Source organism: Talpa europaea, assembly GCF_964194135.1.
Source record: "Talpa europaea genome assembly, chromosome: 8".
NCBI lineage: Eukaryota > Metazoa > Chordata > Mammalia > Eulipotyphla > Talpidae > Talpa > Talpa europaea.
This window is the reverse complement of record NC_140075.1, coordinates 92,836,579-92,908,667: the sequence shown is the minus strand read 5'-3', so window position 1 is coordinate 92,908,667 and position 72,089 is coordinate 92,836,579. Positions and strand designations below refer to the sequence as shown.

Sequence of the window (72,089 nt, the reverse complement as noted above, 5' to 3'; positions counted from 1 at the left end):
TTGTACATACTGCCGAAGAATTGTCTTGCAAGTTAAGGCTTTCCCCTTTACTATAAGACTATAAATAAAAACTTATTTTATCCTTCTTGGTGGTGGTGTCTTCTTGCCCTTATAAGGCCAAAATTGTTAGGAGGCCTATGCAGGCCCCTGGGCCTGCAAAGAACCTTAGAGAGAAACTAAGGTCTCACTTGTTCCTGCAGAACTGGAAGCAACCATAAGCCAGAGTGGTTCCACTTTGTTGTGAGGGCTCAGCTCACCCGGGGCTGGGTGTGGTTGGGGTGGTGTCTGCTCACTGGATGGAAGTTTTCAAGGTTCCAACAGGGATGTGGTTCTCCAGGGCAACATTTCTAGATCCAGCTCCTGTTAAATAAATGACCTATCTAGCCCTGGTAGTCCAGAGTGATGGGTCTCCCCTGGTAATGAATGCCCCACTCAGAGGTACTGACTGTCTCTAGGACCTTTCGTTTCTGGAGAGTTCTGGTCTGTTAAAAGGAGGTAGCAGAACTGTCAAGGACTGGGAGTAAAGGAGGCTTTAACAGAGTCAAGTTAACTCAGTCTAGGGACCCAGTGCCAGCCTTAATTTTGAAAGGAAATAGTTCATGACCAGAATATAGCCCAGCTTTGATTTTCTTCATGGGAACTATGGCTGTTCCTAGAACAAGGGAGGGCGTAAAATCAAATTATTTCTTTGACTTGTCACTCTCTTTAGAACAGAGAGCGCTGAGTTCCCTATCAGGTGTCAGATCCTTAGTGTATCTTCTCAGTTAATGGGGATTAGCAGGTGGGTCATCTCTCTATAAGAGGCACTTTGAAGCATGATCAAACAAGCCCCCTACCCCCCAAAGCCATGATTGCATTAAGAAAAAACAAGCATGCTAGGAGAGCAGCATCCAATTTATTTATTTATTTATTAAACGTCCTATGTGCTTAGCAGGGTTTTTTTTGGTTTTTGTTTTTAAAGATTTATTTATTTATACAAGCACTGGGTACAGTCAGAAGCGCGGGAGGGTGAGAGAATTCACCAGAGCCAGAGCGGGGAGCAGAGCAGGCAGAGGGACCGAAGCACACTGCTGAGGGGAGCAGCGGGCGGCAGGAGAGGTCTGCGCACCATGCGGGACCCTCCTCCGATGGCTGGGGAGCAGCTGGGGATCAAACCGGCTGCGGGCAGCTTCGCAACCCAGCGCTCAACCGCTGCGCCACCGGGGAGGCCCAGCGTCCAATTTATTAAAGAAACTTCTTTTCATTCCAGTTTATTAAAGAAATAGGGGGGAAAAATGGGAATAAAGTCAGGCGATTGTATAAGCGCCAAAGTTAACATTTATTCCTCTTGTCGTCCCTTCGTGTAGCTCTTTGTGTATATCTGTCCTTAATGTGAACCTCCATATTGCATACAGCTGCCTTGGTCAGGTTGGGCATCAGCATGAGCTGCAAGCAAAGCCATGTTGATAGGTGGAAGGTAGACACCTGCTAGGCCGGGAGCAAATAGAAGGAGCAGGTGAGCCTGTGTGGAGATAAGTGTTGTGTCTGAGAGCCAGTTCCCAGCTCCACGATACTAGCCGGGTGAGGGAGTGAGTTGCAGACTTCTCAGCATGTCAACATACCAGTTGTGAAGAAAGGCCACAGTGGATAGCTGGCCACCTGGGAAAATCTGAACCACCCGCCTCCCATGCTGAGCAGGTTGGCAAGTGGTGGAGGAGGTGGTGCCGCAACAAGCACCTGCCTGGAAAGAAAAACCAGGTGAGAGACCTCAGGCTGGAGACTGCTGGCCGATGGGTCAAATGAAAGTCACAGCTCAGTTCTTGTCTTGTAGTCGGCGTGTCTAGGACTCCAGGGTGCCCCCACCCACACGCCAAAGGGCTACCCTAGTATAGCTTGCACTTAGCGGTGACATTTTTCTCTGAGGTTAGTGCGTGATGTGCTCTGCACTGTCCTGGGCAGAGCCAGTGAGCCTGGTGATTTGCTTGGTCGCTGTCATGGGTAGCTTCACCGAGGGGCCTTTTAAAAGCCACCTCTTTCTCTTTGGCCGTGGTGAGAGTGATATTTTCCTTTATAGTTGCCCCAGGTGCCAAGGGTATCTTAAATGACCTTTAGAATTTTTTTTTTTCAATTCTTGATATGCTGATTCCATATGTAAAGTAGCAACAGCTTCAGCAGAGAATAACCTAAGCTCACAGAGCTATCATCATTTTTCTTTTCAAGATTTACTTATTTATGCATACAAGAACTGGGGTACAGGCCAGAGGTGTGGGGGTGGGGGTGAGAGGATTCACCAGAGACAGAGTGGGGAGCAGAACAGGCAGATTTTCTGAAATACACTGCTGAGGGGAGCAGCGGGCGAGGCAGGAGAGGTCTGCTGCGCCATGTGGGTCACTTCCCTGAAGTGGCTGCAGACAGCTTCACAGTGCTGCGTTTTAACCCCTTGCACCACCAGGGAGGTCCCACAGGGCTATCAACTGGAAAAGGTTTAAAGAACAAACTGAGTTGATAGGTGAAGCCCTGAATGAGGACTGAAGCAAACAGTTGTAGTAACAGTGGAGTGTTTGATGCTTGGGCTGTGAAGTCAAGGCAGCCTGAGTGCAAGATCCTGTCTCTGTCAATAACTGTGCAATCGTGGAGTTTCTTCTCTCAGCCTCAGTGTTCCTCTATAAAATGAGGATACGACTACTAACCTCATAAGGTGGTTGTGAAGATTAAATAAAATAAAGGGCCTCCCTGGTGACGCAAGAGGTTAAGCATCGCACTATGAAGCAATTCGCAGTCTCTGCAGCACGAGTTCGATCCCCATCCGGCCAGGGAGCAACCCACATGGCGCAGCAGACCTCTCCTGCTTCGCCTGCTGCTCCCTTCAGCAGTGTAACTTCGGTCAATCTGCCTGTTCTGTTCCCCACTCTGTCTCTGGTGAATCCTCTCACCCCCGGCATCTCTGGCCTGTACCCCAGCTCTTGTATGCATAAATTAATTAATTAACTAATTAATTAAATAAAGCCTGTAATACACTTGACCTCAGGACCAAGTGAGCGCTCAGGTAGGTGCCGACTGTCATCATCTTCACAAAGCATGTGACCACACCGAAACCGCAGATGGAAAAATCCAGCTCCTGCAGCCTTCCCCGGAGTGTGTGAGGGTGGACAAGCTGTGTCACGAATGCTTCCCACCCCTGAGACAGGCCCTGTCTCTACAAGGCAGGGTGAGTAAAGATACAGCAAGGGGATCCCGGGATGCCACCTACACACTCATCAAGACTAAAGAGCTCCCCCACTCCCCAGAACCTCAGCGAGATCTGGTGTCAGCCCAATCTCAGCCGTTCCCTCCCTCTCTATTCAGTGGCATCGCTTAAGTTTTGGACACGTGGTATTCTGCCCAGGCAGAATTGCCAGAAGCCTCCAAGGTGGTGGTAAGGTGAGGGACCTTGGGCCCTGCCCAGGGGTATTTGTTAGAAAGACTCCTGGGCTCCGGCCCCCCTTACCAGCATACTGTGTGTGGCCCAACAGCCACTCTCGTTAACAAGCTCTCCCAGGTGGTTCTCATGCACTCAGTTTTGACTCCCAAGAGTAAACTGACCCAGGGAAAAAAGGGAAGCTATTGGGGAAAGTAAGTCCCAGCCAAACTGAATAAGCAAAGTGGCTCTGAGACCAGGCTCTTTACAGCAGCACATGGAGAAAGGGCACCCCCTTCTCCACCTTCCAATCAGTTGGTTAGAGTTCAGTTGATAGGACTGACTTGATGGTGTTTACCTTCTCCCAGTGGGGTTCACTCTTGAGGGCTACCCTGCCCCCCTCTCTTGAAACCCCAAGCAAGGGTGATGTCATGGAACACCACCTGTTTTTATACTACACACTGGCTACCCTCTGGTCGCCAGGCAGGTTTGTAATTTTAGCCAGAGAGAGACTGTCGCTCAGGCCTGTTCACCAGGCTTCATTCTGGACAGCCTCTTTGTTCAAAACAGTTTCTCTAGCCTGAGGAGGAAACCCATACAGGGAAGAGTTTGCCAGAATCCACCTTGGATGTGCAGTGGAAAAATCATAGTAAGGACAAGGACCCTTTGGAGACATTGCTAGCTCATGAGTGGACAGAGATAGAATTTCCTTCAGTGTTTGTGGCTTACTGAGGCACAGGCTAATTAATGTGATCTCAAGAGGGTATAAAAGTATTTTCTAGTTAATTCCTCAGGTAGACTATCAAGTTGGCCAAATAGCCATTCCTGAATCAGTTTAGAGAAATAGGCAAGCTGTTTGCAGGCCTGGTGTGGCTGCGCCAGGCCAGCCCCTGCTCCAGTTTGGAGGCTCTCCCAGCAAACCATCACCCAACTGGTAAATGGTGTCATTGCTTCTTCAGGGTCAGGGTGCAGCCAGGAGCCAAAGGAATATCAGAACTAGTGCCAGAGTGGTGTAGGTCACAGGCTCTGAGTCTGCCTGTCTAGAGAGGCACCCCAGCTCTGGCCCTTACCTCAGGGTGACACTGCCCCAATTTTCTCAGTCATAACATGAGGACAATAATAGCACCAAGTGCCATTGTGAGGCGTAAAGTTATTAACCTTGGAACTGAGGCTGGCACTTGGCAAATACTTCATGTTAATTCCTAGGTTGTGTGCCATCCTATGTCCCGGGCCATGCAACCATTTGTCTGAGTTTTTGAAACATGGAGCGAATGAACTCCATCCTTCTCTGACATAATGAGGGTTAGGGGCATTAAAGTCCTTAAAGGAGAAGTAAACATATATTGGATACCAAAAGGCAGTGAAAAATAGGCTTGGCTCATTTTCTGAAGGAAAGTCAAGCAAGACTACAAATCTGTAAAATCTTAGCTTGGGAAATGAAATATACCCTCGCTGATTGGATCAGAACCATTAGCTATTGCTATGCTGGTTACGTGGTCCCGCTTTCCATCCTGGTTTCAATTTGCATTTTTTCAGTGCTGGCTGGCCTGCACAATTGTAAGCACAGAGAAACTACATGCTTGTCCTGTGTCTCCGGGGCCTGGGCCTGGTTCCAGTGGTGGGGGAATTCTGGCTTTTCAGCCATCCCTCACAGGGGCCCCTTGAGTAGAGCTGTCTGGTAGGGTGAGGTGGGGACACACCAGACTGTTGGCTCTTTGTGGTCCCATGACTGGGTCCCGGGGCCCACATGCTCACGTGTGTGCCCTCTGCATGAATACATACACCCAGCAGGATGGGTGTGTCTGGAAGAGCCAGACAAGTGGCCCTGGACAGATCACAACCGGCCGAGCTGGTTCCCTCCCTCTCGCCAGCTGCATCAGCAGACCGGTCTGGCTTCGAGCCCTCACTTAGGGTGGTTTCCCTCTGACGTTCATTGCAGGGGTGGGGCCCTTCTAACCTACAGCCTTCTCTGGGCAAAGGTATTCAGCACAAGTCTCCGATATTTTTTACCCATAAATTAAAGGCCAGAGGGGAAAAAAGAAAGAGGAATACAGTGTTAGGAGATCTATGCCAGAACCTACTCCAATGCCCATGGGGAGGGGTAGAGCCTCTTGCCAAGAAAAACAGAAACCTGATGGCTACCCTAGCAGAAAGCCACACTCACTGCAAACCAACTCCTGCAAGAGCCCAGTGAGTCGTGCAGTCTGGTTCAAGAAATAACCAAACAGGCGTGCCACCACCCACGCCCCTGTCACTCATCCCCAGCCAGAGGCGCCCAGCTGGCAGTGTGGCACCCATCCTCATGCTTGAGAGCTTAGCTGTTTCATATCTCCCAGTGCCATCAACAGCTGGAGGTGACAGGGACAGGTGTGGGACTAAAGGATAGTGGCCAAAGGCTTTGGGCCTAAAGGTCACCAGCTGAGAGCAGTGATTGTGGGAGACTTGGGTAGGGGACTTTGGTTCAAACAACTTGGCCCATTCCCCATCCCCAAATGAGTCCAGAGCCCCCTCTGTATAGGGCACTGCGGGAACACTGCCACGAGGCCAGGAATTGGTCTTTGAGCTTGCTGCCGCACTCCTAGCACAGTGCCTGGCCTATCCTCGATACCCCACAAATACAAAGATGCCCCCCCAATGTACATTCCTCTCTGCGCTTTTAGGTCAGCTCTGGGGTGGCCTCTGCACGAGTTGCACCCACGGGTATTTGAGTGGCACGTGTGCTTAGCCCAGCACTGTGCCAGACACTGGGAAGATAAAGACAGCTAATGAAACCTGGGCCCTGCCTTCTTGCTTCGAGTAGCTAGACAAGACCCACGCACGTGCTACAGATGTGCACATCTGGGCCAGAGGAGAGGAGGTTGGCGCATGGAAGGACAAGGTGCAGGGCCACGTCATCACTTCTCCTTCCTTCCCAGGAGAGCCCAACTGTGGGTTCCCCACGCGGCAGGCAGAGAGGCTGGGTGAAGGCTGCTGGGAAAGGGTAGGATCGCTATTCACGTTCTGCCACATTCACAGCCACCTGGTATCCAGGCCCATGGCAGTGACTGTGCCGGCCTGAGAGGGAGGGGAGGGAATTGAGAGCTGGAGCCCAGCAGCAGCAGCTTTCTCCAGGGTGCAGCAGAGCTCTCCCAGGTGCTCATTTCCTCATCATCATCTTACAGAGGTGCCACCTGTCCTGCCAGGCACTGGTTAGCATGGCTGGGGGGCAGAACCCTGCTGCCCTGTGAGAGAGGCCCCACCCAGGCAACCTTGTAAGAGAGTTGTGATATTGAGCCCAGCTCTTACTACGGCAGCTCCAGTAACTCCCCTGGTCTCATCAGCCCAGCCCATAGATGGCCACGTGGAGCCTCGCGTCCAAGATAATCAGTGTGCAATACTTTTTATTACACAAAGAATTTAATGTGACCAAAGGTTGAGAGGACAGTATACTGAACCCAACATTCCCGTATCCAGTGTCGATAATTATCAGCAGCCTTTAAATAATGCAGAGGAAAATGCATTATTATTGAAAGCAAGGAAGGGTGAATACATCAAAGGGACTCGGGGGCCAACAGAAAGAGCTCCTGATGGCCAAAGCTGGAACAATTTGAGCAAGAAGTGGGAGGAGCACCAACTGCCTGGCCCTGTCCTCTGAACCTCCTGCACCAGCTGGTGAGAGTGGAGGCCAGGTGTTTATGGTTATTGAGGGGAAGTGAAAGAGGGAGTCTAGGAACCAGTTAGGTGGCCAGGCGGGGCTGGAGAAGGCTGGCTGCCATGGGGGCTGCGGGCAGCTCCTGGGAAGACTGACTCACCATGGCCTGGCTGTGACTGATGTGTGTCACACTCCGCACCGGGATGGCCCACGTCAGTGCCCGAGAGCATCACTCTGTGCCAGAGACTTGGCAGAGTTGGGAAGGGTTAGCAGTGAGCCTGCCCCAGCTATTTGCTGTCACATCCTGGTAACAGATGGGGGCAGCCCTGAGGCCTCCGCCATCCTGCCCTGAAGGTATCCCAAGCATGTGTACTCCTGCCGCCCCCCAAACCACCCCTTTCTTCCTTTAGAGATTTGAGTGGTTGGGGTGCATGGGCTGCAAGGCTGCAGATCAGAGCTCGGGTTCAGTCTCCACCATTTGCTAGCTGGGAACCTTGGGTGATACACGTAAGCTCTCTGACCTGTTCCTCCTGTTGTAAATGCAGATAATACAGCTGCCTCTCCCACTTCGTGAGGCTGAGTCAAGGGTCAAATGAGGAGAGGCAGTAGACCAAGACAGCCTCTTAGCGTTATTGTTTGGGTGGATGTTGCAAGAGTGGGCATTGTCCTTCAGGCAACTGATAATGACCTTGGGGGGGGGGCGGGGGCTAATCTGAGATCAATTTGTGTATGCATTAGGCCACTCTTGGTTGCAGGTAATAGCAAATCTTACCCAAATTGGCTAACAGTTGAAAATTCCAGGGGCAGGTAGGCCTCAGGAATAGTATGATCTGGAGTGTGGCCATGTTCCTCAGGAAGCCTGTATGTTCCAGCTTCTCAGGCTGGTTTTCTTTCAGATAGGGAACTTGTTGTAAGAGTCCCAGGTCACTCATTGCACTATCCCTAAGAGGAAGAGTTCTTCCCCTACCATCAAATGGCCAGGCTTTGCTCTTTGGACTCCCTTGGGTCACACGCGTGGCTCTGAATCAATCTCTGAGCCTGCTGATTGACTTAGGCCTGGGTTACTACCAAACCTGAACAAATTGCTGAAGCAAAAAGGGACAGATTAAAATGATTGACTTAGGGGGCCTCCCTGGTGGCACAAGGGGTTAAGTGTCAGCACTATGAAGTAATCTGCAGCCTCTGCAGCACGAGTTCAATCCCCAGCCAGGGAGGTGAACCACATGGCACGGCAGACCTCTCCTATCACCCCGCTGCTCCCCTCAGCAGTGTATTTCTGTAGATCTGCCTGTTCTGCTCCCCACTATGTCTCTGGTGAATTCTCTCATTCCCCCCTACCCCGGCCTGTAACCCAGTTATTGTATGCATAAATAAATCTTAAAAAAAAAAAACAAAAATAAATGATTGACTTGGGTCAATCAGGGCTTTGTCCTGGAAGTAGGAAGGAGGGTGGCAAGCCTGTGCAAGCTTTTTAACTGTCACAGTTGGCGTTGGAGGAAGTGGATGCCAACTACAGTTCCACTACAGTTCTCCATCACAGTAAGAATCCACTGTCGTGAGCCTCCCTCGTGGCGCAAGGTGTAAAGTCTCAGCACTGTGAAGCTATCTACAGTCCCCGGCCGAGGAGCTACCCACATGGTGCAGCAGACCTCTCCTGTCTCGCCCGCTGCTCCCCTCAGCAGTGTATTTCAGTCCATCTGCCTATTCTGCTCCCCACTCTGTCTCTGGTGAATCCTCCTCCCTCCCCCCATTTCCCCACAACTCTGGCCTACGCCCCAGCTCTTGTATGCATAAATAAATAAATCCTTAAAAGAAAAAAAAATCCACTGTTGCAGAGAACTATGGTGATTTGCCTTTCTAGCATCCATTTCCCCTAGTGGCTACAACACCAATTTGCATTTGGGACTTTATTCCTTCCCCATTCTTAGACTATGAGCCTTATTTACCACTCCTGGAGGAGCACGTGACCCGGACTTAGACTATGCAATGCAGTACATTCTGGCCACTGGACTTCTCAGAAAGACCCAGCCAAAGCCACTGAAGTGCAATGAAACTAGAAGGGAGGCTGGGATAGTGCCAGCTGTTCATGTCTGCTGAACTTGACCCTAAGAGGATGTAAGTTCTGGAGTCATTACTGCTGCTATTTCACAACCACATGGAAAGAGCCTGAGGTTGGAGCTAATACAGAGACAGAAGAGGGAAACCTCCTAAAGCCGCTCACACAGCTAATTCCTAGATGTTTCAGTTTATGAGTCAACACATTTCCTCTTTAAGCTAGTTTGGGTTAGGTTTTCTGTCAGCTACAACAGTGTCTTAAATCATACTATTCTTCCTGTTCCAGGGGACTAAATGCCCTAGGCAGTGCACCAGGGGGGCGAGTGTTTGCCCCCAAACTGTTACCAAGAACGTTTGATGCTTGACACTAATGGTATGTGGAAAACATCCCAGCCATGAAAGATGTGGCTGAACGCTGAATGAAGATGGCTGGGATTTAGTCTAGGCCAAGGGTAGGCACACCATAGCCCATGGTCAAATCTGGCCTCTACCCATTTTCATAAATGAAATTTTATTGGAAGCCAGACCACTTTGTGTGACAGTTTTGTGCAAAATCGCAGAGCAGAATCACAAGAGTGATTGTGTGGCCTGCAAAGCCTGAAGTATTTAGTATTTGGCCCTTTACATAACAAGTTTGCTGCCCCCTGGTGTCGATGATGGAAAGCAAAATAGTGGCAAACTACTTCCCCCACAAACACAGTAGTCACCCCTTATCCACGGCTTCACTTCCAATTTCAGTTACCTGTGGCCAACCAGGGTCCAAACATATTATGATTATCCAATAAGATATTTTGAGAGAGACTACATCCACACAACTTGTTACAGTATTGTTATAATTGTTCTATTTTGTTAGTGTTGTTAATCTCTTATTGTGCCTAATTTATAAATTAAATTTCATCATAGGACATATGCATAAGTAAAAGCACAGTATACATAGGGTTTGGTACTATTCATGGTTTCTACTGTGGATCTTGGACCATATCCCCCTCGGGTAAAAGGGGACAACTGTACCTATCTCCCCAAATGCAAGCAACACTGTGTAGTCCTCTATCATACACCTCTGGATCCTATTAACTTCAGGTCCTATTATCAGCGTTAGGAAAGCAACCTTGGAATTTAACTTATTCTAGCCAGTAAACGAGATGTCCTATGACTTTAAGATTTGGTGTATACAGTGCCTGTATCTTAGTTGCATTGGCCAAGAGTTTCTAGGAAGCCTGAGGACATAAGAACATTCATTTCGCAAATCCCTCTGAGTCAGGTTGCTGAAGCTACTGGCAAACTCCTGCAGGTACCCCAGTGACCCGCTTCCATAAAGAAGTGGGATCAGTGCAAACGGTGGGAATATAAGTTCTTCAGTTCTCATAAGAGAATGCCAGTATTGTCTTCCGTCCTGCTGACATCTGAAGCCAATGCAGTCCACATCTACCATCAATACAGTGTGCTCAGAGCAACCAGGGGGCGCCATCTTTAATTCCTGGCAATCAAGCTCCTGCCAGAAGTGCCGCATAAACAGGAAATCCTGGTGAAACATCCAAGGGCATGGAACCAACCACTCTCCGGGATTTTTAAACTCCATCTCTCTGCAAAGTTACATTACCAAGAAAAAACGTGCTGAGATAGCAGGGTAGCCCTCAGTGGAAGGCCATCCTCCTTTCTCGATTAGAAAATCAGCTCAGATTGAAGCAATCCCTTGCTCAATCACGCCAATTACTCACTTACTTTCAGTACCTTACAGTTACTGGTGGTACAGGGTTATGCCTTTTTTGTTGTAGTGATGGAAAGGATGCATTTCAGTATATTGTTCTTGTAGTTGTTCTTGGCAGAGCAAAAATAACCAGGGCACAGGAATGACATTCCAGGGTGTAGATTTGGTCTATGCTCTGAGGACACCCTCTTCTTTTCAATTGAGGAGGGTCAGGCCACAGAATACCCACCTGTTTAGTCTCCTTTGGGAATGTCTCAGCAGATGTTAAAAGGCCATGTGACCACAGGGTTCTGCCTATCCCTACCACAGCCTCCTGCTTCTGGTCAAAACATCCACCCACCATCGGACGCCTATGTTAGGGCTCTGGAGTACAGTCCCTGCTCACAGATCAGGGAAACAGACCAAGTGTGTGCAAAGTGCTAGGACAAACTGAATTGCTCCAGGGAGCTTGGGAAACACACAGCTTTTTCCACTTCCCACTGTGTCCTCCACTGGAGAAGGCACACCTGAGGGCAAAACACAGGTCAGACCTCTTTGCAATCATTAACATGCCTGGAGTCGCCCACACGGGACTGGCAGTCCCAGAGCAACCTTCAATAAGTCCTAACACTTGGGCACCGTGAAAGTGTTTTTTGGTACCAGTCACAAATAAGAGACATCACAGAAAATGTTACTTTTTTTATTTCAAGGAGGTAATACATAGTCCGATATGCCAAAGCAACAGGGAATTAGAGGCAGCAAATGGCCAGTTTTTGAGAAGAGCCTCATGCTGCGTCTCCAAGCTCCCGCCTGCCCGCAGCCCACAGCCGCGTATGAAGCTGCGTCGGGGACGTGGAGCTTGCCGTGACTAACAGTGGACAGAGAACTAACTCAACACCCACTGACTGAGAAAGGGCTCTGTGGGCAGCACAGCCCTGCCCACCTGTTACCAGGCTATTGCCTTAGCAGCAGCCTGTGTGTCTAGCACTTGATTTTATTTCTGTGAGCCTGGAGTGGGCAGGACGTGAATAAATCCTGAGTCAGAAATTTAGGTAAAAGACTTAGTAGTGTTAATACTCTGGGCGAGAGAAGACAACACTGTCTTGGAGGAGGGTGGGCTGCAAGTCTGGCAGAAGATGGAAACAGGCAGAACGGGCAAGGGCTGAGGGTGCTGCCCTGGGACTATCAGAGGACTAGGTGCATCAAGGTTCATGATGGGGTAGGTGAGAGGGCGGGCGCTGGGGCTGCTTCCTCTGACACAGAGTTGAACTAATGGTTCATTTTCCACTCATAATTGGTTTCCTGGGTCTAAATCACCACACTTGGGGCTGAGGCACATCCTACCCAAGCACCAAGCGCAGCCTTGGAGAGTCTAGCCGCCCAGTTCTCCAGTGTTGGGGGCAGGGCCTGGCAACTCAGGGAGGCCTTTCTCCCCGACCCCAGCTTCTTTCCCTTGCAAATGGCCAGGGTTGGAGGTGAGTGCCTTAGGCACCACCTAGTGAAGACCCAACATGGCTTTTTTCTGAGAACTCATTTTGGTGGGGCCCAAAGTACCACCCTAGTGTAAAGGCAGACTTACTTCTGCCCACAGAAGGGTGCCTTCCTGGCGATTTAATGGTGACATGCAGGTGGGAATCGCAGCAATGGTCCTGGAAGCTGTAATACTCACAGGCGTCATTCATTTCAGTAGGACTGAAGGGCAGGAGAGCTGGTGGGGAGCTGGCAGGAAGGGACTGCTCTTCCCAGCATGCACTGTTCCCCAACCAGGCTGCCAGGACTGACAGATTTTTGGTTTTACAGATATGGAAAGAATTTTAAAAAACCACACCACTGTGTTCTCCACAAACCCAGAGCCATCAGTTTTGTTTTGTTTGACAAGAAAGGACAAAGAACCCCAGCTCCATAGTGACCAAGGCTTGTGCCGCAGGGATCACACTAGTATCGAAATACATAAACCTTGGCCGACTGGGGAGGTGGGTGTGCACAGAGCCTTGGGAGCCTGTGTCCTCTAGTCAGTGGCAGGCTCCGCTGTTGCTTCATCCTCATGTTCCTCAAAGCCTGGGACTGGCTTCTGCAGAAAGTGCATGGTGGCCTGGATCACCTTATCTGGTCCAATGTTGTACACAGGGTGGGTGGGTTGCTGCAAAGAGAGCAGATGCCAATTAATCATCTCAGTTATCCTTGGAAATGTGCCGTCTCTGACCCATTAAATGCACTTCTAAGAATTTTGCATAAGGAATCATCAGAGATACACAGAGACCTACCATACAGGCCCTAAACCCAGCAATGTATTACATACATAGCGGCACAAACACACACACACACACACACACACACACACACACACACACACTCTCTCTCTCTCTCTCTCTCTCTCTCTCTCTCCACTATGAAGAAGGGCTTATTCTGGGAATGTCAAGTTTAACATTAGGGTATTAATGAACCAAAATTACCAGATTAAAGGAGAAAAACTAGATGTAGTAACAGCATTCAATAAATTTTAACACTAGATTGTTACTGAAACAACAAATTAGCAAACCAGGAATAGAGAGGAAGAGCCTTAACCTGATATGAAGTACTTGCCACAACCCCACAGTAAGCACCCCCGGTAAGGTAGGATGAAATTATGGAAGCCAAGACAGGAACGCCCTCTATTATTCTCCCAGCCAACACTCTGCAGGGATTTTAGGCAACTTCACAAAGCAAGAAAAAAAATAAAATTCTTAATCAGAAAGGAACGGCAAAAACTGTCCTTATTTGAAGGTGACATTATATTCTAAACAAAAAACCTAAGAGACTCTAAAGACAAGCTATTACAACCGTGAACAGAGTTCTGTAAAGTGGCTGTATACAAAATCAAAATATGAATATAAAACACTAGGAAGAATCAGTAACAAAATATAGTGGAAAATACTCAATTATGAATAGACACAAAACTATAAATTTCTTAGATCTAAATCTAATAAAAGAAGTCTGACTAGGAAGTGTGGGCTTAGTACTGTTGTGAGTGTAACTGAAAGGCCTGCATCAGGGAGGGACTCGCGGTGCCATCTAGTGAGGACCAAGACGCAATCAATTCTCTCCAGCCCTGCAAGTGCCAACCAGAGAAATGAAAGCCAGAATGTCCTCACACCACAGTCATAGTAGCAACACCTGAAACCATCTCCATGGTCACAGATAGAGGGACAGAGAAAGAAATCAGGGAATGGCTATCCAAGGAAGAGCACACAGCAGTTCGAAGGAGCAAACTACAGCAACGCATGAACACAGACAAACCTCAAAAGTGTGATGGTCAGAGAAAAAGGCAGCGCAGAGTAAGTGGCACAGTAGATACCATTAGAAAAAGCTGGAAAACATTGTTTATGGATATATACATAATAGCAGTAGTACAGAAACATCTACGGGCATGATAAATGTCAAATTTAGGACAAGGTTACACAGGGGGGTGGGGGAAGTTGCACCAACAAATACAGAAAAATGTTAAGACTTGAAAAAGCTAGAGTGGTTGTTACTTTGACTTTCTTGATTACTAGTGAGTTTGAGCATCTTTTCCTGCCTCTATTGGCCATATGCATTTCTTCTGTTGGAAATCTTTCTTGACAATCTGCACAGGTCTCATTATTTGGTGGCTATGGTTGACCAGTCAGATTCCCGTCGTCTCCTGTGACCAGGCCAAGGGCTGGATGCAGTGGCGAACATCCTGCCGCATGGGCCTGAGAGATCTTGAAGAAGGTAGACAAACATGAGTGGAACACACCTAATACAAATTGTGGCGAGTGCTATGAAGGCCACAAGGCACCGTGGGTGACTGCGTTTACAGAAAGTGGGCTGAGAAGGCTACTCCGGAGAGCCACACAGAAGCTGAGGCGTCCCTGGGACGACATCTTTGGAGAAGGAACTAACAGTAAGTGGTCCAGTCTCAGACTCTAAGATAAAGTCACAGAGGACCCCTCACCTGAACCCTGAGTTTGTCGAGATGTGTTACCTCCACAGTTGCCTCCTCACGAACGGGCTATAAACCAGCGGCGGGGACACTGCGCTCCCAGGTGGCCACCCGCAGGGCCCACATAGAGCTCTCTTGGTGGAGTCCCCTATCCTGGGACCCTGTGGAGAAGGGGTGTTATGCCTCCTCAGTTGGCCTTACCAGAGCGTTTTCGGGCACACCCAGGACCACATCGTGCAACATGGCTCCACTGCCGAAGTGCTGAGCTATGGACAGCCCACTCAGACAGTAGCAGGTGTGGTAGAAATCCCGCAACCTGTGGGGACAGGATGGCTCTGAGCAGGAGCTCCTCTGCTCCCCCAAACCCCAGCAATGCCCCTACCCACAGACTCAGAGGCCAGGCTGCACTCATACATACCCCTGCCCTCCACGCAGCTTGCTCTAAGAAGCCTGGTTTTCCCCAGTGGCATTTTTTCAAAGCCCCCTCCGTCAGCTCTGTTCCAGAGCAGGGCCAGTCGTTTCAGAGCTGGTCCCTTCCGCTGGCTCCCTAAAGGGCTCTCCAGGGTAGTGCTCGTGCTAAATTAATACCCGTCTCTTGAAAAATACTGACTGTCTATGAATGGGTCAGATTTTCTTGCTGGAGATCAGTCTTTACCTGGGCCTTCTGGATGCTGAAGTAAGAGCAGAGATGTGGGGAGGGGGCATGGTGGAGGAGGCAAGTGGCAAAGGGAGCAGGATTAATTTGATTTCCCTTTTCCTTTTATTATGGCACATAAAGGTACTAATCTACTCTACAACAGTTGTGATTATAATCTCTTTACAGCACTCGGGGATTTTAAATTCCTATATCTGTTCTATTTAAATCCATTTAGAGTTTTTGTTTGTTTTTAAAAAGAAAACATGGAAAGCTACCAACCCAGCAATCTATTTACTTCTCTGGGGAGGGGGGATGCACACGTAACCTAGGAGAAAGGCACCATAGGTGCCTGGGTCAATGGCACTCCTCTCCTGATTAAGGTGCTTGTCCCCATCAAGCAGCTGGATGGATGGATGGAATCGAACATCCCGACTTTTAAACCTACTGAGAGCAGCTATGAGTAGGCCAAGTTGCACACCTGTTTCTGCCTTCCTACCCCTCCCTCCCCAGAGAGAAGTTACTCACTTGCCAGGTTTATCCAGAAGCCCCCCGGCAGGGCACTGGCAGCACATGAGGATGTACTCCTGCAGGGCCTGCTGGTGAAACATCCAGTGGCTCATGCTGAGTGCAGGGTCACCTGTTAAAAGGCAAAGGATCAGTTGCTCAGCCTGGTGAAAGTCCAGCACGGAATCAACAACTTCTTCGTGTTTCATCACCCAATGGTTTCCCTCTATTTGTCTACCTCCTGGAATCATTTTGAAAATTACATTCTCTTTACCCAAGAGCCACGACATGTCCCTTTTCCAGCAACTTGACATGAGTCCAAGAGCAGCAGTTAAACGTGAAGGCCACCCTGTTACCTTGGATGACATCCCAAGCCACATTTCTGGTGGGCACAGACTAGCTGTTAGGCTCAGCTTTTCAGATTGATGTCTGTTCAGCTCCTGACTTGGTCCACAACTCCTTACTCCGTGCTTAGAACATTTCCTCTAGCACGTTTCAGAACCTTGCTAGCTAGACTCTCCTTAACTAAGAGACACTTCGGGAAATGTGGTAAGGATATGTTAATGTGTCCCCCCCCCCCCCCAGTCTGAGTTTATTCTAAATCCAAAGAGAATTCTCCAGCTTTTCTCTTGGCTTAAAAATTTTCCTGGGCCTCCCCTGGTGGCGCAGCAGTTGAGCACTGGGTTGCGAGGCTGCCCACAGCCTCTGCAGCGCCAGTTCGATCCCTGGCCACCGGCGAGGGTCCCACAAAAAAAAAAAAAAAAATTCCTAAGAAGCATTACTAGTAACTGCCCTTCTGGTCTATCTATTGGCCCTGGCAGTTCTGACAATCCCACTAAAGTACTGACAAGCAACAGGGTTTCTTCATTTTGAAGTTCAAGGGTCAAAGATTCTGTGGGTCACACAGTAAGTGGGGAGAAGGGACAAATTGTCAATAGACAGATGTATGCAGAAACATTTACATGGGAACTGATATTTAAAAATACACACATAGGATATGCATTATTCTTTGGTCAATTTTATTCTTTGATATCTGACTCCAAAGATAACCAAACAATCTGTAAAAGGCAATCAAAAGCTAACTTTTCTGTCTTCCATCTTCATTTGTTTCTAGGCATCTTTCTATATAGCTATAATTATTATAATTTTGTATCTTATGTTTTTCATTTAACATTATGGACATAGCTTTTCTGTTCTGCTACATAATCTTCATTCCATCATTCTGAAAAGCCATTCAGGAAGTGGACACACAAGGTAACTGCACCCACATAAGCCCTGGGCCAAAACTCTCATATATGGGAGTACAGAATCTTCTCTGGTAAAAATTTAAGCTTACAATCAATGCAGCAAATAAAGAGGACATATAAGCAAAATATTTAATTGTGGGATATTTCAATAAGAAAAGGACAGAAAGCAGTCATTTAAAAAAAATTTAAACAAGAGAAACAGATGGGGATGGTCGGAAAGCGAGCATCGTTTTCTGGGTTGAGCATGGATGAGGTACATACAGCACTGGACTGTCATTTGGGGCCGTGCACAAAACCACTCACCTCCAACACCCGAGTCATGCTGGGCCCCTGGGGATCCTCACCGTAGAATGGACCCCGGGAACTGAGCCCAATGCAAGGAAGGGTAGGTTCAGGTCTCCCGTCTCAGGCGCACTTGGGGACACATGCTTGCTGAAGCATTGGCAGAATTTAACTATTTTCCCTCTTTTTTTTTTTCCCACTTGTGAGCACAGTTTGTTAGGGGGAAAAGGATGTCCCAAAGCAAATTCCATATAGGCTTTGTGGACTCCACCCCCACCCCAGGTCAAAGCCAAAGACACTGGGAACTCCAAATCCCATCACCACCCAAGGGAAGGTGGCTGGGACCTGAGGGTGGGGTTAAGCAGCCAGGTGGATACAAAAGGCAGACACGTGGGCTTTGGGGTCTCTCCATTTTTGGGCTCTCAGCCAGCTCACAGCGTCCGGTCAGCTCTGAGAGTGACTTTGGGTTTCCAGGTCGTCGGGTCAGCTCTGAGAGTGACTTTGGGTTTCCAGGTCGTCGGATCGGGTAGGACGCATTAAAGACTTTATTTCCCTATTTTCTCCCTGAGTTGTATATTTTCCTTATTTCTTTTTCTCTTGTAAATAAACCTTTTATTAACCCTTTTGCGTGTGTCTGTAGTAGAGTATTCATAAGTCCCTTTAAAGCGCGCGGGTGAAGACCCACAGCCAGGAACCCGTTTAATATCGGGGTTGCTCTATAACAAGTTGACTTAGCAGAAAACAGACATAGATCGTGACTGAGATTTACATGATGGGACTTCACCACTTCTTCTATTTCTCTCCAAAGTTACTTCCAATTCCTTACAATTATAAAAAATGCTGCAATAAGCACTTGTGAATCTTCTCTATTTAATTTATTTATTTTTCACATCAGATGGGTAACATGCTGATGGAAGGACCAGGTCTGAGGGAACCACCTCTCACACGCCAACAGGAGCAGCCAGTCACCACACTTGGGGGCCACACAGGGTTCTCATCTCTATGCTCAGGATTATTGCCTTCAAATAGGTTCACAGGAATGTGTTACTCAGTTAAAGGGAGTAAATAAACATTTTCTAAGGTTTTCAGTAGACACTGAGAAACTGTTTTATAAGAATTTATATAGCCATCAGAATTCAAAATTTTACTGTATTATATTCCAGCCTGGTCATTTGTTTTGATCTGCATGTCCTTGAAATTTCCCCCCAACTTTTGTTTACTAGTTGCATTTCTTTTCGAGAGCATCTATTTGTCCTTTGTCCTCTGAAATCCAACAGTCAATTTTATTAATCTAGGTTTTGATTCTACTTATCCCCTGTTGGTATCATATGCTACACCTGCTTTCCCCTGTGTTTTCATTCTTTTGTTTTGGTTATGTGATTTTTAAACAGTTATAAATGTACAGTTGACATATAAGCTGTAATCATACCGTTGATTTTTGCTTTGTGATTTCTTCTTTAGGAAAGCATATTTCATGGGTTCAGGGTTTTTAGGGGGTGATGAAAATTCCAGAATTGATGGTGGCAAGAGTTGTATAAATCTGTGAATACACTAATAACCACTGAATTATAGACTTTATTTTTTTTTTTTTTAAAGATTTATTTATTTATTTATACATGCACTGGGTACAGTCAGAAGCGCGGGAGGGTGAGAGAATTCACCAGAGCCAGAGCGGGGAGCAGAGCAGGCAGAAGGACCGAAGTACACTGCTGAGGGGAGCAGCGGGCGGCAGGAGAGGTCTGCGCACCATGTGGGACCCTCCTCCGGTGGCCGGGGAGCAGCCGGGGATCGAACCGCGGGCAGCTTCGCAACCCAGCGCTCAACGGCTGCGCCACTGGGGAGGCCCTGAATTATAGACTTTAAATGCATGCATTGTATGGTGTGGGAATTATACCTCAAGAAAACTGTTATTTAAAAAAAATTAGGATGACTGCATTAAACAGCCATACAAAATATACCTTTATTTCTTATGCTTTAAGAAATAAGACTATTATTATAAGATAAATGATAACCTAACTCTAAAATTGGAATTCAAAAAGGAAGTCATGTTTATTATTAAGAAGATTATAGAGTATTTGGGTTACCTCCTACATTATTGAAGTTGAAAAACTCAAAGTTCAGAAACTTGACAAGAAATTCCAGAGATCCTGAACTTGCACACCAGCTCATATAATCATAGTGAGATGAAGGAGATGATTATAGGGTGATACCTGTGCACTGGAATCAGTCTTTTAAATCCTTTATACCTCTTCCTTAAATTACAGATCCCCATTATAATGTCATTTTGCATTTTAAAGGTTCCTTTAATCTAAGAAATTGAAAATCTTTCCAAACTGTAACACACAAGTGCAGCCACATGTGGCTCAACATCAGCAGTGGAGAATTCAGGCCTGAGGTGTGTCCCACAGGACCTGCAAGAAACTAGTAACTATCAATCCAAACACAGACTCATGGGCTTGCTGCTTTCTTACTGCTTCAGAAACATGAAACAACTCACCAATATTCTAAATAAAAATAATTCACTCTTACACTCAAATACTGTCTTCTACACACATGCGTGAGGCAGTCACCTGGTGCATCTGCCACGCCACTTGCTGAGTCAGGGCCCAGCCAGGGTTATTGGGTTGAAGGGCATCAGTCCCTTCTTATGGTCTCAGCACTGCGGTCCTCACCTTGTAAAAATGTATCCATTCACTTACTAAAGTGAAAGCTGTAATGTCCATGGTAAAAAATTTACAAAGCCAGAGTACAGTTCAGAAGGATATAAAATTTAAAAAGTAAGTCTTCCTCTGTCTCCTACCTTTCTCCCAACTGTAGCCACTGTTAAAAGGTTTCCACAGGCTTCCAGGGAAAGCAGTGCAGATGCTGCCTGTGTGCACACACCACTCTCGGCGTGGCCTCTCACACTCCAGGTTGTGCCCCAGAGAGTGTCCCATTTCAGCCCATTGAATGCAGCAATTATAAGGCCAGGTCATGTTTCCCTGATAACCTTTGGAGGCAGTTGGGTCGTCTGCTATGAAAACTCCACTTCAACAGACATCCTTTGAATATATATCTGTAGATAAATTCCTAACAGTGCATTTGATGGATAGAAATAAGTATCTCCAAACTGCCCTCCACTAACAGAGCAGAGTACCAGTTTGCCCACACTCTTCCTAATAGAGGGTATCAGGTTTCAAATCTGCCAGTCTGATAGTAAAAAATGAATAGTGCCCCACTGTTTTATTTGCATTTCTTTAAAGATCATGTTTAGGTTTGATTGATGGCACCTGCAGTGGATACACACAGGGCTGTGATGCCACTGCAGGCAGCAGTGAGGTATTACAAAGCAAGTCACTTAACCTCACTGTATTGTGTGTTTCCTCACCTGAAAAATAGGAATAACATAGGATTGTTCTGAAGAACATATGAGAGAATATACGTGAATTATTTAGTGTAGTCCTTGGCTTATGGTGAGTGCTTGGCTTATGGTGAGTCTCAGCTGCCAATGATAGTAGCAGTTGTAGTGGAGTTATATACATAACAAATGGAACTACATACACACTGTTTGGAAACCTAACTTTGATAACAGTATATTGTGACTATCTCTCAACGCTGCAACTTCTTTTGAATCCCAACATTGGCATTTGAGTCCCAGCTTCCCCTCATCCCTGAGCCCTGCCTGGTCCAGTCCAACATGAGCCTTGTCCTAGGCCATGAAAAAAGCAGAAAGCACCAAGATTCCAGGCAACCCTTCCACAAGCAAAGCTCTGAATGTAACTAGTCCTTGTGATACAATAAAATGTCACCCAGGGCCCCCTGAAGACTTTTGCAGGTAGCTCCTGTTATATTTTGCTCCAGATTTTCCTGGCAACTGCAGAATGATCACCTCTTATTTCTGCCAAGGATAGATTGTGAGAGGTTAATGGTTTTAACAGGGGCTCAACCTCACTAGCTCCAAATAAAGAGATCACCAAAACCCCAATTTATTTCTGGTCTGTGAATGTTAAACTCTTGGGGAATTCCCTACTATAGTAGCCAAGTCAGAGACCATGAGGCTCCACAGTCAGGGGACTGATGTCTTAATGTCCTGAGATGAAAGTCCGGACGCCCCAGGCCTGGCCTGGGAGGGACTGGGTGAAGGATCCTCACGGCAGACAGAGGCATTTAGGGAAGAGGCTCTGTTTACTTCAATTCGACACACAAGTGGCCACAACTCAAATGAAGTTAAGAAACTAAAGAAAGAGGATCAGAAAGAACCAAACAAGAAGAATCCCCATATATGTATAAATGGGAGACAGGGCTAGTGAAGAATCATGCCTACACTTGAGTAATTAAATCACCCAACTAATAAGTCTAAAGAAAAGATTTGGGCCAAGGGCTCTCACCGCAAGAACAGAGTCAGCACACCACCACCCCCTCCCACCCCCGCCCTGCCACAGGGCAGCTGTGACTTCCCTCTCCCACTGGTTTCCTCAGAGGCACCCTGTTCTCACATAAATGAGAAAAATGATCCAGTTAGCAGGCTATTAACACAGGAAGGCTCCCAGAATTCATGCTTGTCCCAATGCTTTGGGTTTGCATTTACATTTGAGCTCCAGAGAGATGAACACAGGTCTCCCCAATCCAGTAGTGCAGTAGAACCTGCATTTAGGATTCTTCAATGAAGTTAAAATACAACATTCTTAATGGCAGCAACTACGCAGCCAGCCAGACTCTGTCAGCTTCTTCTCCATGGGTTCCTGTTCTCTGCCCCTTTATGCAATTGCCTTTCCTATTACTGTCACCACCATGTGCTTAGTGTGGGGTTTCTGTTCTGACATGACTATCACAGCTTTGGGAAACTGTAGCTTCACCCCAGTTAAGGCACAGTCACCCTGGAAGGCCCCTGTCCCCTCCCAGACACAGCCAGACTGAAGCAGCAAGACCCCTTATCTGCTGGAACTGAATCCTCTGCCATTCAGGCCCTAAGGCAGAAGCACTCACAACCCAGGACAGACAGACATTTCAACCCTCCTGAAAGGCACTCTGGACTCCAGACTTGGGGAGCCCCAGAGAAATCTCAGTCCCGTGCAGCCCCTAGCTCACCTTGAGTGTGCAGCGCGCGGTGGAGCAAAGGGAGGAGCCCCGCCTGCCAGAAGGAGTAGCAGCCATCCACCAGCTTGTTGCAGCGGCCCTGGAATCCACCTTCAAACCGCATCTGCCGGCTTGTCACCCATTGCTGAGAATGAGACAGAGATGGGAGAGGCAGTTGTAGGCTAAAAGACACAAACGTCAGCAAGACAAAATCTCCAGAAGCGAATCTAGAGAAGGTTTTCCCATCTGTCTTTTAGCTTCTTGGCACTTAAGATCTGGGCTGACTGCTCCTGCCCTTCTCCTCAGGGGAAGGCCACAGACACAGTGGCGTCTTTAAAGAGAACTTCTCAAGGCAGCCAGCATGGATCTCGACTCAGTATTTAACAAACAACTAACCACCTTTTCCTGGGTCCCAAATGGCTTCTGATGCTGAGAATAAAGAAGTCAGTTGGCTTCTTAAGAAGCAAGGTTTAAGTAGGAAATGTAAGATAAGACCACCAGAGGCTCATTTCCAATCGCTTTTCCTCTCAGAGAAGCTTTCTGAAAGAAGGCAAGTAGAATTTTAAGCTACATCTCATCAAGGGATCTCAAACTGTTTCTGACTTTTACTTGGCACCTGAGGAAATTCATCCAAGGTCACTAGCAGGAAGCAGAAGCCATTTGTCCTGATTATCAATGACAGCTCTGTCTGGTCCAGCTTCTGCTTCCCTCTCCAGAGGAAACTGGTTGGCTGAAAGAAGAAAATCTTTTATTCGGAACCTGTAAAATGGCTTCAGTGTCACTCAGTGACCACACGTGATAACCACCGTTCCTCACTTATCTCCAAGTTCTCTAAACACACTCTACTACCAAGATCAAGATAGTCATGGGTTTGGCCCCTAGGAATGTGCAAACCATCTGGCTGAGAAGATAATGACCTTTCTATTTCCCTCTCCGGTCAGCACGTCAGCTTCAGTCACCAGTCCTGGACTTACAGAGCTGCCTGACCAAACTGAAAGGGTACAGAAGAGATATTTCCCTGGACCTGGACTGTCAGTAGTCTGAATGGTCCCTGAAAATAGCCACTAAGGAGGACACTCTGAAGGTGGGTTTGGTGGAGGGTTGCAGGGTAGAAGTTCCAGCCCTCCTTTAAGTTAACAGTTGTAAGTGTATCCTTGTCAAGACAACACCCACTGAGTCACAATTCCAAATTCTTAAAAGAAAGACATAATAAAACTTCATTGTAGGTTCAGGCACTAGTATACCCTGATCGGTCTTAAATGAACCAGTATTTGGTTCAAATGGATAATGCCATTTAATGAAGGTAGGCTAAGCATTACTCCAGAAAAGAGAGGATAGGTACTACAGTGCAGGGAAGAGGGGGGACACCCATTCATTATTATTTACCCTACAGATTAAGGGTTTTTTAGTCAGACTAGTTTTTTCTAGCACCCAAGCCCATAGGTTTATTCTGTTTCCTTTGGCTATATAAACTCATAAAATCCTTCAGATGTGGGTCCTGGTTCTCCCAAAGCAAATGAAGGGGAGGCAGTAGTTTGGGTAAAAAAAGATGCTAACATTAATTGAGCACTTATTATGTGCCAGGCTGTTTATATATGTTCTCTCCTTTAGCCTTCAAGGAATTGTTACCTCAACCTTATAAAGGAAAAAAATTCAAAGCTAAAATAGATTAGACAATTTCCACAAGATTATGTGATTATGAAGTGGTAGAGCTGGTGTTCAAACCCAGAATCTTGTCATTATAACATAGGCACTAGCTAATTACATTCTTTATTTCTGCCAGGGAAATGGGACTTTAACATTTCCTGCCTTGTTGGTAACAAATTTTGAAATGTTTGACAAATGCTGCAGTCCAAGTGCACAAAGATGGCCATTTCAGCATGAACCTTTCAGAAACTTCATGAAGACTATGTTACAGGAGGCCTCCAAAGGAGAAGGACAAAATACTGCTGGTTATAGATCTATGAAGTATAAAAGAAACTCTCTAGGAAGCTCACAATAGTTCCCACAATGAGAGTCTGACATCTGAATTTGGGGAGAGGAACTGCATATCAGTTGTAGCTGGTTTGCTCTGAGGTCATGGTTGAGGAGTAAATGCATCCCACAGATACCTTCTCCTTGGTGGCTATGCATGTGTGTATGTTTGAACACTAGGTCTCCAATGACAGTTTAACTAGTTTCTCCCTTAAGCTGACTGTTTCCTGAGGTCATGCTGAATATTGGAGTCTAGACATGAACTCTTAGGCTGCCTTCTCAATTGGATTATTCAGCTCCCCTGGCTCATTTAAATGTAGCTGTTAAATATTCACATAAATTGCTAGGTAATAAAAGTGTCACTACAGAATGCCTCGAAGCTCTTCTCATAGAAGAGTTTTCTCCTAGAAGATTCTTTCTAAAACACACAATAATCTCTAATTCTAAGAGTCTGAAGCTGCACATTTCTGGGAAGTATAAGGAAATTACTCAGGCTCATACCAGATGTCTGGGGGTATTCCAGGAGGGTAGAAAGGCAGGAAGAAGGGAGTCAAGACTGAGAGTATATGTTCACCCCTTCCACTTTCTGGGAACAGTGCTGAGAGCTGCAACAGCTAAAGCTAAATCTTTACCCCAGTACTTATAATGGGTGAGCTCAAGGCAAGAACTTTGCCAGCTTTTTCCAATCAAACCTCCCAATGCCTGTGTCCAAGTAGTCACATCACCAGGGACCTGGGGTCTGAGAGAAGGATAGATCAACAGACACTTACTAACAAGCTCTTCAAGTTCAAGGAGCGTTCCTTCTTGAGGATGACCAGTGCAGCCAGGCCACAGAAAGTATAGCCACCATGGGCTTCCATCCCTGGCACCCCGCCAATTCCACCTTCCCAATTCTGACACCTAGGAGGACATGGAGAAAAGATGGTTGAGTAGTCTGTGCCAACTAGCAAGTGGATGGATGAGTGGACATGCGTAAGTGCAAGATCACTTGGGTGGCCAAGAATGAGCTCCTTCACACTAGGGCATAAGCCATCACAACCATGAATGGAAAGATGTCAGCTAATTCACTTTAGGAGATGCCTTGTCCTTAAAAAAACAAAAAACAAACAAACAAAAAAACAACCCTAAGAAACACTCTACTTACATCATAAACATAGTACTTCAAATATTACTTTTGGGGATAAAGTTATAAAATCATATACATAGAGACACAGAGGAAAGACACATGGAGCAGAGAGACATGTGAAGGGCCTGCTTGCTTCTCTGCTTTGGATATGCACCAGGGACTTGGGGGACATGGAAAGAGACACATGGAGCTGAGACATGTAGAGATACTTGGAAGAGATGTGAGAGATCTGTGGGGAGACTGACAATGGCAGCCATTACCTTGATTTGTACTTTGATTTTGTTCCTGTGGTACTAGACTTGCCTGGCCCCTTCTGCCTCTTTCCTACAGTTTCCTGCCAGAAGGTGCCTTAGACTTATGGCAAACTTTTGGACCTCAGTGGCCCAGCTTTGGGCCAACCCTGTTTGGCTGGGCATTTGCTCATGAGGGGATGGGTAATGGTGAGTGTTTTATTGGGAAACTATTATCCTTTCTTCTTTTTCTATGCACACTAAAAAATAAAATAAAATTACACATATAGTATGATTACCATAGGGTTAAATTGAAATAGAAAAATAATAGCCAATTCTGGTTATCTTTGAGTACAGGTCTACTATTAATATTGTCCCTTTTTCTCCATTTTCACAAAGTTTCTATAATAAATAAATACTATATATCTTTATAACTGTTCTAAAAAACTATCTTTCAAATTCTATTTTCCTACATAGTCAAATTATTTATTATCATAATTATTATTTACCAGGGATTAGGCTATATTTTCTAGTCATAAAAATATGCATAATCTTCAAACCAGCAAAATACAGTCATTTGGTCATTTCTAGGAATTAATCCTACAAAAGTTAGAATGTGTCAAAGATCAGACTATAAGATTATAAGAATATGTACAGTATTCCTAATCATAACAGTAAAATATTAAAAACAACCCAGAACCTCAACATTAGGGGGCTGGTTATGTAAATTATGGTACCTCTGTATAACAGAATACTACTTAGTTATTATTATTATTTTTTTTGTTTATACATGCACTGGGTACAGTCAGAAGCGCGGGAGGGTGAGAGAATTCACCAGAGCCAGAGCGGGAAGCAGAGCAGGCAGAAGGACCGAAGTACACTGCTGAGGGGAGCAGCGGGCGGCAGGAGAGGTCTGCGCGCCATGTGGGACCCTCCTCCGGTGGCCAGGGAGCAGCCAGGGATCGAACCGGCGCCACAGAGGCTGCGGGCAGCTTCGCAACCCAGCGCTCAACCGCTGCGCCACCGGGGAGGCCTACTTAGTTATTTTAAATGATGTTATTTAAAGACATTATAAATATATTTCATGAAAAAAGCTATAACATGATAACATATTATATGACTTCATTTCTAGAATTCTGGAAAAATATACACCAAAAGAGTGGTTATCTCTTGGTGATGAATTACACGGCAAAGATACAAGATAGTAGCATAATGTTTAGAAATTCTGATGGGGTACAATTTATACAGTTTCCAATTTAGAAATCTCTAGCCAAATAAACTATTAAGAGTGAGACTAAAATAAATATATATGCAAGATCTTAAAAATGTGCTTCCTTAAAATGTGTAAGCAAACCTAGAGAAGGAAGGGCAGGGACTTTAACAAAGGAGAGAAATGAAGTGAATTTTATGTTGGAAGGAAGTTTCTGGATGCCTGCTGTGCGGCAAGCTAAAAGCAATCTGTCCAGACTGAAGCAGGAGGTCAGAGAGTGGCAGGAGGGTTAACTGAACACACACACACACACACACACACACACACACGAGAATTGATCCATTACCTGAAGTATTGGACTGTATTGCAAGTAATAGCTCTGACAGAAAATTTGGGAATGAATTCATGATACATACATTTTTAAAAAGAGGGAATGATTAACACCAGAAAAATAAAAGTTATACAAAAGAGTAAATATGATCATAATATATCATCTGATTTAGCTGTAAATTATATTGACACAAGTAATAAATACTTTGACAAAAATGTGAAACGCAAAGTAGAATAATACAGCTAGGACGTAATTTCTTCACAGTACATGTGTGTCTATTATATCTCTTCTTTTTTAAAATTAGAAAATGTCTTAAGTGTCCAGGAAAGCACAGCAAATAATATAGAGAACGCATTCATTCTGATATAATCACACATACTCCAGGTTTTTTTCTTCCTTTTTTTCCTGTATAAATATGTAGCCCTATACTAATCTCATTTCCTTTGCTCTCTTCTCCCCAGAAATCACCACTATCCTGAATTTGGTGTTTATCCTTCCCATGCACGCTTTTATATTACTACATATGATTTGTATTACTACATATGATTTTCTCCACAAAAAATATTGAATTGTTTTGCATGTTTTCAAATTTTAAATAAATGTGCTAATCTATATGTTTAACACCCTTCTATTTTACTCATCATCATTTTTGAAATTTATCCGTATAATACATGGAGCTCTAGTTCATTCACATTTAACTGCTTTATTAATATTCTAATGTGATCACGCCACACCTTACATATATGTCTTGTGCTTATGAATACTTAGTTTGTTTCCACTTCTGGGCTACGATAAACAAGTCCCATGCTTGTCTCTTTCATGCAGGTGTACAGGTCTCTGGAAGAGTAGAATTATTTAACTATCAGCTAGGGCATCTTTCAGACATCACCAAATTGCTTTCCAAACTAGTTCATTCATTTAGACACCTACCAACCCTCTACCCAAGTTTTTGTCCTTGACAATCTAAACTATAATGCAACATTAAAGAAAATTTGGAAAAACTAAAGTTTGTACATTTTTGAAATGCACAGTCCTGTAACCCTGATACACCTCTTGTGATTTTCTATTTCCTTCCAGTTCTTTTTCATTTTCTTTATTCTTTCAGACATCTTGACCACCTCTTAGACATTACAGGCCTGGACAAATAGCATTTTCTCACCTTGCTATCCATTCAGCAGTGCCCTCAAAGAGGTCTGGAGTGATGATGTTGGTCAGAGAAGCTACCGAGGTGGCACAGTATGCACTTCTGGAAGGACAGAAAGAAAGGGGAAAGGTGTTAAGCTTTAAGGAAGGCCCTAAATAAGGTTCACTGAACTTCCCGGGCAATTGCTCTCTTTGCCTTGTAAGCTGTAATCACCTCCTGTCCTCATTCTTGGCACACGGTCAGTCCTCCTAGGTCTCCAACTGAGAGGTTTGACATTCTATTTGGATAGAGTTGCTCACCGCATGGCTTCAGTGAAAGAACATGACATTCTATTCTCCCTACCTCCACATGGACAAATCTACATCAGAGGAAATAACAGCCACATCAATTCATGTCAAAAGTGAATTGAGCACTTCTTTTGAAAACCTATAATGGTTCCCTATATTTCATGGTGTCACTCAGGCATTTTGAGGGACTTATTCATTCAGATGTCAGTACTGCTTTAGATACTGGATTTCTGTCTGTTTATGCAAGGACATATTAAAGGTTAATTATATTTTTTCTACAAACAGACTCACTCCAGAGCAGGCCACCAGGGCTCGGTGACTGCTTAGACCAAACAAAAGGGGCAGGAATGGCTGTGCTGTTCACAATAGGGAGTTATCACAGCACTCAGATACGTTCCTTAGGTCTCTAGAGGGAGAAAAGAGCTTTGATTTCAAGCACCCCTCCCATATAAACACATACATATACACACACTTCTAAATTAAAAAGTGTGTCTCTTTTTTTCAGTGTTATCCTACTTGATTTGGAATATGCTTTCCATTCCATTCTGCTAGCCCTAATTATTCTCAGGACACTTTATTTCAGACTCTCCTTTTATTATGGAAAAATCCACAAACTGTCATTCTTTTCTTTGTATAGCTTTGCAAATATCTTGCATTTCAGCTTCATTTTATGTTAAAGACAAAAAACTGTTTCTGATGTGATTTATCAATCCTCTTTCTAAGGAATATAAAAGAGAAGGGAAAGAAGAGTCTAGTTTATAAAGACATTACTAAGCCAAACTTACTGAGGTATTTCAAAGAAATCTCTGCAGAAGCTGCAAGCATTATTATCCTATCAGCAATTTTATCAGCCTGCTCACACTGGCCAAAAGCCCAGCAGAGGCTGAGTTACCCCCGAGGCCCTGGATACATACAGCATCGTGTGTGCCAGGCCCAAATGTTACCATCTACCATGAGCTAACTTCGAGGTTCTGATCTAATTTCCTTCAAAAGTATCTGCTCTCAAATTCTAATGAAACCTCTGAGGCAGAGAGGGGTCCACATAAATGGAAGTTGCCTCTCATAAATGTGAGAACTGAGATGCCAAAACCACTCGTCCTAGATCTCACATTGAGACACTGAGAGAACAAGAAACAACTTTTTCCTTACCGTTTCTTCCTCTCTCCATTCAACCAGTTGTCACATCACTCAAATGTGCCCACTACTCCTCATCCTCTTACTGTGCCCCACCTCCAAGTTCCTTTTTACCCAGAGCCATCTCCCATGTGATCCCCGCTCCCTCCAGTGTTTCATCACATCTGAAAAAGGTATGCGATAGCAAACCAAAGTGATCTTGGTCGGGCTTGTTTATTTCTGCTGAATAATCCTGGGAAGTTTTAAAACGCTAAATTTTAAGACTGAGTTTATTAGGTTGGAATCCAGTCGTGCCCCCTCGTCTGCAGTTTCACTTTCTGCAGGTAACCAAAACTGTGGTCTAAAAGTATATTTGTTACATGTCATATTTATTATTTAATATTTTGAGAGACCACATTCACAAACTTATATCATAGCACATTGCTATATTTGTTCTATTTTATTAGTACTTATTGTTTTAATCTCTTATGGACCTTAATTTATAAATTAAACTTTATCATAGGGACATACGTATAGAAAAAAATAGAGTACATATAGGGCTTATGGTTTCAGGCATTCATTGGAGGACATGGAATGTATCCCCGCCCCCACCAAGACAGGAGGGATTAGTATGTCCATAAAACAGGAATGAAAATGAAGTGACTGTAGAGGAAAATAAATCTTTTAACTTTTTCCTAAAGAAAACTTAACACAGGGGCCTCTCTGGTGGCGCAAGGATTGAGACGCAACCTGTGAAGCTGTCTGCAGCCATTGCAGCATGAGTTCGATTCCCAGCCAGCCTGGGAGCAACCCACATGGTGCAGCAGACCTCTCCTGACTCATCCACTCCTCCCCTCAGAAGTGTACTTCGGTCAATCAGCCTATTCTGTTCACCACTCTGTCTCTGGTGAATCCTCTCACCCCCCCACCCCCGCATCTCTGGCCTGTACGCCAGCTCTTGTATGCATAAATAAATCATCTTTAAAAAAAAAAAGAAAGAAAACTCAACACAATGCTGCCTCTCGATACTCATTATATTGTCTTTGTTGGCCAGATACTGGGATTTTGTGACATAATAAGAAATAGATAATTGGTTTTCATCCCTGGTTTGTGGCACAGAGATCCTAAAACCCTTGGACTTAAATGAGTGACAGGGATGATGGGAATGTCTTGCTGTTCATAGCAAGCTTCATTCAACCACAACAGAGTTTATGCTAATAAGGTGACTCCCAGAAGACATGTGATCGGGGGTTGGAACTTCAGGCTACTCCCCAGTCTGTGGGGAAGGGGAGAGGGAACGAAGATGCAGCTAACCACCCAAGGCCAATGATGGTCAATGACTCAATCAAGCACGCCTACATAATGCACCTTCATTAAAATCCTAAGTGAAGGGATTTGGAAAGTTTCTGGTGAACACATCCACAGAATGGAAGGATGGCACACCCAGCTCCAGTGGGCCAGAAGTTCCCGTGCTTAGGACCCTTCTAGACCTAGCCTTATATATTTCATCTGCTATTCATCTGTATCCTTTTAATTTTCTTTATGATAAACTGATAATTGTAAGTAAAGAGTCCTGTGAGCATTGCAGCAAATCACTGAACCTAAGTGGGGGCCATGAGAACAACTGATTTGTAGCCAAATTGGGCAGAAGTGTGGGTAACCTGGGGACTTGAGATTGGGTATGAAGTGGGGGCATTCTTGTAGGACCAAGGCCTTAGCCTGTGTGGTGCATCAGAATTCTTCATATGAGGACAAAAACACACAGTAGTATTAGAAATGATATGAGTTGAAGCGGTTTTTCCAATAGATACACCTAGTCTAGTTTTTCTGGTTTGAATACATGGGTTGCAGATAGAAAAAAGACACCTTTATAGAGGCCTTGCAGCCTGGAACCTTTTCTCTGCAGTGTGTTTTATGCTCCACGACTTTCATGTATTTTTTCTTCTTGCCTATACTTTCAAACCAATTACTAAGCCAGAATATTTTTTTTTTTTAAAGATGTATTTATTTATTTATTTATTTATTTATACAAGCACTGGGTACAGTCAGAAGCGCAGGAGGGTGAGAGAATTCACCAGAGCCAGAGCGGGGAGCAGAGCAGGCAGAAGGACCGAAGGACACTGCTGAGGGGAGCAGTGGGCGGCAGGAGAGGTCTGCGCGCCATGTGGGACCCTCCTCCGGTGGCCGGGGAGCAGCCGGGGATCGAACCGGCGCTGCAGAGGCTGCGGGCAGCTTAGCAACCCAGCGCTCAACCGCTGCGCCGCCACCGGGGAGGCCCCCTAAGCCAGAATATTAATCAAATTGTGTAGATGCACACACATTACAAGTAGGCAATAAGATAGCTTTTGTAGAGAAGCCTCATAAAAATGTTTTTCTCTGATGAAATAATAAGAAAATGGTGTACAAACCCCACTGCCTTTGAGAAATGACTTATTCAGTGAATTCCCTACATACTTTGTAAGCAACCCCCTGCCAGGTAAATAAGCTACTTGATAGGTACATCAGACAATTCTTGAGTAAAAGAATTTTCAGCCACATGTTTCTAATCTGTTTATGCAATCGTATGCCACGGTACTCTACTGGGCCCTGAGGTTTCTACACCTCCCCAAGCAATGCCATCCTGGTGCTAAACACTCCCATGATTTCATCAAGTTTGTCAAGTAAATATTTACTAAGTCCCTACTGGGTTTTCTTCTCTTTTCTTATCCCAGAGAAATGAAAGACTCTATTATACTATATAATTATTACCTGTTATGGTATATCATTTTATAATCAAACATATTTTTGATTTTAAAACAAAAGCTTTTATTTTGTCTCTGTCCTACTTATAGTAGTTAAGACAATCACATGATGAGGACACCTGTACCAGAGCTGCAATGACAGGAACCGTGTCAGTGACATGCCATTCTGGGTCACTCCATGAGACAGAGCAGCAGCTTCCCCACTTTCTTCCTTGGTTTTAGCCCCTCTAAGGGCAGATAAGTTCTAGAATCTACTGATGCAGCAGCCTGATTAAAAACCCCACTCACCTCACATCCACCTCACCTCCAACATGCATAAGAAAAGAGCCATCAGGTTGCTTGAGTGAGTACAAGTACTGCAGAAGCTTCTCTCTGAGAAACAAATGGGAGATAAACAGGGGACGATGGTCAGTGCAGTGTCAGCAGGCGGGGAGCCCTGTAGGGTTCGCTCACTACTGGCTTTGGCTGTACCTGTTAATGACATCATATGCCTCCTCAGTGCCAATGATGCACAGTGCATTGACGGCAGCATACGTAGGTGCCAGGTGTGGGTACTGGCCAGGGCCCCCTCCAAAGCCACCTTCTGGACTTTGACACAGCTCCAGGAACTGACACACACTAGGTACACAGCCAAAGGGAAAAACAACGTCAGAGAGCATATATTCAAAACATCAAATTCCACCAGAGACCATGCCTTTCCAATGCCCTCCTCCCTCCAATCTGGCTCCCTGAAGAGGGAAAAAGCCTCTCCTGCCACCTAGTGAATATATATTGAATACAGTTAATTCCTGTCTACCCTGTTAAGAGTTTTGAATGCCCTGCTATTGAGGTTTGTATTTAAGCACTCATCTGGTCGTGAAGCAAGGGACATAAGGCTAAGCAGAAACAAACAGCCTTTGGTAAAAGTGGGGCAAGTCTCATGCTGTTTGACCAAATCTTTCTGTACTCTCCACTCAATGTGTCACCTCAGATCTCTGGTACCGGCCTCTTCTTGCTTCTGGTGCACCTCCCTGTCTTTGAATTTTGCCTCCAACAGTGGTGGTGCTCCTCTGTCCTTCTTACACTAACTACCTCATCTGTTATTCCTACACTAACTACCAGGCCTACCATGAATGTTTAAAGAGAAGTCCTCTCGCTCCCACTGAGGCCCAAGGCTACTGATTTTCATTCATAGACCAACAAGAAACAAGCTGTTACTGGAGTTGGCCTCCATGGTGAGGAGAATAAAAAAGCTGTGGCTTCTGTCATGCTCACCTCAATTGTGGAGAGCTTAACTGATTGCTGACCCAGATCACAGGAGCACATCCTGGTCTGTGGATTCTTGGAGGATTATTCACTCTAATCCCAAGAGGATCCAGTTTCCCTCACGGAGCGAAAATTTACTGAGGACTTGCCTTCAAGTATGGCATCAGCTTGCCCGGAAGGTAGATTCTTGCTTTAGGAGAAACTAAGAGAGCCTCAAAGCTCTTCAGGGAGCCTCTGAAGCTCACTGGAAAGACCCCAGGGAAGTGCTAGTTATCAAGTAGTTTCCCCAAGACTCAGCTGGGGTCACAGGCTTCCTATTAGGAAAAGCCCCCAAATAAGAGGACGAGCTGCAAACCCGCATCTCCCTCAAAGCCTGGTGGCCTTTCCCTGGGTTTTTCATCCCTTTCGTTCTTCTCTACTGCTGCCAGGGAGATCACATAGATTATAGTTCATCTCCACAAAGGCATCTTTATCATTGCTTTCCACATCATACTGGATTATTTTGATTTCAGACCTTCTATTATCTGAGCAGGGACAACAACAGAAAATGCCATTGACTTGCTAATGGAATCCTGAAATCTTCACAGTTTAAAAACAATTCATATTAACTTCTACTTGCCGCTAAAATTTTCTTATAGGAAACAAGAATTAAAACTGAAATTGATAAACAGAGAAGGAAGACAGTTCTGTGGCATATTTTTAATAGCAATCAATTTTCATAAGAAAAGGAGTTTTTGCTAACATATTTTCCAAACTTTCAACTCTTCTCCTATTTCCCAAAACAAATAGCTCGTCAACTCATGTCCTAACAAAGTCTGGCTGTACTAGCATACAAGAATTTTCTGTATCACAAAGCAAACCTTTATATCAGGTTCTAGCTGATATAAAACCTAACAGCACAGAAAAAGTCACCTAGTTATCTATTCCCAAGAGAGAATCATGCTGAATGCAACACTCCTGATCCTGCAGCCTAAAGTCTGGAATGAGCTTGGATCTGAATGTCCCAGACACCTTTAAATCACTCCTCCATGCCAACCTTCCTCAGCTGACCTGTTGCATCTGACTGGGGCCGTGATGGGACACAGGGGTTGGATTTTTCTTGACTCTTAGACACATACAGATGGCAGGACATTCTGATCCAGAGGCTTTCCAACTTGCACCTAAAGGAACTGGCAAACTGACCATGAAGCTACCAGCTGTCATTAGCACAACTCCTAGCAATTCAGAAAACCAACAAATGTGAGTAAATTATGAAGTTATAAAGATTACAGCATTGGCAATATAACAGTCATCCTTGAGTAGAATGGCTTAGGAGTAGAAGCAAAGGCAAGATGAATGAGTTGACATTAGGATCCTTCTAGTACTAAGTCCAATTTCATTCTGTAAAACAGCTTCGGCTTCACAGAGGGAAAACTCCCTCCCTCCCTAGCTTATAGGAATGAACCCGTGAGGACAGAGAGGTTTTCTTATAGATAAGGGCTGCTTCTGTAACAGGGTGGTCCCCAGGAAAGGGGGAGGTTCCCTGCCCCACCCAAGGGAGGGTGGAGCTGAGCAGGAAGAGGAAAAGCTGAAGAAGAGACTGAGGAAGGAAGCAGGATGGAGCCAGGAGACCTGGAGGAGGCGCATGGAGCCTAGAGACACGTGAAGAAACTGTGCTTGTCTTTTGGTCGTGGACTGGGTGGCACAGATGTGGGTGAGACCCGTGGGGAGGTGACAATGGCAGCTTTTATCTTGATGTTGATTTTGCTCTTTTCCTTCCGGGCTTGTCCGGTTGTTTGTGACCCTTTTCTGTGGGTCCCCACTGGAAGATGTTTTAGACTTGTAGCAGGCTTTGGGGCCTTGTTCTGGGCCGATCCCATTTGGATGGAGTTTTACCCACGAGGGGATGGGTAACTTTGGGTGCTTCATTTAGAAACTAGACTCTTTGCCTTACCTGTATTGTTTCCTAGTTTTTTTTTTTTTTTTTTTTAATTTTCTAGAGGCATGCCTTATTTATTTATTTATTTATTTATTTATTATTTGTTTGTTTGGTTTATACATGCACTGGGTACAGTCAGAAGCGCGGGAGGGCGAGAGAATTCACCAGAGCCAGAGCGGGGAGCAGAGCAGGCAGAAGGACCGAAGTACACTGCTGAGGGGAGCAGCGGGCGGCAGGAGAGGTCTGCACACCATGTGGGACCCTCCTCCGGTGGCCGGGGAGCAGCCGGGGATTGAACCAGCGCCGCAGAGGCTGCGGGCAGCTTCGCAACCCAGCGCTCAACCGCTGCGCCACCGGGGAGGCCCTGTTTCCTAGTTTTATTAAAGTTCCTTCCCATTAAAGTCTCCTATGTTTTGTGTTGATGCGGCGGATGGCAGAACCCATTTAAAATAGACAGGTTTGCGGGGTTTGGGCTGCCCCTCTCCCTGTCCTATAACACTTCCTGCAGAGTGTGACATGGCATTTAACTCTTCTTCATCAAGTGCAGGTAGTCCTCCGGATGCTGCTATTTTTGAAGTGTAATCAAGGTCAAAGTTAGTAATCTCAGAGAAGGCTTTCTCCATCTTGAACTATGGACATTTGGGGTTGGATAACTCTTTATTGTGGGGACTGTCCGTGGAAGAAAATTGGCAGCATCTCTGACATCTACCTAGATTAACCTACAGCATCTGGACCAAAAAATGCCCAGAAGAAAAATGACTAGATACGGTTTCCTCACAGAACGATATAGGAACAAATTATATTTAAATTTAAAAATTAGGGCCTCCCCGGTGGCGCAGCGGTTGAGCGCTGGGTTGCGAAGCTGCGCGCAGCCTCTGCGGCGCCGGTTCGATCCCCGGCTGCTCCCTGGCCACCGGAGGAGGGTCCCACATGGCGTGCAGACCTCTCCTGCCGCCCGCTGCTCCCCTCAGCAGTGTACTTCGGTCCTTCTGCCTGCTCTGCTCCCCGCTCTGGCTCTGGTGAATTCTCTCACCCTCCCTCCCGCACTTCTGACTGTACCCAGTGCATCCAGTGCATGTATAAACAAAACAAGCAAACAGACCAGCAAACAAATAAATAAAGCATGCCTCTAAAAAAAAAAAAAAAAAAAAAAAAAAAAAAAAAAAATTTAAAAATTAAACATAAAAAAAAAATTAAACATGGATGAACCTTGAGGGGATGATGCTAAGTGAAATAAGTCAGAAAGAGGAAGATAAATACTATATGATTTCACTCATATATATGGAATATAAAGAAACAAAGTAAACAAATAAAATCCTTAGATTCTAACAACAGAATGGTGGTTACCAGAGGGGAAACGGGTGGGGCTGGATTGGCAGACAGAGAGGGTCCAACGGAAGGTGGTGGATGGTAATGGGACCTTTGGTGGTGGGTGTGGTGTGAGACATGCAGTTGCTGAGATGAAAAACTGTATACCTGAAATGCTGCACCTCCCCCTGCAGTGACCTTTAGGGTTAACCGGCCCTAGGTCCGGCTGGGCAACCAGCGGCAGGGGAAGAACAGCAAAACCCTACCTGCTGCACCTCCCCCCGCAGTGATCTTTAGGAATGGCTTTTGCCACGGTCCCTAGATCTGGCTGGGCAACCAGCGCGCAGGGAGAGAACAGCCTGAAGCAGAGGAAGTTCAGCTGAAGTTCCCTGAAAAGGCAGAAGCTTATCAAAAGATAACGACCACCAAGAACCACTACAAGAATGCTAAAAATCTTATCCCGTCTTTCTAGAACTACAAACTTTAACCCCTTATTTGTCTTTCTAAACTTCCTTCTTTCTTCTATAATGGTCATTGCTTGTTATGTAGATCACCTCCCTGATGGTGATAGACTGAGCCCATGAGCAAGCTAATTTCATTGATATTCATTCCTGTGCTTTTGGAAAACATATATATACTGGTCACAAATTTAGAGAAAATTACACTCAGATTTTCACTCTTGAAGTGTGTCTGTGTGTCATTTCTTTCGCCGACGCCCTGACCACCCTGCACACTTCTCTCAACCCTGAGGTGGCCTCATCGTCTACTGCTGTGCTGGTCCGCGGCACTGAAACCTAGACAGTGTTGTGAACCTCTAAAAAACAAACCAAAAAAACGTCCAAAAGATTAAAAGGAAAAATATTTAAGGAGTTATTCAGGGGACAAGCTCCTAATAACCTTTTGAAAGGGAATCAATTCAACATCCACATATGAAAATTTGAAGTTATCATTGGATAAACGTTATAAGCTAAAACGTTTTGAGACAATTTTTGAAGTTAAAAACAATTTTTAATCCTAAAAATTTTATAAAAGTAAAAAATCTGACTGTACCAGTACTGTGTTGTTTTCATTTTATCCTGTGTTTTTCATTTAAGTAGCTTTCAATAACAAAGTATGGGATTCTCATTAAAGGGTGCTTCCTTCACTGTGAAAACTATTAAGGAAAGCAGTACAGTTGGGTTAATTCCAAAATGCTGATTTCTTTTAGGTAACTATCTATATAAATTTGAGGTTACACTCTTAAGAGAGACGTGCTAAATGCCTGCCTATGAAAGGTTATATTCTTGAAAGGTTTGGACACCAGCAGTAAAAACCTGGTCTTGTTGGCTTGGGTCAGCAGACACAGTAACTGCCAAAAGTGATTTTGTCCACTAGAGGGAACTCAGCTTGTCATATTGTTCCTAAACAAATAGAAGCACAACAGTGAACAAAACAGGAGAGAGAAACCGCTGTGTGTGCTGTGCCCACATGTGATGTACACTAGCAGAGGGGCTGGAGCATCAGGGAAGGAACAAAATAAAACTCCAGCATTAGGTTCTCTGCCACTAGGTCATCTTCATATTTATTTATAAGAGGGAAAAAAAAAAAAACAACCTGACCACATTTTCAAAGCATAAATAAATGGAAAGGCAATATATCGGGTGGTCTAGAAGAATATTATCACCGTGTTTTATTAGACCCTATTAAAAATTGTCTATGTTTTTACAGGTATGTCTTTACAGGTCAGAGCTACCGGGCTCTGTTCATCATGGATATTCTCTGCACCTGTTACCAACAAACCAAGATGCATTATTGAAAAGTCTAAATAATTATTTAAAATGCATAGATAAAATTTTTAAAGGCACTGTGAAGAAGAAATTCTCTTTCCAAGTAATTCTTGGAATTAGGACAAATCAGCTTTTTATTTTTTAAATATTCTTTTAATTATAAAGCAGTAAGATCACTGTAGAAATTTTTAAAAATGTGGGCCTCCCTGGGGGCTCCGGGATTAAAGTCTCAGTACTATCAAGCTATCGTCAGGCATTGTGGTACAAGTTCGATCCCGGCCAGGGAGCTGACTCACATGGTGCAGCAGACCTCTCTTGTCTTGCCCGCTGCTCCCCTCAGCAGTGTATTTCAGTAGATCTGCCTGTTCTGCTCCCCACTCTGTCTCTGGTGAATCCTCATACCCCCCACACCCCTGGCCTGTACCCCAGTTCTTCTACAAAATTAAAAAAAAAAAAATTTAAAAAAGGAAAAAGACACAACTATACAACCTACAAAAAGCTCAGAATCACTACTGAGCCAAGTTCTTCCACTTCGGGAACCCCCTTCTATCACTATCTTTCCACTTCAAGTTAGTCCTCGTCCTCCCTGGTGGTGGGGGGGAGCAGAATCTGTACTTCACTCTCACAGAATCCTCCCATTTCTTTTTTCTTCTCTCATACCCTACTTTCCCAGTCCCTTAGCATACATCCTGATTGTATGTGTGTGTCGGGAGGGAGTGGGGGGAACTTCCTAAACAATCCACAACCCCCAACTGATATTTCAAAAACACATAGGCCTTTATTTTGACAATTAGATTCCTGTTACTGCAGAAACTGTGTCCAACTCTACTTCCAAAGCCAGAAGCATCGAGGTCTGCAGCAGCCTTGTGATGAGGGAGACAATGCACATTCTTCCTCTGCCTCAGAAACTATCATCCACATCACAGGGGTTAATGGCCTAATTCTTCATTATCTTCCCTATCCACATTCATCACAAGACATCCTGCCCAGGAAGGCAAGAATGAGAGGTTATTGTTAAGACAGAATGAATGAGACAATGTGGGGTTCTGTTCTTCTGACCTGACAATGTGACCAAGGCAGGGGCACTGTGGCCAAGGAGGGGCCAGCCTCCACGCATTCTGGCACAGTTGCCTCTTGGGCTACACAAAACAGAAACCTGGCTGGGCTGCCTTTCCCAGATTCTCCTCCCTCAGGAGCACCTGGATGAGCTCAAGAGAGGTGCTCTCCCTTGTGAAACCTGGGACATTACACCCAATTCCTGGCCACCCTCTGCTATCCCAGGTATCCTAAAGACTGGAATAATTCTCTGCCATATAGAGAATACCACCTTCATCAGCATTTTGGGAAGAATGCTAGTTGCTTTGGTCTCTAATCATAAGCCAGGGGGTTGAGGAAATCGTGAGTCACAGCATTTGCCACCAAGACATTAACAAATCTGGTACCATCAAGAGCTACACAAGCATTGGAGAGGAGAGACTTCTGTGGAGGTGTTTATGGAAGGCAAAGGCATTTTTGTTCACTGAGTAGGCAAACACTTCCCCACAGAAGCGATTCAAATGCATATTGTACTTTCTGGCAAAATGATGTCTCTCAGAGTTGATGATGAGGATTTTTCTCAAAGACCAGAGCGAGAGCCAAAAGAAAAGGCCATAGAAAAAACCAGAATCTTTCTCTTGGGAGTTCAAAGTCTTGTTCTACCCACGAGCTTACAACAGGCTTCTAAAGTGGAGGAGTTTCAGGAAGTTACTGGGGGTCATGAGAAGGGCAAGGGTTTCTCTGTAGCACTGTTTTTCCATTCAAAATAATAAATCAGTAACAGAAACACCACAAAAAGAACCCAACCCAAAGTACGGTTTCAGAGAACACCTCTGGTCCCCAGAGGCCAGACTTACTCTGTAGCCACCATCTGGGGGATGGGTTCATCTAGCAGTTCCAAGCTGTGCAGGATCCAGTAGCAGAGCCATGGGCGGCTGGCATCCAGACACTGTGGAGGGGACAGGGGAGAAAACACACCCCTTATTCAGAATCATTCCAAGACACTGCTGACAAGGCGACATCTGTCTCAATCTCAGCAGCCTGGCCGGGGGGAGGCACCCAATGAAAAACAACCAGTGAATGACGGATGCTCTGCTTTGTGGTCTTAGCCAGAAGCTGAAATGAGCATATGTGAGGAAAGGACAAAGGGACAAAGAAATTTACCTTGAACCCAATGGGTCCTTCCCAGGAGGCATCTAAGGAAGGCTGAGCAGAGGACTTCTCACATGCCAGGAAGTTAAGTGCTGCTATGTTCTCAGTGTAGACCCAAGGAGATAAGTAACCTCAAGAAGGGATTCCTGAATTAACTCATTGATTGATTCAACAAATACTTAGTAAGAACCTAGTTGTGCCAAGCACGGAATTAGTTAGTGGGGGCACAAGGATGAATAAAATTCAGTTCCTCTTCTTGAGATTCTTGGGATATAGAATGTGTGTGGTTATCTGTGGAGGAAGAGGGCACTAGACAGACACATAAGTACAAGTTATCGTATGTTTTTCTGGAACTAGGCAGAACATAAAACATGCATATTATATATATCCCTGGATAAATGCTGTAACAGGCAGAAACAGTCCTGAGGGAGCATGTGGAAGAGATTGACTGTCTGAAGGAGCTTGGAAAGGCTTCCAAAGGTGCTATGTGAACAGATCATGATCCAAATTCAAGCCACAACCATTTATCGAAGACTCAGAGACAGGCAGGCAGGTGTTGAAAGTATATAAATGAGGTCCAGAGAGACAAACTTTTTCCAGATTATAAATATAGTAAATGTCAGAGTTGAGACAAGAATCCAGGTTTCTGAACTCCCAATCTAGTGCACTTTCCATTGACCCAGACTGCCCGCTTCATAAATAGCTGACTATCCCAAGCTGTGGCTAGCTACCCCCTTGGGGGCTGGAGGGCAGATGGAATGGTGACCAGAAGGAATATGGCCTGCCTAGGTTTGAGTTCCACTCCTTCTCTCACTAGCTATATGTTTTTGAGCGGGTTACTTAATCTTGCTATGCCTTTCCTTATCTATAAAAAATAAAGACTTACCAACTTCATGGAGTAGTGGTGAGAGTTAAATGAGATAATTCCCGGTATGCTTTTAGTATACTGCTCAGAACTGTTACCTGCTACAGTGGCAGGGCCGACAGGACCCTTACCACGGAGGACTTGAATCAAGGATTAAAAACTGACAGGCTTTGGGCCAAATAGATACCCATGGGTAAGTTGTGCTTGCTCCCTGTAGTTGGTTTGCTTAGTTGGAATTGGTTGCAACATTTAGGTATTGGGAAACTGACATAGAAATCTGGATTTCTGGCTTGGAAAACAGAGAGAGAGACTTGGATGCAACCTTGGGTCTGCATCCCTGGATGGCAATTGGCAGGAACAGAGTAAAAGCTTGGGGCATCTGGGTTACTTCAGTTTCCCCTCAGCCCACTTCTCTTACTTATGCTCCCTGCTTGGGTCCAGAGGCACTGAACCGGCCAACTCCCACCATAAATAATCAAATGCAGAACCCCAAAATAAAAATCAAATTAAAAGCTTTGCACTCTGTGCAAAGTGGGGCAAGAAGACTGGAGCCCCCCATTCACATTCACTGTCTGCCACTCAGCTCCATTCCCAACATCCCACCACCACCAGTGCCCTCCCCCAAAACCCCTCAATGGAATCCATGACTCTGAGGTACATGACTTAAAATCCACTCTAAGTTTGGGCATTTTTACAGTGTTAAACTGCAGAGTATTCTCTGGGATTTGTACACTAATCATTTGGTCAGCACAGAAATTAGGTCAGTGTATATGGCAAAGAGTTAGCAATAAACTAGGTAGCTGTCAAGGGGTATCTAGGAAAAAAACAAGTGACCCCCCTCGGTCATGATCTAATGGCAGAAGAAAGCCCCACCCCATATACAGGGCTCCACTGGCCTCAAAAGGAGGACAAGACTAGAGGAGCTCTGGTTCTGCCCTTCAGGAAGCGGGAGTCCCAGCTCTGTGGGCCCTGGTTCCTGTGCTAATTCCTGCCAGAACTCCTGGTACAATGAGCAAATCTGCAGCAGGTCAGGCCCCTATGCCTTTTATATTCAAATAGAAAAGAGGAGAAAGAGCTGGCTGATAATCTGATAGAAAGAGTTCCTGGCCAGTGTGTTTACCTCATAGGCATCTGTCAGCTGTCGAAGGCCTCTTTTCAGATAATGGAAGTGCTTCTCCCTCTGCAAAATAAGCCTAGAAAGACAAAGAGTTTGTAAACCTATTTTAATAGCTTATGTTTCCACCCACTCCAGAAAATGGGGGGACACACTTGCAATATGCACACACTCACGCTCAGTTTCAGAACTTTCCCCAGGCCAGAGCAAAGAGGCCAGCAACTGAATGTCCATGAAGTTATCTAAATACCATGCTGGCAAATGTTTTGAGATCCTCTCTGGACAGGTGACTTTGGGCTAAGTGAAAAGCCACAATGAATACACACAACCAGGCAGTGACAAGCCACCCAGAAACTTTCTCCAAAAGCTAACTGAGAACAGGTATCTTTGGCTCCTCATCCTGGAAGTAGCTGAAATCTAAGCCTCACCTCTTCTCTGACTTGATTCATTGCTACCATTCCAGTCATCTCTTCCGGGGTCACTCCTCTGCGGGCTGTAGTTTGTACCCTGCCTGCCCCTCGATCATCCTTCCATTATTCCCTCCCCGAAATTCCACCACCCACATGCTGACCCAAGCCCCAGCTGGAGGACCATGTTTGCATTCTGCAGACAGTGGTCTCCCTGGCACTTGTGTCAGCAGCACTGGTTCTGAGATGGAATGCGCCGTCCACGGCCACCTGCACAGGCAGGCGAAGGACACAGAGGCCTGTGTGAATTCAGAAGAAAGGGGAAAGAACAGAATGTTAAAGCAGGCACTGTGCTTGTGATTACAGAAATAAAGGGAAAGTAGAAGCATTCTCTTTCTAGATATTCAACAGTTGCTTATTGAACTCGCTCTGCACTGTGCACAGAAATAAGATCAGGAGTGTGGTGTGGTCTTAACCTTAGAAAGTCCTCCAATTCAGAGCTGGAAATAAATGGCTACAATACAAGGGAAAATGAGCAGACTTTATAAAGGAAAAGCATAAGGTATGACTGAGCCCCTACTGGGAGGGAGGAATCTCATTTAAAAAGTTTGTGTGAATTGGTGAAATCTGGGTTGGGCAACCTGGGTAGAGGGAGAAAATCTTTATAGGTAGAAGCAGTGAGGAGGGAAGGAATGGAATGGAAACACAAAGCTGAGGTGAGTCCAGAGAACGCCAGCAATGATGGAAATGCCCTTTTTCTGTGCTAACCATCAGGGGCCATTAGCCATGGGTGGCTACTGAGCACTTCCAATGTGCTGGTGGAGCTACACACTGAAGTTTGTATTTTATTTCATTTGAATTAATTTTTTTTTAAAGATTTATTTTTATTTATTTATACAAGCACTGGGTACAGTCAGAAGCGAGGGAGGGTGAGAGAATTCACCAGAGCCAGAGCTGGGAGCAGAGCAGGCAGAAGGACCGAAGCACACTGCTGAGGGGAGCAGCGGGCGGCAGGAGAGGTCCGCGCGCCATGTGGGACCCTCCTCTGGTGGCCGGGGAGCAGCCGGGGATCGAACCGGTGCTGTAGAGGCCGTGGGCAGCTTCGCAACCCATTGCCCAACCGCTGCGCCACTGGGGAGGCCCTTCATTTGAATTAATTTACATGTAAACTGTTGCAGGTGGCTAGAGGCTACCATATTTGCAGCACAGGTATGAACTATGCAAGATGAGTGAGGAGAAGGGTTTGGCCTGATATTTTAGGGTTGAAAGAGGAAAAGGCAGCTGAGGCCCTTTTTATAGGGACCTGGGATGGCAGCTGGAGAACTGAACTAAATTTAATAGGCGAAGGGAAGTCCTGGAGGTTTTGAGTTGAGCAAAAATAGCCAGGACGTTGCCTTAGAAAAAATATCCAAACAGTATGGTAGTGGAACAAAAACAGAAACTCAGATCAATGGAACAGAATTGAAAGCCCAGAAATAAATACATATAAATATCAATAGCTAATTTTCAATAAAAGAAATTATGGCATATGCGAGAGAAAAGATCGCCTTTTTAATAAACGGTGCTGAGAAACATGGATAGATACATGCAAAAAAAATAAAACAAGACCAAAATTTAACACCATAAGTGAAAATTAACTCAAAATGGATTAAAGATTTTGACAGAAGAACTGAAATTATAAAGTACTTAAAGAAAATATACCAGATGTATTTGGAACTACAACCCCAATAGCAAATGGGGGGAAAAAGGAAAAGCAAACAAATGGGACTATATCAAACTTAAAAGCTTTTGTATTTCAAAAGAAATCACAAAAACAAATAGGCAGGGCCTCCCCAGTGGCGCAGCGGTTGAGCGCTGGGTTGCGAAGCTGCCCACGGCCTCTGGGGCGCCGGTTCGATCCCCGGCAGCTCCCCGGCCACCGGAGGAGGGTCCCACATGGCGCGCAGACCTCTCCTGCCGCCCGCTGCTCTCCTCAGCAGTGTACTTCGGTCCTTCTGCCTGCTCTGCTCCCCGCTCTGGCTCTGGTGAATTCTCTCACCCTCCCGCGCTTCTGACTGTACCCATGGCTTGTATAAATAAATAAATAAATCTTTAAAAAAAAAAAAAAAAGAACATCTTTAAAAAAAAAAAAAAACAAATAGGCAACCTACAGAATACAAAAAACATTTGTATACCATATATTTGACAAGGGGTTAACTCCAAAATTTAAAGTACTTACACAATCCAAGAAAGAAACAACCAAATTAAAAAAGAGGCAAAGGACCTCAATGGACACTTCCTAAAGAAAACATTCTTTAGCCCAAATGACACAGAAACATTAATTCAAAAGGACACCTGCACCCCTATGTTTATAGTAGCACTATTTACCATAGCTAAGCTTTGGAAACAACCCAAATGCCCAAAAATAGATGACTGGATCAAGAAGATGTGGTATATATACACGATGGAATATTACTCAGCAATCAAAAAAGATAAACCCATGCAATTTGCAGCAACATGGATGGAGCTGGAAGGGATCATACTCAGCAAAATAAGCCAGAAAGAAAAAGAAAAATACTGGATGGTCTCACTGATAGCAGGAATCTAAAAAACCTAAATAAGGGACCAGGAAAAGAATAACTATAAGAAAGAAAAAATCAAAATCAACAAGCAACTATAATCCAGAGACACACTATGCTGGGGCGGGGGAAAAAAGGGGCTGGGGTCAAAATAAGGGGGGAGCAATTGTATGGGGAATATAAAAAATAAATCATAAAAAAGAAAAAAGAAAACATTCTTTAGATGGCCTTACAGACATGAAAAAAACGTTCACTATCATTTAATATGAGAGAAATGCAAATTAAAACCACATAGAGATATAGTCCATACAAAAAAGAATGGAATTAATAAGTGTTGGCAAGGTTGCAGTGGAAAAGGAATTTTATCCACCATTGGTGGAAATACAAACTGGTACAGCCCTGTGGAAAACAGTATGGAGATTTCTCAAGAAAATAAAAATAGAAATCCCATTTGAGCCAGCCATACCACCATTAGGTATTTATTCAAGTAACATGCAAAATCTAATATGAAAAGAATGCACACGTATGTATTTAGCCACACTGTTCATAATTGCCAAATCATGGAACCAACATAAGTACCCTTCAACGTATGAATGGAGAGAGAAACTGTGGTGCATATATTTAATGGACTATTACACAGCTGTGAAGAAAGATGAACAGTGGCATTTGGGCCAAAATGGATGGATCTTGAGGTGATTATGCTGAGTGAGATCAGTCAAAAAATGAAAGGCATATTTTGGATAGTCTCACTTATCTTCAGAATATAAATACAAAAAAAATCACACCCAAACAATAGAAGAAATAAAAATTTGACCAAAAAAAAGGTGTGGTTACCAGAGGGAATAGGGGAAAGGGTATAGGGTAGGAAGCAGATGGGGTATGGGCCCCAGTGGTTTGGTGGAGGGAAAAGAAAATGATCTGACAGCAGTAGGTATTTGATATGTATTTACACACTGGACAAAGTGAAAGCACTAAGTTGGAGAGAGATGAGGTAGGAAGACTGGGTAGGATGCTAAAAGGCAACCAGATGGGAAGTACTTAGAGTTTTTAGGGCTCAAACTATATAGCTTGGTGACTCAGGATCTTCTGACTTCACAGGAAGTGCATATCAAGCACACCTGGAAACACGTGTGAGACTCAGGAGAGGGATCCAGGTGATCCAGACAGCCAAGGAAGAATTCATCAGTGTACAAGTGACAGGAGAGAGCAGAGAGAAAAGTCTGAATGCAGAACTGGGTGCATAGGACCATCTTTAAAAGCTTGGAGGAGGAGGGCCTCCCCTGGTGGCGCAGCAGTTGAGCGCTGGGCTGCGAGGCTGCCCGCAGCCTCCGCAGCGCCGGTTCATTCCCCGCCACAGGCGAGGGTCCCACAAAAAAACAAACCTTGGAGGAGGACAAGGAACCAGAGGAGAAAAATATTGTTACCTAAGCAGAAGGACAAAGGTAGTGTGGTGTCACCGGCAATACAGGAGAGAATTTCACAGAGGTACTTAATAGTGGCAAAGGCTGAAGATTGAGGGAGAGAGGACAAGCCACAAAGTGGCTGACGACATTCAAGAGAATTGAGGGAGTGGGGAGGGGAGATTCCAGATTGCAAAGAAGAGGAGAAAGCCAGACTTGATTTCTCAAGGGGTTCCGAGTCAGGAATAAGTGAGCACCCTTTCTGTACAGGCTGAGTGTCCAGTACTGAGATAGATGCTGTCTCTGCTCTCAGATGCTTAGCAACCTTTCCAGGCCAGGTAGGTTCATCACCATCAGTTGTAGCAAATTAAAAGAGAATTTTCGAGCCCTTGGCATCATTTTCACAAGGTTTAATGGTAAGCAGGGGAAACAAGCCAGCAGGGAAACAGAAACTTGATCCCCCCTCCCCAGGGTGATGCTGCCATTTTATGCCTTCCCTCCTAGGCACATGTGTGCATACTTGCACATATACGCACACCCCCATGCTCAGGTGTCCATAATCAGGCACGTGTGCCCCACACCCGTGTGCCTTCTATGTTAACAATATCAAGGCTGCAGGTGATAGCCACAGAGGCCAATGGCATAAAAGCCTGATTATCTTCATACCCTACACTATGATCAGAGGTGGACACAGACAAGTCAAAGGCAATTACATTCTTGTCTGACAGGTATCATGATCAGGGAAGACATGAAGGATCAGAACAAGTTTCCTAAAGGACACAGCATGGTGGCTAAGACCTGAAAAACATAAGTTAGCCAGGCAACATGAAGAAGATGGGGTGGGTATTTCATGCAAGGGAACGCCATGGCACATTCAAGCAAGTATAGTGCGGCCAGAGCAAAAACACAGGGCAATGAGCAGTGTTAAGCCATGCTGGAGAAGTACAGACATGTCAGATTGTGCAGGATTTGTAAATGCATGGGGAGTTTGATTTTAAACCAAAAAGCAAAGGGAGTCACTGTGTTACAACAGAGATGAGCCTTGAAAACACTATGCTAAGTGAAAGAAGCCAGTCACAAAGGACCATATGTGTGATTCCATTTATATCAGAACAGGCAAATCCATGGAGACAGAACTTGGATTAAGTGTTTGCCAGGGAATTGGCGGGTGATGGCTGAAGGGTACAGGATTTCCTTTGGGGATGATGAGTTCTAAAATTATACGTGGTGATGGTTGCACAACTCCATGAATACACTAAAAGCCATTGACCTGTCTGTTTTGTGGGTGAATAATATGATAATGAATTATATCTCATTAAAGCTATTACCCAAAAAATAAAGGCAAAAAAATTTTAAGGGAATCACTGAACTATTTTTATGCACAAGAACTATTTTTATGCATATTTTTATGTCATATCTGTATTTTCTAGACACACTAGCTAATATAATATTGGTAACACTGATGATAACAAATTTAAAAAAAAAAAAAAAAGTCAAAAATCTCTTTGGGACAGATTACCTCGCTCCAGGACAGGACATACATTTCACAGTCTTAGAGAGTGAAAAATCATTTCTGGAATGGGGAATAATGGCAGAATGGACCTACATTCCGTTTTAGCCTTGAATTTCAGCTAAATCTATCTGGCTGTGGCCCTAAAAGGCTGAACAGGCAAACACGTCTCTCAGCATCATTGCTGGCATCTTGGGACCTATGCATGGCCAGTGGTCCTAGGAGTGTGTGTGAGTCCATCACACCTGATCAACATCAGGATCTCAGAAAACAAGCCATTTCATCCTGACTTATTACCTGGATATTCACTTTAGCAAACAATGAAGATCTATTCCTGCACCATTAGGTCAGGCTTTTAAAATTTGACTATCAAAATATCTAATATTCAAACTCTCATAATTTTAAATTCTGATAAACTTTCAGGTTAGTTCTTCCAGGATACTTATATCCTGGAAGCTCATCCTATGATAGGGAAGTTTGGCCTCTGCCTTTTCTTGCTATGTTGATTTACAGACTCAGTCATCCAGCCAAATGTGTGATCTCACTAATATTAATTAGCATGTTGCAACATATGATAATTAGCATCCTTTAACGCCCTCATTTTCATTGGTAACAATGATAAAATGGAAATGTCAGATCCTTGAAATTAAACTCAGAACCCTCATATATTCTATTTCCACAAGGCTCCAAACCCAAGAGGAACATTTTTGTTTCCCTCCTGCACCTGATCTAAGACTTATGAATCAGGGAATTTTACTCTTTTATTGTACTCCACTACCAGCCCCAAACACAAGAGCTTCTTCTCCCAGATTATATCCTCCTGTTCTCCCTCACATCTCAGTAAGAATAAAAGCTCGAGAGCTTGGTTTGGATGGTGAGTGAAAAAGAGTGGCCAACGATCAAAGGGCCCTTTGGAAGAACAGGACATGTCCACAGCCACAGACAGTGACTCCGGTTAGTCACGGTGGGGTAGGGGGGAAAAGCCCCTGCTCTCCACAAAGCCCCTCCTGAAGCAATCTCATCCCTCACCATCACCAAGCCCTGCCACCTCTGGGGAAGTTTAGCCCATAATAGGCAGAGATTCATTCTCCCTGAGCTTTTTAACAAGTGACGTCATCTGCTAGTCTCCAGCTGTGGCTCATGACAAGACCAATCATGCATTTATTGAGGCTGAGCTTTGGGATGTTTCAGAGATTTAGTTTAGCAATTTGGGGAAAGGATCCTCTAGTTCATCTACATTTTCCTTCCTCAGGGAAGACAGATGAAAATAACTTTCCCTTCCCTGTCTTTTCCCTTTTTCCAATTACCTTTTCCAGTGGTTCACTACCTTGGCTAAGCAGAAGTTTCTAAAAGCATTTTTTTGTTTTGCAAGGAAATAGTGGAAAAATAGAGTGGTGGTTAAAAAAAAAAAAAAAAAAAAAAGACACAAAGCTAATTCAGGCCAGGACCATTTGTAATGTTCCAGTAAGTAGAAGTACCATGAGGCTGACTTGCCAGGAGCTAGTCTTTTAGGTCTCTGGAAGCTAGAGACATGATAAATGGGTTGGCTGGACTTCAGACCCTTCGGCTTCTCATCCAGAGTGAATCAGCCAGGAGCCTACACTTTGTCCAGAGATTGTCAAGGGAAATGGCTGTATAATTAAGATAAAATGATGGCACACATAATGCTGGGCTACTAGTCAGCTCTGATGGCTGGGAAATTTTGATGGTTTCAGAGAAACAACTCGTGACTAGAAGAGAAATGATAACCAAAGAATGAAATAACATTATGAAAATCTAATGTGATACATTATAAAACTATGAGGGAAAAGAGAAACTAAAGATTAAAATTAACCAAGTTTCTGCTTAGAATCTCCTATTGGAATTTCTGACATCAAAGAACTGAGAAGACTTCGATTTGCTTAGCACCAAGAAAAACAAAAGGCAAGTATTTCATGTGAAATTTCATCCTTGAGATCTGCCCCACAATTACCAAAAAGGGCCAGGCTGGGAGAAACTCAGATTTTCCCAGTCAGGTCATAATACACATCAAAGGAATCCATCCTTCACCACCCCGCTGGACTTTACATCTGTTTCAAAGCGTAATATGAAAAAGAAGGATTTGAGAGTCAAATGATCTGAGCAGCAGGTCACAACTGTGCAGCTAAAACCTGAACTTCCTCTCGTCCTCAGGCCTCAGAGCTCCAGCCTCAAAGGGTATCCCCATGTACCATGTGATGTCTCCATGCAGGTGGAGCAGCTCCTTCAAATAGTATTCTAATACTATGGAGGAGGGAGTTAGGGTTACAAGCATATCCAGGAAACCACAAGGTCATGAAACACCAGTCTCCCAGCAGATTTTTCCCTTTTGGTTACATAAGTTCCAGGATGAATAAGAAAGGCTCCAACAGGAGGAGGTATCTCCAGGCCCCCTCAAACTCCTAATCACAGCTTACCTTGGTACAAGGTGGTTGAACTTGTAAGTACTGAAGACCTCTTGGATCTTTTCTTCTACTTTTGCCTGGTAAGGAGGCAAGAAACAGGAGAGAGAAAACAAACACAGATGAGACCTTTGTATCAACTATTTCTTCTACAAATGCCTATTAGCTAGAATTGTTTGGTGTGGTTTATACTTCATGGTATTATGAGACTGCATTCAGGGGCTTTACAGGATGACAGGCTGAGGACAAGGAGACAGACAGGAAGGGATGTCCTGACCCAGGCTGGCATCACAATCAACTTCTCCAGTAAACAAATCCCTAACATCCAAACTGATGGTAGTGTTGGAGTTTGGCTCCCTTGCACCCGTTACTTAAGGAGCAAAGACATACATTTTCCTTGAAAGATTTATGCCTGCATACTCTATGTAGGTTTTCAGGTGTTCATTAACTGGTCAATTCTCAAGTGCACAATTAATTCCTGCCAAGGGTCATACTTCTCATTGTCAGATTGAACAGTTTTGTGTGTGGTTTTTTTAAAGATTTATTTATGCGTACAAGAGTTGGGGTGCAGGCCAGAGATGCGGGGGGTGAGAGGATTCACCAGAGACAGAGTGGGGAACAGAACAGGCAGATTGATCGAAGTACACTGCTGAGGGGAGCAGCGGGCAAGTCAGGAGAGGTCTGCTGCGCCATGTGGGCTGCTCCCTGGCCAGCCGGGGATCCAACCTGTGCTGCAGAGTCTGCGCATAGCTTCATAGTGCGGTGCTTAACCTCTTGCGCTACCAGGGAGGCCCCAGATTGAACAGTTTAAATACAGATTGAACTCTATTAAAATCTCCTAAGGGATTTATAAGAACATCTGGTCACACACAAAACTTCACAGTACCATAAAACAAAGGATCTCAGAAAGCCAGCCTGTAAAAGAAACCAGATCACCTGTCTCCTCAGAAGACCACACCAGAAATGTGGCTACACGGTACAGCTTCTGTAAGGAAAGGGCATGGCAACATGGGAGGGAGGTTGTTAATAGGATACAGGCTTCAACCTTCATTAGCATCCTGCTCTCTATGTGAGGCATATCCTACTTGAGATTTCAAGATACATAATAATATCCCTACTGGAAAATTTCAAAAATGTATTATTTATTTCTGAAACACCCACAGAGTTAGAACTTCTAGTCCCCTTTGACAAGTTTGCAAGAATTATTTGTGATGATGGAGAAGCGGTGATGTGAATCATCTTAAATGGCAGCAAATCTAAAATTCATTTATATTTGGTTTTAGGATATGCTTTTGTATTTGTCTTTGAACGTGAGTTTGAGGGATGATCTGGCTAAGAGTTTACAATACTTGAAAAAAGAGATCGAAGTCATTGTGAGAACCTGACTCAAGAGGACTAAGAAAGTTGTCCCAGATTCTTCATAATTCTTTTTCCATTCTAGACATTCACATGAGACTAATATAAAGCAGCAGCCTAAATGGAACACAGACTGCATTTCTCAGACATTCCTTCCTTGGCTGTAAGCAGAAAGGGATAGAAAAGTATATAAGAAACATCTGTCAGCATGATCACTGAATAAAGATTGCCTATAGTATGCTGTTATAGCTAAGTGAATTGATGAATTCTGAATGAAGCAAAACCTAGCGGGAGGAAAACACATTTCCTTTGCCCAAATACAAGCAGATTCAAAACCATATGACTGAATAATATTCAGATACTAATAGATGAGCCCACCTTCTTAGCATCCTGACACCTAGACACTTAGGAAGAAGGGTGTCTTGCTTCCAGCCAAGAACTCCTTCAAGAAGCCTCATCCTCAGCACCCACTTGGGTGACACGAGAAGCAGATGAGGAAAATGGAAATTAAGTTCTAAACTAAGATGCATGACAGAAACATACAGGTATGTCATCTTACAAAGCAGAAAATGCTTAAAATATTTCCAACATAGGGCCATTCTTCAGAATGAATATGTGATATTCTCACGCAGTTAATAATTAACTCATGACTGAAAATATAACTTAAGAATTCTAATAAATATCTGAGTATTATAGGTCAGCTGCTCAGAATAATATACAAATAATTCACTTTATTTTCTCTTAAAAACTAGTGTATTTTTCTAATAGTTTTTTTGAGGTATAATTCATAAACTATTCGATTCACCCATTTAAAGTGTACAATTCAAAAAGTAATAAAGTGTATGAGTCAATGGCTTTTAGTATTTTCACAGAGTCAGGAATCCATCAGCACAATCAATTTTAAAATATTTTCACTACGACCAATAGAAACCCAGCAACTCTTTAACAGACACCTCCAATCCTTATCCTCCTGAAGCCCTGTCAACAACTAATCTACTTTCTATAATTCTATAAACTTGCCTATTCTAGATAGTTGACATAAATGGAATCACTGCCTTCTTTGACTTGGCATGATTTCAAGCTTTATTCATGTGGTAACATGTATCAGTAATTTATTTTTTATTGCCAAGTAATATTCCATTATATGACTATACCACATTGTTTGTCCATTCATCAACTTATAGGTATTTGCTTGTTTCCCAGTTTTTAGGCATTATGAATAATGCAGTATGAACATATATGTTTTGGGATGGATATATGTTTTCATTTCTCTTAAGTAAGATACCTAGAAGTAGAATTGTTTGATCATATGATATCCTCTGTTTAAATTTTGAGGAATTGCCAGATGGTTTTCCAAAGTAACTGCACCATTTTACATTCCTATCATCTATACAGAAGGGTTCCAATTTCTTCACATCCTCAGCAATACATACTATTACTTGCATTTTTCCTCATAGCTATTCTAGTGGATATGAAGCAGTTATCTTGCAGTAGCTTTTATTTCATTTACTTGACAGTTAATGATACTGAACATGTTTTATGGGCTTATTGGCCATCTGTATATCTTCTTTGGAGAAGGTACTTCATACTCTAAAATTAGTTTTTTTTTAATTAGTGAATTATAATAGTTCCTTATATATCCCAGATACAAATTCCTATTAGAGACATGCTTTACAAAAATTCATTCACATTCTGTGGGATGTCTTTAGGATCACCTCTGAGAACATTTATGGTTTTTAGAGCACAACTTAAAAAGCAATACTTAGCAATGAGCCTGCATTTTTGTTGACAAACAGTAATGGCTTAGTATAGAAATTAAGTACTCATCCAGGGAGAGAAAATCAAAGTAATCCCCTAAACATACATTCTTTTTTGCTTCCCCTTCTTCCCACACAGTCTCCGGCGTTATTAAAAAAAAAAATCTAAGTAAATTTGTTATTGGTATTGGGGAGGAAAGGAAATTTCTTTATCACTCTGGGCTCTTCTTGGGCTGGCTAACTAATAATATTAACATCAGACAGACTAGTTGGAGAAAAAAATAACAAACTTAATTACGTACATTTGGGGAATTCACATACACATAGATTCCAAGATCAATGAGGGAAAATGGGGGTATGTGTCTGAGCTAAGGTATGGGAAAGGGCCTTGGGCTTCAAGGAGAGGTAAGATTTATGCATAAATTTGCATAAAGTTATGCATAAAAATAACTCACATGATAAGGAGAGTGTGACTCATATAACAAAAACCAGATGCTCTATAATTAGATGCTTGTCCTGCCATATAGAAAGTCTTCTCTGATAGAAAGGTTATTTCTGGTAAATTCCCTAATTCTGGCTAATACCCCTACTTTCATTCTTTTTTTTTCCTTAAACCTCTGGTCTTGAGGTAGAGGATAACTTTTTTTTTAAGATTTATTTATTAATGCATACAAGAGCTGGGGTGTAGGTCAGAGGTGGGCAGGGGGCAGTGAGAGGATTCACCAGAGACAAGGTGGGGAGCAGAACAGGTAGATTGATTGAAATACACTGCTGAGGGGAGCAGCACGCAAGACAGGAGAGGTCAGCTCCCTGGCCAGGGATTGAACTCGTACTGTAGTGGCTGCTTACAGCTTCATAGTGCTGAGATTTAACCCCTTGCACCACCAGGAAGGCTCCACTACCCCTAATATACAGGCCAAAGTGACACATTTTTCCTGGGGAGGTCTATCCATCACAGAGAAGACACAAGCAGTCTTTGGATGTTTTAATATACAGAGTATTAGGAAAGGGAGAAAAACTAGTTGTAGAAAAGCGCTAATACAGTAGACTCAAGGTTGCTACCCTTAAAAAGCCCTGTTTGAATGGTTAACCCTTGGTTTGGCATCTGGGTATCTGGATTTCTGGAGGGTTCTACCATTCCCAGAACTGACAGAGTAACTTACTGTGTCTAACCTACAAAAATAATTGGTTTATGCTTAACAGCTACTTTCCTTCTGGGAGCCTGGAATTTTGGGAAGTGCTAGACAGAAGTTGCCTCTATGACCTGCCCCAATAAATACCATGAGCACCACGTCTCTAAGGAGCTTCCTTGGTAGACAACACTTTGCATGTGTTGTTTGTTACAGTTCAGTGCTGGAGGAATTAAGCATATCCTGTGTGACTCCACTGCGAGAGGACTTTTGGAAGTTTGTGCTGGTTTCCTCCAGACTTTACCCCGGGAGCCTTTTTTCCCTTTGCTGATTGTGCTTTGATGTCTTTTGCTGTCATAAATCATAACCATGAGTATGACAATATGCTGAGTTCTCTGGATCCTCATAATACCTAGGGGTGATCTAGGGACATCGAATACATTAGAGATCTAGAAATTTAGCCTTCGGAACAATTAAGGGAAGGAGTCACAACAATTGCATCATATCTATAACTAAGATCTATAATTAAATTCCTTTCTAAAAAATGATGAAAATCTTTTCCTCAAATAAGAAAAACTGAAGTAACTATTTAAAAACAGTTACCTAAGTCATAAAGAACTCTGAACACTATATAGTTCTCAAGGCAGAATTCAAAAACACAAATCTGCTTCAATACAGGGATACAAAAACAGGTTCCACTTTCCCTGCTCTCATTTTATCTTGAATTTCCTTGCTTCCTTTCCATCCCAAAGGAACAGACTATTCTATTCTGGTCTAGCCCTCCTTTCTGCTTGAGAACCCCCACAGGGAAGACAGTTACCAACTGGGTACAATACAAACACTGATTAACAGCTCCATAACAACAGATAATATTCTTTTGCATAAATAGCAAAGGACCCATAGGTTCATTTCCCTAGGGTACAGGGCACACAGTTCATAACCATGTTAATGAAAGTGATACAGCTCTCTTGGGAGGCTGATGACAGCCTTAAGTATCTGATCTGTTTCAGAAACATTACTACCTGAAAAGAAAGAAAGATCAACAGGATTAGTCACCAGTATACTCAGTCCCAAGGGATTAGCTCTTCAAAAATTTTGAAACAGTCTGAAATAAAGGAACTTTGGTTGGATGGACACACACACACACACACACACACACACACACATACATATGTGTTTATGCATACATAATGTTGGGACAAGTGGGGGAATTAAAACTGGATATTGGATATTATAGAATTATCTTTTATTTTCTTAATTGTGATATCATAGCTCTTATGTAAAAGAATGTCAGTCTTAGCAGATGCATTCTTTATTACTTTGGAGTATCATGATGTTTCCATCTTACTTTCAAAGCTTCAGAAAAAAAGTTATTCATATACATGCACATACACACAGCAGTGGAAAAACTGTGTCCTAGCTATATTATCCATCAGGTTATCTCCCTCTAATTCAGAACTCTGTAAAAGAAGATAGTGTGTAGAAAACTAATAGTAATACAAATAATTTCTGTCCACAAAACACAAATTATAGTTAGTAAAATGCAATTAATTATCACCCAGTGGATAGTGACCAGTTTTGCATCCATTCATAAGGTCATTTTAGCATTGCTTATCTTACTGTAAATGTGTGGCAGTCTTAGTTGTCTCGTGAAATGGCTGTGGAATCTTACTGGTTCCATGAGTCAAATTAAATCTTTGATGTGTTTACTGTATACGTGTATGAGTAACATATATATGTACACACATATATATTCACACATGCATACACAAGCCATCTCCATAACAACAAAGTGTAAGATGAAGCAGAAAGTGCTGGTATAGAAGCTGTAGTAAGTTATTCAGAAAAATTAAACTAAGATAATCAATGAACGTGGCTACACTAAACAACTGATTTTCAATGCAGACAAAAGTCTTTATTAAAAAAGATGCCATCTAGAATTTTCACAGATAGAAGTCAGTATCTTGCTTCAAAGTTTCAAAGGACAGACTGTCTTGTTAGGGCTAGTGCATCTATCTGGTGAAGTCAGTGCTCATTTACTATTTTGAAAATCCTAGGGCCCTTAAGAATTATGCTAAATTTATTCTGCCTGTGCTTTATAAATGCAACAGGCCTGGATGACAGCACATCAGTTTATATCACGGTTTACTGAATAGTTTAAGCCCCAAATTGAGACCTACTGCTCAGAAAAAAAGATTTTTTCCAAAATATTATTGTTTATTGACAATGAACCAGGTCATCCAAGAGCTCTGATAGAAATGTACGAGGAGATTAATATTATTTTCATGCATGCTAACGCAACATCCATCCTGCAGCCCATGGATCAGGGAGTGATTTTGACTTTCAAATCTTATCATTTAAGAAATATATTTCATAAAGTTATAGCTACCATAGATAGTGATTCCTCTGATGGATCTGGGCAAAGTAAACTGAAAATCATCTGGAAAGAATTCACCATTTTAGATGCCATTAAGAACATCTGTGATTCATGGGCGGAGATCAAAACAACATTAACAGGACTTTGGAAGAACCTGATTCCAATCCTCATGGATGACTTTGAGGGATTCAAGACTTCAGTAGAGAAAATAACCACAGATGTGGTGGAAGTAGCAAGAGAATCAGAATTAGTGGTGGAGCCTGAATATGTGACTCAATTTCTGAAAACTTACCATAAAAACTTTAATGGATGGAGGGATTGTTTTTTATGGATGAGCAAAGAATGTGGTTACTTGAGAAAGGATGTACTACTGGTGTAGACGTTATAAACATTGTTGAAATGACAAATAAAGATTACAATATTACATAAACTTAGTTGATAAAGCAGGCGAAGGGTTTGAGAGGATTGACTTCAATTTTGAGAGACATCCTAATGTAGGTAAAGTGCTAACAAACAACATCACATGTTACGAAGAGATCTTTCAAGAAAGGAAGAGTCCATCAATGCGGCAAGCTTCATTGCTGTCATGTTTTAAGAAATTGCCACAGTCACCCCAACCCTCAGAGACCACCACTCCAATCAATCAGCAGCCATCAACACTATGGCAAGACCTACCCAAAAAGATTTCAAGTTGCTGAAGGCTCAGATAGTGAGTAGCAGTTTTTAGTAAGAAAGTATTTTAAGGTATGTCCATCGCTTTTTCAGACATACTGCTACTGCACCTTAAAAGACTACAGAATAGTGTAAAGGTATCTTCTATGTGCACTGGGGAAAAAAAGACGTGTGACTTACTTTATTGTGATATTTGCTTTACTGTAGTCTGGAAGTGAACTCATGGAATCTCCAAGGTGTGCTATGCCTTTAAAGAATAGAATATAAGAAACTTCTCTGAAGAGGAAATGCAAATGGCCAACAGACATATGAAAAAATGTTCAACATCACTTGTAATCAGGGAAATGCAAATCAAAACTACCATGAGATACCATCTTACACCAGTGAGAATGGCACATATTAAAAAAACTAGCAACAACAAATGTTGGCGAGGGTGTGGAGAAAAAGGAACTCTCCTGCACTGTTGGTGGGAGTGCAAACTGGTCCAACCACTACGGAGAGCTGTGTGGAGATTTCTGGACCTACTAAACACATATGATCCAGCAATTCCACTCCTAGGTATTTACCCAAAGGACACAGAAACATCAATTCCAAAGAGCACCTGCACCCTTATGTTTATAGCAGCACTATTTACAATAGCTAAGCTTTGGAAACAACCCAAATGCCCAAAAATAGATGACTGGATCAAGAAGATGTGGTACATATACACCATGGAATATTACTCAGCATTCAAAAAAGATAAACACACGCAATTTGCAGCAACATGGATGGCGCTGGAAGGGATCATGCTCAGCGAAATAAGCCAGAAAGAAAAAGAAAAATACCAGATGGTCTCACTCATAGCAGGAATCTAGAAAACTTAAATAAGGGACCAGAAAAATGAATAACTATAAGAATCAAAATCAACAAAAAACTATGAACCAGAGATACTCTATGGGGGGGTGGGGGGTGGGGAGGGGAGGGATTGGGGTCAAAATAAGGGGATTGCAATTGTATGGGGAATATAAAAATAAAATTTATTTAAAAAAAGAATATAATATAAACTAAAATATATATTAGTACATAGGTCTATATATATGATATAAACTAAAATATGTGTTAGTTTGTGTTTTTCAACAGGGTATTAGGATAAGGAACAGGGATGAAGTGACTGCATCTAAGGTCCCAAGATTTAGGTGGCATGAAAATAAATGAAGATCTAACCATCTGCCCACAAGCTCAACAGCTCTGTTTTTTAAAAAATACTCATAGAATTTCTCTGGAAAACTAATAAGTAGAAGCAGAAAACAATTTCCATTCACCAGTGAGTGATAAAATCAGTGAATGCAATTGGTACTTTCTCTTTCACAGCTTCTATCCAAAGCCAATTTCATGGTGCACCAACTTTCATATCATGGACTATCATATCGCTTCCTGTTCCTATAGCAGCCCTTCTCTCCCAGAGGAAGACCCCTCTGGAAAATAGATTTGCTGCCTGAGATTCATGCTCATGCTGAAGATAAAAAAAAGAATCATTAATAGATTAACTATAACGTAAGAATTCCTTCTAAAACCTCAGGGGGAAAAAAGTCACATTATACATACTTCTTACAAAGTACTTCTTATGGGGAGTTCTTTAAATTCTTTATTTTGACTACAAAGTGCCAGTTGGGGCTGACACAGCAGCCTCAAACAACCTCAATTAAGGCCTTGTATTTGCTGTTTATAGAGGTAAGCTGTTGGAATCAAGGAAAGAGGAGAAATTAAACACAGATTTAGTAATTACTCTGGAATTCTATGTATAAATTGCATTATACACTCTTAAGATCACTTTAAAAAGTAACAAAGTGATTAAATTGTGGCGGTCATAAATGTATACCATTGGATACACTGCTTAAAAAAACCTAATGTTATACATGTGGGTACTTGTAACCTAATAAAACACTCAATATCTTACCCATTTTCAAAAAAGATGTATCTCAAAAAACTGAAAGTATCATCTGGAAAAATATATTGTCTGATCCAAGATGTGACTCCACCAATGATAAAAATACTAAAATCAAAGATGTGTGTAAAGAGTTCGAAGAAAAAATGTTTTATGAATAAAGATGAGAAGTAATATTTCAAATTAATGTGGTTTTATAAAGTATGTGATTTTAAAGAGATACGTGTATCTAAATTTAAATTTCAAAATTTGTGAGTAGACCTTTGTTCATATAAGTAACTGAAGGTACATTTTCAAGTTAATGACATGCTTTTGGACTTTTTTTAAATTTATTTATTTGTTTATTTATTTATTTATTTATTTTATAGGTTTATTTATTTATACAAGCACTGGGTACAGTCAGAAGCACGGGAGGGTGAGAGAATTCACCAGAGCCAGAACAGGGAGCAGAGCAGGCAGAAGGACTGAAGTACACTGCTGAGGGGAGCAGCAGGCGGCAGGAGAGGTCTGTGCGCCATGTGGGACCCTCCTCCGGTGGCCAGGGAGCAGCCGGGGATCGAACCAGCGGTGCAGAGGCCACAGGCAGCTTCGCAACCCAGCGCTCAACCGCTGCACCACGGGGGAAGCCCGCTTTTGGACTTTTTAATAGCGAAAACTTTGGTATTTGGAAGTGTCTTAGAGTTGGGCAATATATACTAAATTTTAATAAAACAAAATTGATTCACATACAGAGCTTACTGACCACTCAACCAAACACACACAAAAAAAATTGGTAAGTTTGGTTTAGTGATTTGTCTCACCTCTATTTAATAGTCTTTCAAGAGCATAACTTGAAATAAGCCAACAGCAGGCATCTAGGACTCATTATTGGGACCCTGGTGTTCACGGATCTGCAGCAATGCAACAAGCTCAACAGTTGCTTTTAAAAATACCTCATGGAATGTCTCTAGAAATTTGTTTCATAATTACAGCAAGCACAAAAAAAGCCAGCTGCTCTTCCTGCCTCTCAGGCTCTCTCTTCTGCCCCACCACCGTTGGCTCCTGCCATCCACAGCACCGAATTTCTGAATTTCCTCGCACAGCCAACTTGTATCCAGTGTTCCCAGTAAGCTGGAGTCTTCCCTAATAATGTTCACTCCCACTGGAATAGGTGCCCCTAATTCCATCCTTCACAGCCCTCCACCACCCCCATGCCACATTCTCCAGCTTTCCTGACAACCACACCCAAAACAGACCTTTCTACTCTCTAAATCTTCATGCAATGCACTCATAAATTAGCACTTAACTAGATGCTCTAGCAAGTTATTCTGTGGATACTTTAGGCATATTTTTTTTTCTCTGAAAGAACCCTGAGGATAGGCACTAACACTGACCATTCTTCTATATTCCCCAAAGTCAACTGTAACTCAACAGAATAATGTCTAGTGTAACATCGTGCCATTTAAAGTGCAGGATGCCTTTGCCTCTGTTCAAGGGCAAATTAAAAGAAAAACAGGAGTAGCATCTGTTATAAACAACTATTTTTGGCGAGGCCTCCAAGACTGTCTTAACCCACTGGCCTGAATCACAGATCATTTGCACCAGGGTAATTACAGGTGGCACAAAAAGGCAACCACTAACAATAAAAACACACCTTGTTTTCTAGCTATAAAATCCATCATCATCATCCATGTATCAAACCCATCAGTGAAAGAGCTTAAGACAGAGACCATAAAAAATTCCCAGACGCACCTCTGCTCATTTCTCCAACCACCATGGTCCTGAACTAAGTTGCCATCACCTGTAGCCTTACGTGCTGCAATAGCCTCCTAACTGGGTTTCCCTGCAGTCACCATGTCACGACTTACTCTCAACTGTGACCTACATAAGCCTGTCAAAATGCTAGTCAGATTGTATCAAAACCCTCTGATCATGGGTGAGTCTGACTCCTGGTACATAACAGATGGCACCTTCAAAGCAGGGGATCTGAGAACAGTTACCATGAGCAGGTGCAGGGAAACCACAAGGGAGAGTACAGTGCTCTGGGGCTGACAACAGAGAGGTACCTGACACCCTCCTAGACCTGAAGATGTAGAAAGAAGGAGAGGGAGACAGAGAACTCTGTGGAAAAGGCATCACTGGAGATGTGACCTGCAGTCTAGAGACACTCCATAGAAGGAAATATAGGCGAAACACTATATGATATGTGTCTTTACAGACACATCACCCAAAGCAGTGATAGTGAAGGCAAAGATCAACAGTTGGGACTACATCAAATTAAAGAGCTTCTGTACAGCAAGAGAGACAGTAACCAAAACAAAGAGACACCCCATGGATTGGGAGAAAATTTTTACACACAACACTAATGATAAAGGACTGATCACAAAAATCTACAAAGAGCTGATGACTCAACAAAAACAAAATAAATAATCCAGTCAAAAAATGGGCAGAAGAGCTAAAAAGAAGCTACTCCAAAGAGGAAATGCCAATGGCCAATAGGCATATTAAAAAATGTTCGACATCACTTGTAATCAGGGAAATGCAAATCAAAACTACCATGAGATACCATCTTCCACCAGTGAGAATGGCACACACTAAAAAAACTAGCAACAACAAATGTTGGCGAGGATGTGGAGAAAAAGGAACTCTCCTGCACTGTTGGTGGGAGTGCAAACTGGTCCAACCACGATGGAGAGCTGTGTGGAGATTTCTGGACCTACTAAACATAGAGCTTCCATATGATCCAGCAATTCCACTCCTAGGTATTTACCCAAAGGACACAGAAACATCAATTCCAAAGAGCACCTGCACCCCTATGTTTATAGCAGCACTGTTTACAATAGCTAAGCTTTGGAAACAACCCAAATGCCCAAAAATAGATGACTGGATCAAGAAGATGTGGTACATATACACCATGGAATATTACTCAGCATTCAAAAAAGAGAAACACATGCAATTTGCAGCAACATGGATGGCGCTGGAAGGGATCATGCTCAGCGAAATAAGCCAGAAAGAAAAAGAAAAATACCGGATGGTCTCACTCATAGCAGGAATCTAGAAAACTTAAATAAGGGACCAGGAAAAAGAATAACTATAAGAAATAAAATATCAAAATCAACAAACAACTATGAACAAGAGACAATCTATGGGGGGTGGGGGGCAGGGAAAGGAGAGATTGGGGTAAAAGCAAGGGGGTTGTAATTGTATGGGGAATATAAAAATAAAATTTAAATTAAAAAAAATAAAAAAAAAAGAAGCACCCATAGCTAAGGGCTCTTTCCAAGTTTACAGGTTTAACCACTAATACCAAATTATTGTTTGACAAAGTCCTGATAATCAGGAAGCAGATGCAAGAATAACAGTAGTACCTTCTGTATCAACGGTAAGCAACTAGAAAAGCAAGGTTGGTATTATGAATATATCATCATTAACCTACAAACCCAGTTGTAGGGTAAATGGAAGTTATCAGGCTTTTTCCACCATCCCACCATTAGCATCTATGAGCAGCACCGGAAGTCTGGTACTCATGCCCGATGGTAGACACTGGAGCACAATGTGGGCGTGCGTAAGTGTGAACACCTGATCTGAGGGACAGAGGCTATAAGGGCAGTATCACACAGAGGACAAATGATTACAGAGCAGCAGAAGACAGCTGGGAGGCCTGCCAGCCTCCTGGACCTCAGCCTGCCCTACACCTAGTTGCCTCACTACAAATGGCATAATAAGATCATTAAAAGCCTGATAAAGTCACTGAGGGCTCCAGGACTCTCCTTTTCCCATCTGCCCAAATTGATAGAGAACCTGTCCTGTGCCTTGCTGGCACTACACTAGTACTTCTCCGAGCCTCAGGCTTCTCAGCTGTAAAATGTGTAAGGACTGAATGCTACAACAACGTAAGGACAGCATATAGCACAGTGCTGGGACCCAATAAATGGGCACTATAGTGATTATTAAAACCCTGAGGCAGCCATGAAAATAAAATACTATATTATTTTTATATCTGGAAGTTATTCTAGACTTCTAAATGTGACCTAGAATAAAAATATGGAAAAGAAATATGATGCTCTACTATACCTCACAGTTGGCCTAGATTTGAAAGACACCCTATAATATCAATGTTCCACATCAGAACCTAGCTTCCACACCTGGCCCAGACCTTGGCCCACACCTGGCCCACACCTGGCCCAGACCTTTAGCAAACCAGAATCTTCTTCTCTCCACTTCTGCATAACGCACTTAAGCCCAGCTACTTAGAATATAAATGCTGGTGCTTTCTTGGTAGGTATTACTAAGCAGGGCACTCTACTGGGGCAAAAAATAAGTAGCACAGGTTTCCCCCACTATCCATAAGTAGAACTTTCCTATTTGGTATGTGTAGGGTAAGGTAAAAAGTATCAGGCTTTTCTGCCCTCCTACCATTAGAATAGATGACGGAACCCTGTGGTCCTGAATGCATGCCTGATGGCGGCACCTGGAGTGGGGTGTGGGCATGCATAAGTGGGTAAACCTGGGCTGAGAGGTTGGGCTTATAAGGGCGGCGTCACGGAGAAGCCAGCAGAAGCATAAAGAACAAATGGAGAGAGCAGAGAGAAGCAGAGAGAAGCAGAGAGAATGCCGTAGAGCCCAGACAGAGTGAAGACTTGCTGGGGGCTGGGAGGCCTGCCAGCCTCCCGGCCCCCCAGTACCCCTGCCTGCTGTGTACCTGGTAAATCCCAATAAAAGCCTGCAAAAGCCACTGAGGGCTCCAGGTCTCTCTCCCCCTTTACTCTGTCTGGTTAGGTCATAGAGAACCTGCTCTGTGTCCTCCTGCCCTTACAGTATGATTTGGTAGGTAATTTTTTTGGATCTGGTTACATGTAAAAAATTTTCCATATAAACTAATGGTAATAACATTACCAGATTTAAAAAAACCTACCAAATAAGATTATTCAATTCTCAGATAGTGGGAGAACCCTGTATAGCAAAGAAGATAAAAAGCAAATTGATAATATTCCTGTTTTTTGACTTTCCCCTCTAACCATGGAAGTCTGGAAGTCTCCCTTCTAACCTTTTTTTTTTTTTTTAAAGATTTATTTTATTTATACAAGAGCTGGGGTACAGGCGCAGGAGGGTGAGAGGATTCACCAGAGACAGAGCGGGGAGCAGAACAGGCAGAGGAACCAAAGGAACTGCCAAGGGGAGCAGGTGAGGTCGGCTGCACCATGTGGGTATCTCCCTGGCTGGCTGGGAATTGAACCCGTGCTGCAGAGGCTTCAGGCAGCTTCACAGCGCTGTGCTCAACCCACTGCACCACTGGGGAGGCCCCCCTTCTAGTCTTTAACACACCCGCTGGTTTAAATTGGCTACTACATTAAAGGTGACCACATAGAGTCAGATTAAAAAGAAATGGTTCACCTGAATCAAACTCAATAATCCATCACTTATAAAAACTGCAAAGAGCCTACAGGTTTTTCATTGGTGGAAGATTTCTTTGCAATCTTTTGCAAAAGGACACAATGGGGAGTTATCTTCAAAAGGTGAGAATTTCTGTTAGACTCTAAAATCCATGAAGCATAATTTTTCAGTTAAAATATTCTCTCTGCTACTCTGTATTCAATCCCTTGCATTAGGTAATTAGTACTTAGTCATAAATGCACAATGTAGTAATAATTACTACTAATTTTGCATAAATGCGGGTGGTCAACTTCAAGTATAAAACTCAAAGCAGATCCCTCTAATATAAGTGGCCTGATTAAGCGATCTTATTTTTGTAAGCAAAGCAATCTAACGCTTGTTAGTGCTCAAAAGAATCATCTTGAGCACTTGCCCTAGTGACAGGGGTAAATATTTCCACAATATCTAACTTGGGAAGAACTCCAATTGGGGAATAGGATGAACACTACAGTTCATTACTCAATCCCCCAAACACTTCTCCAAGTGATAGGTTCTCACTCTAGCCCGAGGCATCAGTGAATAAGTAGTCCAAAATTCATACTTTCATTACAGCACCTTCCAAACTGTCTTGTTTTCCTGTCGGTCTTCATCAACAGGCTGTGTCATGATCACGCCCTTATTTTTTCTGAATTTCCGGCGCTAAACATTGTTCAACACATCGCTTGGTGCTCAAATCCTGAATGAAAACTAAATGCCAACCCACGAGGCAGGCCCCAAACTAGCACTGTAGGTCAGTTATTAAACAGACCATGGAAAGACCTGGGCTCAGTCTGGTCGCTTCCTTTCCTCTCTCCATGACCAGGTGGGGGGAAATAGCACAACCCACCCGAGAACCTCCCCGAGTCCCGGCAGAACGGAGTGGGCTGTCAGACCCACCCGGACCGCTTCGGTCCTCCAGGCACAGGGTAGGGTTCCCTCCGCTCCTGAAGGCAGAGCGGACCGGGTTACTGAACTCTGCTCCAAGTTTAACTCCCACAACGACCCCCTCCCCAAACTGGCCCCACAAACGCTGCACTCCAGAGACCCAGCATGGGCGTCCGGACCTTCTCGGCGGGGAGGCGCCGCGATGCACTGTGGGAGTCGTAGTTCCCCGGTGAGTTCCGTACCCGAAGGGCCCCGGGGACCGGACTCCCGCTCCCAGAAGCCCCCGCGCGGGCGCCTCGCCCAGTCCTGTCACCTCACCTGTTCTATGGACGTGACTGTTTCCACCGAGTCGTCCTGCAACCGCTCCCGCGCGTGCTCGGGCCTCAGACTGTACAGCGGCTCTGACCAAACAGGGGACGAAGATGGAGGGCAGTAGTAGGTGAAGGAACTCGGAGAAGCCATGATCAGGAGAGCAGCGGGCGGTGTATAGGACTCAGCTTCGTCAAACAACGCGTATTGAAACTCGAGCGGGCTAAGGCGCTACGGAGAGCGGGTAGAGTCAAAAATAGTTTGAACGCGAATCATCCTCCTACTTATATATCTTCGGGGAGTGAGTTACCGGAATGCTGCCGCCCCCCATTGGGCAGAGGAGCTGCTGCAGGAGGCTCAGCTTCCTGGTGCGCACGGAAGAAAGGATGTGTACGTCTGCATTTCATTTCAGAGAGATGCCTCGATTCGTTATGCTTGAACACACACACTTCAGCATTCTGCTAATTCTCACTTAATTGTAATGGCAGTAGTTTCGGTTGCCTAAGAGCCCAACGAGTGTAACTTTAAAAGCTTTGACAGCTCTCTTGATTTCTTCAGTTACAGTAATAGAATTATTGCACACCTTTGAGCCAGCAGCTTCTCAAAAAAGGAATTGCCAGGCCAGTACTCAGTGATGGAAGGAGAGGGCATTGTTTCTGCTTTCCCCTTGAGGTTACAATGCAGTTGCAGGAACTAAAATGCAGAAGAAACCAGTATACATGAAACAACCTAGAGAATATAACAGGGTGGTCCCCAGGAAAAGGGGAGATACTAGGTTCTTTGGCCCACCTAAGGGAAGGTGGAGCTGAGCAGGGAGGAGAAGAAGCTGGAGAGGAGACTGGGGAGGGAAGGAAGCAGGATGGAGAGCTAAGAGGAGACCTGGAGGAAGCATGTGGAACAGAGAGACATGTGAAGAAACTGCTTGCTTCTTGGTCCTGGACTGATTGAAACAGATGTGGGTGAGAGACTCCTGGGGAGTTTAACAATGGCAGCTTTCATCTTGCTTTTGATTTTGCTCTTTTCCTCCCAGACTTGTCTGACTGTTTGTCATCTTTTTCCATGGGTCCCCACCTGAAGGTGCGTTACTTGTGGTAGGCTTTCCAGCCTTGCTTTGAGCCAATCCTGTTTGGCTGGCCTTTTACCCATGAGGGAATGGGTAACTTTAGTTGCTTGATTTGGAAACTATATGCTTTGTCTTTTCTGTATTGCACACTAATTGTATTAAAGTTCCTTTCCATTAAAGGTCTTATATATTTTGTCTTGATGCGGCGGATGGCAAAACCTATATAGAGCAGGCAGGTTTGGGGGTTCTGGGGTTCCCTCTTCCTGCCCTGTAACAGAAATACTCATTTAACCAGCAATATGAGAGCATCTAGTACGTGTCAGGCACTGTGCTAGGACTTAGGAATGCAAAAGTGAGGAAAATAAACACAGTACCTACCCTTGGGAATCTCAGAGCCTAGTTGAATGGGTTGAATTAAATGAATAAGAACAGTAAATATATGAAGATTTGTGATCAATGATATCAGGGAGGGAACTAATTCGATTGGATGGTCAGGCCAGGTGTCTCTGAGTAAGTGACGTTTAAGCTGAGACCTAAAGAATGATAAGGAGCCACCCATGTGAACAACATGAGAAAGAGCTCAAGAGGAAGGAATAGCAAATTTGAGAAGGCATCACAATGCTCGCTACAGATACATGGTTTTTATTCTGAAATAAAATCTGAAAGTGTGGGGTCATTCTCCCCAGAAGGGTCACATAGGCTTTCTCAATGTGCCCAAATAGGGCTCTTGTCAACTTGATAGAGGATTAGGGGTCATTTGAGCCCTTGTAGGTTTATACCCACTACTTCAAGAATGCACATAGTTTTTAGTTTTTAGTTGAGAGTGAAGAGGGCTGGGGGAACTAAGAAGCTTTTTGAGTTCTTTTCTCTTCCCTAATAGGTCAAGAAAACACTACTTCCCCTTTTATGACCTAGAATAATGTAGTTTGGGAGGTCTTCTCTAGTAAACATGAACTCTCTGAGGATCTCATCTTACTCACAGAGTAAGGATGAGGTAACCCCTTCTTCATCATGTGAAGTCTCCCTTCTTGATGCCCACGCTCCCTGAACACAGGATAAATATCTCTGGTAGGCTCCACTCTTCTTTAGAATTTACAACTACATAAATTTGCCATATGTATCTTATTATATTGCTTGCGTCCCCTTTGTTAACCTGTCTGATGCTGATTTGATTACTCATCCAACCTGAGAAAAACCCAGAGGGGTGGGGGATTTTTCTCCTCCCAACACTGTTCAGAATAAAAGTTATTTCTATGGAATGGGGTTGATCATCATATATACCGCCATAAAAATAATATTAAAGTTGTGACTTTAGGATAGCCCTGCTACCTTTGGATAAACAATAGAAAAGAATCTCTTTCCAAACATACATTAAAAAGATCAGAATGATGGGCCTCCCCAGTGGCGCAGCGGTTGAGCGCTGGGTTGCGAAGCTGCCTGCGGCCTCTGCGGCGCCGGTTCGATCCCCGGCTGCTCCCCGGCCACCGGAGGAGGGTCCCACATGGCGCGCAGACCTCTCCTGCCGCCCGCTGCTCCCCTCAGCAGTGTACTTCGGTCCTTCTGCCTGTTCTGCTCCCCGCTCTGGCTCTGGTGAATTCTCTCACCCTCCCGCGCTTCTGACTGTACCCAGTGCATGTATAAACAAAACAAATAAATAAATAAATAAAACATGCCTCTATTAAAAAAAAAATCAGAATGAAATTATAGTACCAAGAGTGAAGGGTGGGGGAAGAAGATAATAGGACTTAGGAGATAGACTTGAAGACAAACTCAAGATCCTGCTCCGAGCATTTTACTCTGTTCCACTCAATTCCAAGTCACGTGTATAAGCCCAGGGAACCATGATAGGATATTTCACAACCAGCCATTCCCCTGTTCTCAGCCTTTGGCGTCAATTGGAAGCACTCTGAAAAATTCTTAAGACCTGGAAGACCTAAATGACTTCAGACTGGTAAACACTAGCACCATGCCCACTTTAGTAGTACTGTTGCCAAGTTAAGTCCTGTAGGTGGCGAACTGTTACTAAATCAGAATAAGTGAGACTGTGTGGGTTAGGATCACAGATGTGACTGCACTATGCTTCCCTCTCTATTAACATTTTATTATCTTTCCCTTTGTTTTGCTTTGGGAAAAAAATGATATAAGGTCTAGGTCATGTCTCAGGATTTAGTCTTCTTTGTAAAGACCTGCTTTGCTGGCTAGAAATTTAAATTGAGGCCACAAAATTAAAATGAAATGGAAATGGAAAGAGTAGCTGGAACAATTTTATAACAAATTGCTACATCCATTACAGGTACAGCTAAAGCAGCAAATTTTATTCAAGAAATAGAAATCCATTTCTGAGATGCAATCTCCTCTGCAGGGGGATCTGAAAGATGTTAAGAGGGGCATGGCAAGAGTCTCTTTGCAAGATAGTGTCTGTTCATTTAATAAATATTTGAGTACCTGTTATGTGCTGGACACTGAGCTAAGTGCTGTGGAGACAGTGGCAGACAAGCCAGACCCAGTCTCAGCTCTTATGGGTTTCATGATTTACCAGAAGAAAGAGACATTAAACAATCATTACAGAATTGCCTATTTCATTACAGTTGGGAGAGATGGCATGAGGAAGGAAACAGCACAGGGCTTTCTGAAATTGCATAGTGGTAGAGACTTAAGGTAATCTGGAAGCTCAGGAAACACAGGATGAAATGAGTTAACTAACCCAAGGTGAGGGAGGACATCTCAGGCAGAGGAAACTCATCACCACCAAAAATCAAGTGAAACAAAGAATGAAAAATATGAGTTTTATATTCTATGTAGCATCAAAAAGATTGTTCAGTGTTGGATCACCAGCCCCACCCCCACCCAGTTGTTCTTCCTCCAGGTTTACTAAAACCATGGTTCAAGAAGAATGAACTTATATACTGACAGTATGGCAGGAAATGATGTACTTAAAGGAGAAAGTCTTAAGGATGATTATTAATAGCACCTCCAGACTGAACTGCATGCAGATGGTTTGGGTTCAATTTTTTTAGTGACTGATATTCTTCTAAATTAAACTGAATTGTAATAATTTATTAAAAAATAATAAAGGTGGACAGTGCTATTTTGTACTTCCTTCAACAGGAAAAAAATTAATGATCCAAACACGCCACTAGAGGTCGCTTCTAGTCCTAAGTGGACTTCACTCTCACAAACCCTGATGTCTGCATGAGTTGTTTCTTTTAATATCTTGTGAAACTATGTAATAATGCATATCTTGGAAAGTTTGGAAAATTGATAGAACTCATTTATCACCCCAATAAATTATTAATTTCCTCCCCTGTATTTACTTCTCTACCAGCATCTCTGGCCTCCTTCTCTGTGGTAGCTGACCTTCCAGTCCCCCTGGATAGAATGACAGCTGAATTTTTACCTAGGGTCAACCCCTCCCCCTCTCCTCATGTGTCACTAGGGGCCATTGCTCAGCAATTCCCCCTTGCCTCTCCTAAAACATCAGAGTGTCCCGTCCCTGACTTAAATATGCCCATCAGCCCCAAATAGCCTGTTTCTCCATTCTTAGGGGAAAAAAGACAAAATTTTTAACCCTCTTGATTGCACCCCTCCAGCTACCTCCTCATTACTCATTTCCTCCTTGTTATTGTATCCAATTCCTCTTCTCCAACTGTTTCTTGAACCCATTCCAATCTGGCTTCTCCATCAGTTCTTGTCAAGTATCAATTAAACTTCATATTGCAAAATCCAAGGGACAATTCTCAGTCCTCATCTCATCTTCCTACTTGACCTCCTAGCAACATTTGACCTGGCAGATCATTCCCTTCTCCTTGAAATACCTTCTTGTATTGTCTAGCACTGGCCTTTGCCATTTCTTCATCTATTCGATGTTTTTTTTTCCTCTTGTTTTTTTTTTTAACAAATATTCTTTTTTTTTTTAATAGAGGCATGTTCCATTTATTTATTTGTCTGCTTGTT

At 43.7% G+C, this 72,089-nt stretch overlaps 1 protein-coding gene across 2 annotated transcripts; it reads right to left on the bottom strand.

Annotated features, from left to right (window-relative positions):
* Positions 1-12,757: 12,757 nt before the first annotated feature.
* Positions 12,758-67,225, bottom strand: LOC311175123 (protein farnesyltransferase subunit beta; the record flags this gene model as incomplete). 2 transcript variants are annotated; one of them, XM_084240041.1, is made up of 12 exons in its annotated part: positions 12,758-12,889; positions 14,894-15,008; positions 15,855-15,966; positions 22,430-22,562; positions 25,162-25,291; positions 28,448-28,534; positions 32,862-32,945; positions 33,045-33,191; positions 40,703-40,794; positions 42,983-43,055; positions 51,287-51,351; positions 67,082-67,225. In XM_084240041.1, the coding sequence occupies 12 exons, from the start codon at positions 67,223-67,225 to the stop codon at positions 12,758-12,760; spliced, it is 1,314 nt and encodes a 437-aa protein (XP_084096167.1). The 2 variants fall into 2 exon arrangements, with proteins under 2 accessions (XP_084096167.1, XP_084096168.1); XM_084240042.1 differs by having other exon boundaries at positions 12,758-12,886.
* Positions 67,226-72,089: the final 4,864 nt, after the last annotated feature.